The sequence below is a fragment of the Lactuca saligna genome, chromosome 9, assembly GCF_052625555.1.
Source record: "Lactuca saligna cultivar CGN05327 chromosome 9, ASM5262555v1, whole genome shotgun sequence".
Lineage (NCBI taxonomy): Eukaryota > Viridiplantae > Streptophyta > Magnoliopsida > Asterales > Asteraceae > Lactuca > Lactuca saligna.
In genome coordinates, this window is record NC_136425.1 from 9,745,206 (window position 1) to 9,809,619 (window position 64,414).

The window sequence follows — 64,414 nt, forward strand, 5'->3', positions numbered from 1 at the left end:
CGACACAGTCCAATAAATGTCTATAAACATTGGGGTCTCTTTTCTCTCCACATATGGCTCTTTTGGAGAGATAATTTGGAGCTCCACATGTATTTACATGGTAGCAAATTTGACATCCCACACTCCTGTTGTTCAACATATCCCTGTTTATCCTCATCCAGTCTTTGATTGTGAGGAACATTGTTAGTTTATCTTACACCGGTGCGATACAATCCGATAAATCTATATATGTTGGAGTCTCTCAATTGTCTCTACGAGAACTCTTTTAGAGACAATCTTTGGTTCCACATATCTCTCTCTCTACATAATTTTCTTTTCTCTTTTGGTTAAGACGGTTTAACTATTTTAATTTTATAGTTGACTTTATAATTTGGTTAAATTATGTTTTTGTTGTTTTTCCTTTTGGAGAGAAAAAAATGTATCAAAAAAGACATCCAATATAATAACAAGAGAATTATTGTGATCCGTATCCAACGATTCTGATCCAATCCGCCTAATTACTTAATTCTAATTACTTGGTGGTGTACCTAGTGATATTGGACCCAATCAATCAAAAACACATTTCAATATGTCCTTTGCTTTTATTCAAATGATTAGCTTTCACCCATTGGAAATCTTGACTTGGAAGAAATATGCGATTACCCTTCAATTATCTTGAGAAAATTGATCAGAACAAGATTTAGTTTCACATAAAATCATGCACCCTGTCCCAATTTAATTAGCAGATGCCCCAACAGGAGGGTAACGAATACATATATAGAGAAGAAATGTACAAAAAAGGTACCTCAAGAATGAGGAAAATACAACCTAAGGACATAAGATACAACAAATTAAATCATGATACTCTAATACACCCCTTACCCCGCCGATCTTCGACTCGATGTGCACAATGACTAGTAGCATTTTATGGAGTTTTATTGTTTAGTATTGCTTAATTAGTTTAATTTTATATTTGATTTTTTTATTTGGTTACATTTTGTTTAATTTTAGGGTTGGTTGAAAAGGGGAGGAAGGAGCTAAAGCCATTTTGTTAACTTGTTTTTTTAGGTAATTGTACAATTGTTTAATTTTTGTTAATTTTATACTTGATGTCTAGAGTAAAATCTTATTTTGTTAACTAAATGTATGTATTAGTGAGGCGTTTGTAATTGTTTATTTAAAATATTTATGTTTTTTTTTTTGTAAAAATATTTATTATCGGCTATTAAAATGAAGTTTTTTTTAATGATTATTTTATCTGGTATGGTGTTAAAACGTAATAAGTTTATTTATGTCACTAGGTATGAAGGAAGTAACTTATCAAAAACACTTATTTAAGTCAAAAATGTTTTTAATATTCTCTTATCCAAATACTTAAAAACCGTGGTTGTCAAAATCACGATCCTGATCGTAAGATCGTACGATTCTAAGTATGAAAAACGATCCGAATCGTAAAAGGATCGTATTTCGGGTAGGATCGCAGGTAAGATCGTAAGATCGTAGGTAAGATTGCAGGATCGAGATCCGATCCGATCCTACCTTTCCTTGTTTTTTGCAAATGAAATTTTTTTACCACTTTATGTCTTTTATCATTTACCAATCTACCATTTATCATTTTTTATTGTGACCTATGACTAACATTTTGAAGTTTTTATAATTTTTGAACGAAAAATTAAATGTTTGAAATAATTTTCATGGTTAAATATTATAAATTAAAATTATATTTTATTTTGTAGGATCTTAGGATCTTGATCTCGATCTTGCAAACTCAAAAACGATCCTAGGTAGGATCTCGATCTTGATAACCTTGCTTAAAATAGTTTAAAGTTATAGAAACCTTAGAAGCCGACAAAAACCTGCCATATAGATGGTCGGCCCTAGAAAACCCTAGAAGACAACAAAAAAAACCTATCATATAGACGACTAACCTAGGAAACCTAGAATAGAGCAAAAACCTCCTAAGTGCTTCTAAATCACATCATTTCACACACGCACATCATTATATATTAAAACCTGTCTATTGATATACTTAAAACCTTTAAAGACCTATCAAACAAAATACATTATAAATCCACCGAATATTTCTTTTTCTACCAATATGAGATATTAGAAAACTTGCTAACTTCCAAATCCTATTGAATTTACATTACTTGCCCTACAAATAAAAATACATATCTATTCAGTATAATACATATCTATTCAGTATAAGACCACAAATATGTGGGTCCATTTTACTTGCCAATACAATTGTTTTGTTAGCATTTCCCGGTTTTTTATTTTTCTCATGTTTTAGTCTATTTGATTGGTTTGTATTTGTCTCTTAATTTTTTTTTTTTTTTATTATGCCTTGCCCATACACTTGTAATCTGCCCATAGCCTTTTCCAGTTATATAGTATCATTTGAAATCAATAAATAATCATTCAAGACCCATGTTCGAAATTCTATTTGAAAATAACTCAACTTTAAAAATTTGGTTATAGTAAATACAATTTTGTTTTAAATACGTCACTGAGCAGTAAGACTGATGATATATTTATGTTTAATTTAACTGGAAAAAAAAAAGATTGGAAGTTTTAATTAAATACATATGTAGCATTTAAGTGGCGTATGATTTAATAATACGTGAAGCGGTGAAATATTTTTTTGTCAATATAAGATGTTTTAGATCTCCACATTAGCAATGAAATCCATTTCTGGTGATTTACTTCAAGAATGTTAAATGTTTAAGGAACACCAATGAAGAACAATATTATATAATCTACCGTACATTTAATGAAGTTCGATCAAATGTGATAACACCATTGACCACTTTTGTGCATTTGTCTAATTCTCTAAGAATGAATCACGTAACTTCTTGCTAGAATCAATGTGTAAACAAATTAGAAGATAGCAGACCATGAATATGCATTATACGTAACTTGTTATATGTATGATATGTTAAAAAAGATATTATACGCCTCTTTTTATCTTTTTGCATTTAATAACAGTTTGATTTACATATGAAAACTCAGATTGGATGGTTAAAAAGGTCACTCTTACCTTCTCCTATAAATGTCTTTTCTCATCTACTTTCACTCTCATCACATTCTTGGTTGTGGTTGTTCATGGCTAAATTCAACACCTTTTCGCTCTTCTTTCTCTCTCTTGTGATCATGGCTTCCATGGCACCTCCATCACTCTCAAGAACCCTAGTTTCATCATATTCTTCTTCAATGGATCCTCATCATTCCAATGCAGCCCATGTTCAGTATTTGTCAGGCTACACAACACATTCAAGAGCTCGGTCGGAATTCAAAGATGATGCTCATGAAGTTCCAAGTGGACCAAATCCCATTTCAAACAACTCATGGTGGGGTAAAATTAAGAAATATTGGTAAAGATTCACGAATTGAATACCCAAATAAATGTTATAGTGCTATATGATAATTTATAGGAGTATGTTATGATGCAGAATAATATACAATCGAATTGTATTGGTGTTATAAATAATATATGTTTGATCATTTTTCTTAGTGCTATTCTTTTGTTTTAGATGATATCATTGATATAAAACATTTAGAAAAAAGAAATTTTAATTCTTCAAACGAGCGTACAATTAATTTCAAAAAAGTTATGGTTGACTGAAACTAAGAAATATTGGTCAAGATTCAGGAATTGAATACGGAATAAATGCTATATGATAATTTATAGTAGTACGTTATGATGCACAATGATATACATGTTTTTTTTTCCGTAGTCTGATATCTTTTGTTTTGCCATTCTGAGAGTCCACAAATGCTAACAATCAACAATATTTTTTTAATTGAATGAAATGTATTACATATTTGCCTTATTTAAATCGTTAGAAAAGTCACACCCATAAGATACAAGAAGTTCGTGATAAAATTTCATTTAGATATAAATGTATTACATTCAGATATAAATGCATTACATATTTGTCTTGGAATCATTTTTTCTTACATACCTTTTTAGATTTACCATGCTTCATTTTTTATTGGATATCATGCCAAACATCATAGTCTTATCACATATAGACTATTAAAATGACAAGTTGACAACATTCTTAAAAATGTGATTTCCCCTTTATTTCAAACAACCGATCACCATCCATTTACCACTTATTTCAAGCAAGCAATTCTCTTCATTTAAATTTCACTTTGTCCAAAACAGTTGTCACAAGGAAAATGAGAATCGCCTACAAAATTGGAGTAGCTAGGGTTTGATGAAACTTAAGTTAAAATTATGTTATATACATTTGTTGCTCGTGCACGATATATATGATTACTTTTATTATTGATAAACTACTATTTCATAAACTGCTAACTCACATACCCTTCAACTTATTTATAATCTATATATTTTATCCTAACAAAAACATAAAACCTTCGAGCAATAAGGTTGAGGGGCTCATTGCAAAAAAAATTTGATACCGCTAAGTCATAAACTTTTTGGCATTGTTAATTAGCCTCTTCAATATTTCCAGTCCTATATTTCATTTTTTTACTTTTGAAATCTTTATTCTTTAATTCTAACTTTAAATATTTTTGTTTTTTTATATATAATACTTGATGCAAAATATATAAATGGATTGTGTTTTAAATGTCTTTTCATTGTTATAATTTCATCAAATAATTTATAACAAAAATAAAAATATTTAAGATCAAAGTTGAAGAATAAAGAATTCAAAAATCAAAAGTGAACATTAAATATGAAACGGAGATAGTAGGATTTAAGATTTAAGATTCGTTTTAGTATACTATAAGTTATTATAATTTCATGATTAATGCATGTTTAGAGATGTAACTTACGATTAAATACTCCATGTATGCCTCAAAACACATAATTTTGATAACCCCAATTAGATCTTCATATCAACGTATTCAATTATACGGGAAATCATTTATGCAACCTACTTAAAAAATTCATTAACACGTGATATCAATTTTGTTTCTTCTCAGTAGCACCATATAATTTTGACTACAATATCATCATGTGTATTAGGCGACAATTTCTCTTCGGAAACTAACAACAATACCCACTAATTATTAGCCACACTTTGTCTCTCCTTTTTTTATGCATTCCTTCAAATTACCTGATTTGATTCCAATCAACTTTCTTTGGCAAATTTCCCCAAAGTCTTCTCTCCCATTGGTCTCCCAAAAATGGGAGAGAACCAAAAGGGTTATTGACCCGGTTAGTCTTTCCCTTTTATTCTTATTGAGTCAAAATCTTGATAATTCATTAATAATTAGACATTTACATTTGCAGCCAGAATAGGTTTTTGCATATTTTGATTCTAGGTAGGGTTTCAACATATACAAAGGAGATTGACCAAAGACATCGAAAACATTCTTGAATTAAGGAAGTATGGGTTGTTTTTCATGTTTTCCAAAAGAAAAAAGACAAGGCATAGAAAGTGGGACACAAGGAAAGAAACGAAGCATGAATTGTTTTCCGTGTTTTTCTTCAGAAGAATCGACAGAACGAAAGAAACGAAACATGAATTGTTTCTCGTGCTTCCAAGCACGAGAAGCGACACAAGGAAAGACGCAGAAAGCCAATTGTTTTTCATGTTTCCAAACACAAAAGTCAACCCAAGCAAAGAAAGACGCGACACAAGAAAGGACACCAAAGATGGGTTGTTTCTCATGTTTTCCAAAGAAAAAATCCATACAAGAAAAGAAACCAAACGCAAATTGTTTTCCATGTTTCATAGCAGAAGCAAATGAAAACTCCGCAGAAATAAAGAAGCGAAATATGAAATGCTTTTCATGTTTTCCAAGACATGAGAAGAAAGATTTGATGCAAGGAAAGAAGCGAAACCGGAGTTATCTTTCATGTTTTCCAACACAAGTAAAGAAAGGTCCGACACAAGGAAAGAGACGAAATATGATTCGTCTTCCATGTTTTGCAACAAGATGGAAAAGACAGACTAAAAGGTTGAGAAGATTCGGACAATGCCATTGTCTACCTTTTCCATCGAGTAAGTACTGTTTTCCTTTGGGATCCATAAAACCCAAATTGTTCAATGATTTACCACTTACGTGATAAGCACACTACTGAGCAGCTCATTGGCGTAATATTTTGCAGAGAATAAGAACAAAGATTCGGGCGAACTTCAAAGCCGTGATGTTTCACCTAAAAGGGCGAAAAAGGTTAAGGTCGACATTAAAGATCAAGACAACAAAAACCTATCGGCAAAAATTTTCACTTTCAAGGAGCTTGCAACAGCAACAAAAAACTTCAAAGAAGAATGTATTCTTGGGGAAGGTGGATTCGGGCGAGTTTATAAGGGAAAGCTCGAGAAAACAGGCAAGGTAGAGTAACGAGTCTCAACAAACGTTCAACTCAACATAGGTGTTTGTAACAATATAATCACATGATTTCGATTCCTTTGGATCAGGTTGTAGCGATAAAGCAACTGAATCCTGAGGGAAAGCAAGGAAACAAAGAGTTTCTTGTGGAGGTTATGATGCTTAGCCATCTTTCCCATCCACACTTGGTAAATTTGGTCGGATATTGTGCAGATGGAGAGCAAAGACTACTCGTGTACGAATATATGCGTGCTGGTTCTCTCGAAAATCATCTACTCGGTACGCACAATTTTGTTAGGCAAGTATAACATTACATTACCAGATTCGGTGTCGATCAATGGTACAAAAAGTTGCAATTTTTTATCCCACTCCATAAAAAGGCATGAGCGCTTAATTTTGTTGTGATTTTAAAATTTGTAGATCTGCCACGTGGCAAACGACCGCTTGATTGGGCAACGAGGATGAAGGTAGCATTGCACGCTGCAAAAGGTCTAGAATACTTGCACGAGAATAATAATCCTCCGATTATTTACCGTGACTTAAAGTCATCCAACATATTGCTGGATAAGGATTTTAACGCGAAGCTATCTGATTTCGGGCTAGCAAGGATTGGTCCAGTTGGGGAAAAGACTCATGTGTCATCGAGAGTGATGGGAACATTCGGATATTGTGCACCCGAGTATCAAAAAACAGGGAGGTTGACTGTGAAATCAGATATTTATAGCTACGGAGTTGTGTTGTTGGAACTAATTACAGGGAGACGAGCGGTTGATTTAACGAGAGATACCGAAGAATTGCATCTTGTTCAATGGGTGGAGCCAAAGATCAGGGACCCACACAAATATGCGGAAGTGGTTGACCCACTGCTTCAAGGAAAATACCCACAATCTGATTTAAGTCAAGTGTTAGCGATAGCAGCCATGTGTCTTGGTGTCAATGCACCGCTCCGACCACCCATGAGTGATGTGGTTGCGGTTCTTGATTCCCTTGTGCAGGAGTCAATACACCATTCATATGACTAGTTTGCCCTAAAGAACATATCCAGGGTCTCTTTGGTATGGTGGAATGGAATGACTTATTATCAAATAAACCATTCAAACATATATATATATATATATATATATATATATATATATATATATATATATTATGTAGAATTACAAAACTAAATGAAATTAAACTTAAAAATAGAGAAAAAAAATCGATATATCGATATTTTGTAAAAAGGATATTAATCAAATAAGGATATATTGCTAAATAAACTACATATCAACGAATTTCATGTCATTTGAAATATATATTATATATGCATTTTAAATAGTCAAACATAAGTTGATAAATTAAATACCATGTAAAATCTTAGAATAGAAATAAAATCAAGAAGTATTTTTAGTCAACTTTTGGGAAATTATGAAAATTGTTTACTAAAGTTTTGATTTTTTTAAACATATCTCTCTTATTGAAAATTATATATTAAAAATAATTTCTGATTATAATATATCATTCCATTTCATCAAGGAATAGAAAAGAACACCCCACCCCCATGGAATGCGTATTTCAGTTTTCAAGAAATAGAGGATTTAACAGAAGTAGTTCATCATTCAACAAAAGGAGTCATTAACACGTTTTTCTTGAATGGGATAAATTGCCACAATTTTTATGTTCAACACAGATGAAGTAAGAAAAAAAAAGCACAAAACCTGTTTCAGCTTTGTGCAGCATTCATATGCCCATATTTCTGCATCACTTTTTTGGTGGCAAGTGCAGCAGCCTCACTTGCACGAAGGGTCCCACTAGCCATCATTGCAGCAAACTCCTTACCAATCTCTTCTTGCACTTTACTCCTTGCATTACCAAGAGGATCAACTGGTTTCTCTTGTGATGTGCCAGCTGGCACATCTACAGGTGGGGGTGGGGGTGGGGCCACATTTACATTTGTGTGGCTGCTGCTTTCTGATGGTTTATCAACTTTCTTTGACACCTGAGGAATTGTGTTCACTGGAGATGGTTTAAACTGAGGTGCTTGTGGGACAGCCCCTGCCCTCAATGTTGTCTCCAAATTCTGTATCATAGGCACTGTCATTCATACCAAATTTCATGTGTAAGATAAGAATCCATAAAACCTCAAATGCATCTTTAACATGAAAAGTTAAAAAAATAAAAAGGATGATACGAACTTACTTATAAGTGCACCCATTGGGCTACTCATGACTTCGTTAGGGAGATTGAGGATGTAATCTGGTATGGAGACACCCACCAGAAACTGTGCGACTTCACTGCTAAAGTTGTTACAGTTATGTGACAATAAACTGTAGGTTTCCTGTGTGTATCGGGGGCTAATCTCATCTAGATACATCTGAAAGACATCTTTTGGGACATGGGTGACACCAAGATCAATGACTTTGAGTGGAGTTCCATATGGTGCTGTTCCAGCTGGAGTTTGTTGGATACCAGCCCCAAAAAAGTACTCAGTACCATATACCACCACACCTGTATGCCTGTTTTCATATATATAAGTTAACAGATGCTTAATTGGCTCCATGGTAGGTTGGGGGGAGGGGGTATGATGCTTACCATATGGCTTCAATGGCTTTCCCTAAGAATGACATGGAGAGTTGACGAGCTAAACCTCCACTTAAATCATACACGTGCAAACTCACCTTGTAACCCTCCTGTTAGTGAAAATTTTCAAGTGGTTATTTCATATCTTAAATAGTAAAAATTTGAAATGTGTAACTAGTAAATATCTGATAGAGCAACAATGTACCTCGGCCATATTTCAAATTTAAAATGTAAATGTCCTGTCTGTGAGGTCTTTTGGTATCTTGAATGACAGTGAGCTCTGTCTGGTTGAACAAAGAAAAAAAATGCATTAAGAATACAAAATATTGCGATGCAACAAATCAACAATAAGAAATAGCCCCAGAAAAATATTTAACATGGAAGATCAAAGATAGTGATGCAAATCTATAAGGTTGAACATCAGAAAATTCGTATTGAAAAAAGAAAAAGTAGAGCAAATCTATCAGTTACCATTTAGCTAACCGGAACATGACATGTAAATTGATAATGATACCTTTACCCATATGCATATTGCACTTAAATTGGTGAAAAGAATTAGAAGTTGGTTAGAAATCATATAGAATTGCTAAGACTAGACATATAGTTTCAAATGAAGCAAGAATCCCATAGAGTGATTGCAATTTGAAGATTTATGGTAATATTTGAGGACCAAGAGACAATAGAAAAATCTACACCAGAGAATTCTTATTCTAAAAAAGAAAAAGTAGAGCAAATCTGTCGGTTTTCCATTAAGCTTTTAACTTCTAATTGGGACATCACACGTAAATTGATACCTTGTCTAACAGCACAAACTTCATCATTCTCACATTGCATTTAGATTGGGAGAAAAAATCGGAAGCCTACTAGAAACCCTCAAGAATTGTACATATTATGAAATAATACCTAAACCCCCTCACATGCCAGTTACAATGTAATAGCAAAACTTCCAATTTCTAAATTGAGGTCGGAACATCACATTTTAATCGATTATTTGTCTAGCATCACATGTTAATTGATAGTTTCATAACTTGTCTGACATCACAAACTACATCATACATTTTGCACGTAGATCAGCGAAAAAAGTGGAAGCCAACTGTAAATCCTAAAGAATTTTGAGCACGATGCATATGTTAAATGTTGAATTATACATAAAACCTCTCCTATGCCAGTTACAATTCAAGCTCGAATTACGGGGGTAACTCCAATTCTAAGAGTTAGGGGAAATTTTGGGAGGAATCGAGTGTAGATCAAAAAATTGGAAAAAAAAAAAAAAAAAAAAAAAAAAAAAAAAAAAAAAACAAGGGAATTCTTCCATTTTTCAATCGAAAGTATGTACATCAAATTAAATTGATACCATGTCAGATCACAAACTTCATCGTACAGATATTGCAATTAGATCGGTGGAAACGATTAGAACACGACTAGAAATCCTAAAGCGTTGCGAAGGTTATACGATAAAAATGCCAAGATTTACTGGTAACTTCAACGAACATACAATAAAGAACTGTACATCAAAAAAAAAAATTGAGAGAGGATGCGACTCGTACCTGAGATTCAGTAGTCAAAGAAGACGAGCGCAGAGCGAGCCAGAAACCCCTGGCAATGAATTTATAATGATAGAGAGGGCGCAACAACGGGACGGTGGATCTTTCTTGTCCATGACATTCTAGAAACTACGAAGATCGAGAAAGTCAATATTGTGAGATTTTTCATTTTTTCCAATCCATCTCCGTAACGGAGTTAAAAATAAAAATATAGAGTAAATTACATTTTTTCTTTCGTATTATGATTTTTAGAGTTTAGCTTCACTGCAATACGAATCATTTCAATAAAATATGTCCTTTATCCTATCAAATGTTACTATAGACACAATAAACGTAAACAAATAAATGATGTCATATTATATAATTCATTATTAGTTTATAATGTTTGAATTTACGACAATTCTCTAATGAGAACAAAAAAATCACATGCTTAATACAATTAAAAAATAAATAAATAAATAACAATAATATACTATTGATTTTTACCATCATTTTATTCTGATATTATTAATTCCTTATTTCATTTCGTTTCCATCCTAAAAACATTTTCATTTCCACTATATAAAATTATAAAGTGACTCTATATTTGATGTGAAAAAGATGTAAAAATTAAAAAAATAGAAAGAGATTTTCCAACTCCATTTTATTCTTTTACATCGAATATAGAATTATTAATAGTTTTATTCTATATTTAAAATATACTATTCATAAACTTTATAAATAGAATTAGACTTCAATTTATTATATCTGGTCCTTCAAATTTGAGTGTATATACATCTATTATTATTATTATTATTCACTAAATGCATGTCTTATATTTTTTTAAATATACGTATACAAGCAAACTCACTCAATAAGATGGATAAGTTCGGTGACTACCTTCAGATTATATTTAATTTTGGGGTTTTTGTCATAAAAGCCCCTAAATTTACACAAAATGTTCGGTTATATCCTAAGTCGATTTTTTGGTGCGTTAATGCCTCAAATACCGGAAAAACTATGCATTGGCGAAAATTGGAGGAAATAGGTTTCGAACCTGGGTCTCCTTCCCAAGATGTCAAGTTCTATACCACTGAACTAAGGAAATATATTTGAAAATCCTCCGGAAATCACTTTAGTTATTAAGTAACATACAGGTTTTCTTGTTATTGTTATTATAAAATTATAAAAATGTTATATATAATTGTTATTATTATTATTTTTATTATTATTATAATTATACATATAAATGCACATAAAAGAATGTATTTATATATAAACTAGCAATGTACCCGCGCAAAGCGGCGGAGCGTGTAAATTCTTATGGTGATATGTTTCCTCTACGAAAATGTTATGTTACAAAAGAAAATACATGTCGAAGACAAAAAAAATCAAACTATGGTGTTATTTGGGAAATGAAGTCATTTTTTGTTCTTGGACGGTGAACTTTATAGCAGAGTAAGTAACAAAGAGGTATATGCGATTGGAGAGATATTTAAATCAACATGCTAAATTTAAGGATATCTAAAAGGGTTCAAAATTATAAATCCGCAATTTGAGGGAACCATATCAAATTGCTGAGAAATATAAGGAGATTCGATGATAAATATTTGAATTCAAAATATGGTTAAAATTTAATATTATTTTATTAATGGTTACTTGTACTATCAGCTTCATCATTTGGACGTCTTAAAAAAATATTATAATTATAATCAATCTATTTTTAGAAACAGTTAGATTTCTTTTATAAGATAGTAAAGATAATAATAATAATAATGTCTCTATATAAAAATGCATTTACATATCCGTATTTTGATATAAATACAAATTTTATATATTTTTAAATAAAAATGCACATGCTAAACATATTTTTATAAAGTTAATTACATTTTTTATACATACATTTTTATACGTTTATATACACTTATTTATAAGGATTTATATGAAATGTTATTTAGATTTTTCTGATACATATAAAATCTATTGATATGTATAAAAACATATATAAACATATAAAATATTATTTATATATATAAATATTTTTAATGAACATAAATACGTATAGAATGTATATATAAATTCATAAAATAATAATAATAATAATACATATACAATTAAAGCGTATCTTTTACCTGAAAAAAAATATATTTTTACAATTAAAACTTATTTAAAAATATGTGTATAATTTCATAATAATAATAATAATAATAATAATAATAATAATAATAATAATAATGTTGCAACGATATATATAATTTGTTTATAATCTTTCAGCAAAGTGGTATGTATGCATGGGTTGGAAGTTCAAATCTTGTAAACTTTGTTTTGTTTTTCGATAAACCAATTTTGTCAATGATATATTCAATTGCGCAGCTAAAATAACAAGAAGATATGGACAGCTTGTTGGTAAGGTGCTTAGAATATGTGGAAGAGACTCGGGTTCGAATCCTTCGAGCCCCATTTTCGCTTCCTAATTTTATAATTTTTTCAAAGGATTAAGCAGTTGACTCTGTTGAAGGTAAAAACCGATCAGGGGGCAAGAACAATATTTCCGGTATTTGAGGCATTAACGCACCAAAAAATCGACTTAGGACATAACCGAACATTTTGTGTAAATTTAGGGGCTTTTATGACAAAAACCTTTAATTTTGCTCCATATTTAATGTATTTTTATTTATTTATAAATAAGTAGACAAAATTGCAAGAATGGTCCCTGTGGTTAGGTGGAAATTGCCACTTTGGATCAAAAAAGTTTGGGCTAGCATTGATGGTCCATAAGTTTGCATTTTGTTGCCACTTTGGTTCAAAACCTTAATTGTTGTCACTTTTCCTCTCGATACCATCCATTTGACTTGTCAAATGGAGGGTATTTTCATCAATTAATTAATAAATTCCTTTTATGTATCCATCCCTTAGCGCTATACGGATAAAAGTGTCGATCATACTCACATTTATAGTCTTAATTACATAGATAGTCGTTTCCACTTCGATTGTCATTAACTAAGGATCAAGAACCCTAATCCCATTTCCAACTTATGCGCTTCAATAAAGTGAGTTGATCAGTTAATGCAAGTTCCAATGTGGAATGTAAGGTTGTATGAGAAAACATTCAACGCAATGGTGGTTTATGGTACGTATTTTTTATTTTGCTCACTAAGTTGCATTTTTATGTGAAATTCTCTCATTTGAAACTTCTTTTTTGTTCTTGTTTTGAAGAAGGATACCCTACTCTGTTTACCATCAAGCTACATCTTGGGGGAGAGTTCACAAAGTTTCCAGATGTGAACTACATTGATGGAACTGTGACATACGTTGACATGGTCGATATAGAAGAGTTTTCTGTTCGTGAAATGGATGCCATCATGAAAGGGTTAGGATACTCAGTTCCTCCAGTTATCTATCATCATTTTCGGTTGCCCAAAAGAGACATGCATTTTGGACTACGTGCCCTAGGAAACGATGATGATGTTCGTAATATTGCCCAATATGTGAAGGAGCATAAAGTCATAAGGGTGTACACTGAACACGGTTTTACAATTTTGCTTACTTACTTTATGGGTCTTAAACCTGTTAAAAAGGTCACTATAGAGCAATTAGATGAAATTAAGGAACATGAAACCACCACAACTGATAACCAAGCTAGTGATAGGAAAAGGAGTTGGACCAAGGACAAATCTTTGTCATTATCCCCTGTTTTACATAATGAAGGTGTTTTGTCATTATCCCCTATTTTACATAATGAAAGTGCTTTCTCATTATCCCCTGAGAATAATAGGAAAAGGAGTTGGACCAAGGACAAAGCTTTGTCATCATGTAGTAAGAAATTGACCATGGATGATGTTGGTGAAGCTAATGTAGATGGGGATAAGGATCATGCACCTAATGATTGTGATGAGGCAGCTAATGAATTTGATCTTGGATTGTACCAACAGATTTTTTACAATCTAATTCTAAATTTGATAATGGATTCAATGATGAGGCAGCTTTGTTATCCGCAAAAACCTTCATGACAGAAGGGAAGGTTGCTACAGATCCTGTAAGTATGTTGTTGAGATGTTCTTATGTGTACAATTTGGGCATCCTTTATAGATCTACATTATGCTAAGGCCTTTGATGATTCGCTAATTGGTTTATTTCTATTTTTTATATTGATGATTGGAGCTACAAAGGATAATAGAAACATAGAATGATTTTAAACGATCATTCTTTTGCATGCAATGCAATTTGAAATTGAGTCTGTTTGAGTTTTCAAATTTCAGCTATTGATGCTCCCGGTAGATTTATTTTGGAACGGTGGTCTGTCTTCTGGGATATATTTATTGCAAGGACAAATAAGAAGCATTCTGAGGCTGCTGCATCATATATAGAGGTCTATTCTCTATGATTTTTCTTGTTCTTATGCTAGAGATTTTCACTAGTGAAAAACTGGTTTCACTTTTCTTTTCCCATACTTCATCTTCTTTTTCTCTTATTCTCAAAAACCAATGTCAAGCATAACAAATGAAAGCAAAAGAGCATCAACAGCAGCTACAAATGCAACAACTGCATCTGATGCAACAAAGAAATGTTCACTTACAAAGAAGGGATCCTAATCATCCTTCACTTGGTAGCTCTGTAAATGCTATGAATATGAATGGTGATGGGATGATGGGAAAGCTATCAGCCAGTAGTAGTACACTTAGTGTGAAGTTGCAAGAGGAACCCATGAAGCATTCTCATTCTATGGTTTCAGAAACATCTCCAGCTCTTCTTGGTTCCCACAAGATGACCCTTATGAAATCAGCCACAAATCAAGGGTAAATCAGCATTTTCATTAATAAAGATGCTCCTTTTTTATTCTTTCTCCATAGATTGGTTGGGTATTTATGTTCTGTTTTTATGTTGATTCAGCCTGTTGATACCAGGCAATTCTCCAAATGTATATTCAACTTTGCAGCAAATTCAAGGGATACCTCAGTTGAATACAATATATTTCCAACACTCTATAAATATATGTTTTTCTTATTCTCTCTGTTCCATGTTTGGCTCACGAGCTTCTACAAATCCTAGGAAATCAAACAAGAACTTAACTTGGGTAACACACAAAAATTCTTGCCTACAGATCCTTCATCAATTTATGGACAGACAATTTTGCAGTCAAATTCTAGTCTGGTTGGTGTGGGTAAGACATATTTCTTTAATTTTACTTGTTTATTTTGGGTATATTTTCATTTTATGTTCCATTTTCATCCATTCAGGATTGAATCAAGGTGTTACAGGTCTTCCATTAAAGGGTTGGCCTCTAACTGTAAGTTATCATGGTTTTTTTCTTTCTTTCATCTTATGTTATTATTTAGTTTGAACTTTGAAGGGTAAATCTGACAATTGGTATCAACATGGTTTTCAAGGAATTGACAGTTTACGCCCCAATATGGGTTTGCAAGTACAAAAACCCAATATGCAAAACCAAAATCAGTTTTATTTAGCATCACAGCAACAACAAGCCTTACGAGCTTCACCAAATTATGGGGCTGTTGGATTACCTAGAGGCAGTTAAAGTATGAAAGATGGTCAACCTACAAGAAATGATGGATCCGTAGGTTCCCCGGGTCAAATGAATTCACCCAAGGTTATGATTTTTCTTTTATGATCCAAATTATGCACAACCATTAATAAACATGCATCAATTAATAATATTTTGGTTGCATTATTGCCTTGATGTTGACGTCAAATAAAATATTATATAACATATGAAGATGCCGCAGATGCAACAATCTACTTCCCAGCAGCAGGACCAGTTGCAGCAACAGGTTGTGATTTTGTAAATGATCCCCTATTAATTGCACAATCCATTAAATATGAAATTATAAATTTAAACCATTGATCACATCTTGTGTTGTGATACTTGGATAAATTGTAAAGCAAAAGAAAATTCCTTAATAGTTCAACTTATATTAAGTGTAGTATAATTGGATTTTTTTAAATAAACATAATTACCTTATTTAAATTTAAATACCTAAATATAAGTGTAAGTTACAAAAATAGTCCCTTTAGTATAATTGGAATTACAAGTTCAGTCCAACTTTTGATTACCTTACATGGGCAATACTCATGGTTTTAGTTTATTGCGAGTTTGGTCCAATGACTAACACTGTTAATAAAAGTGTTAAATGCATGTAAAAAGACATTTTTACCCTATTTTTTTTTTGTCAGTCTTATTTTCTTGTTTTGTCCTTTTTTATGTGTGTTTTTTTTATGTTCATCAACAATATGGCGAAACCAGAAAAGTAACCAACATTTAGTTGGTTTTAATCCAGTCATCCACAAAAACCCAAATTAAATCACAGGTTATTTTAATTTCCACTATACTCGGATAACCATTTTTGTAATTTACTCCAAATATAAGATACTTTAAATCAAAAGTGGGACCAAAGCTGTGATTTTCAGTAAAGCAAAGGGACCAGATTTGTAATAAAAGTGATTGTTTTATGTTTTATTGATAAATTTTGTTTTAGCAAAGTAACAGAAAAAGAAAACAACAACATTCTTCTTCAACTGGGCCAACCAATAGTAGTGGCACAGGGAATACACCAAGCTCCCCAGCATCAACTCACACACCAGGGCTTGGAACTGGAATCACAACAACAACTACCAGTCTCCACCATCTACCCAAAACCATCATCATGTATGCTTCTTCTTATCAGGGAACAGTTGCCATTGCCTCCTCAACAAATCAGCTCGTAAGTTTTTTTTCTTAAATTTTATAATATTATATATGCAATTGCGTGGGAATCGAGTTTTGTTTCATATTGCAGGATGACATTGAGCATTTTGGGGATGATAATGTGGAATCGTTTTTGCAACATGAAAGAGATGGAAGACAAGTTTATGGTGCAATGATGCAACACAAGACAGAGTCGTCTTCTTCCAAGGGTTTGTAGTTTATGTTTGTTTGTTTTTGTGGAAAATTCCAATAAAATTATAATTATCAGGTTTTTCCTTTGTGGAAGTTGGCTGTATTCGGACAAGAAAGAAGGTCTTGTGCTGTCATTTTTCTTCATATGGGAAGTTGCTAGCTAGTGCTGGCCATAACAAAAAGGTAAACTGCTTCTTGGTTATAATATAATTAGTTTTTTTTTTCTTGTAAAAATCAAACATAAAGCGAAGTTTAATTACTATATTCAGGCACTTCTATTGAACATGGATACCCTACACCTACAAACAGAGACCACCCCTAAAGAACATCAGTTCTTAATTACTGATATTCGTTTCAGACCAAATTCCACCTAGTTTGGAACCACTTCCCTTGATCAATCTGTACGAATATGGGATGCAGTTGATGTAACCTTTCTTTCTTTCTTTCCTTCCTTCATGTTCTTACATTATTTCAAGTTAATTTTTGTTTTACTAATGTGGTTTTCAGCCAAGCTATTGTCTACATGCACACACTAGACATACCTCACATGTTATGTCACTAGATTTTCATCCGAAGAAGACAGATCTCTTTTGCTTCTGTGAAAGCAACAACGAAATTCAATACTAGAATATGAACCCATTTCAATGCACTCGTGTTTCCAAGGTTGGTAAGGAATATTCAATCTGGCTGATTTTCTTATATATATATATATAGGAGGGTTCAATTGACAAAAAAAAAGGTTGAGAATGGTGAAATTATTCTCAGTCACTCATTTATTTTTGCCGCAAAAACCTCCGTTGTACCAGCACAAATGGGAAAGAAATAGACATGTGTTTTCCAACAAAACATGTTTCTTTAAACTATGATAATCATTACATTAATATATACAAAAACATAGTTTTTTCGTTTTTTTTTTTAATTTTTAAGAAGCTATTTTTATCGAAAAATGATTTTAAATATACCAAAATTCATTATTTTTTATTCTCTACAAATAGACATCCATATTGATATAGTTTTAAGATAAAATAAAAAATTTATTTTTTTTATATTTTCAACTATCGTTATTCATAAGTGAATAAAAATGAATCAAGTTTTTACTAAAGTACATTCGTTATTCAGTTATGAATAAAAACTATGCTTAATTTTTATTTATTTTTTACAATTTAAGTATCATTCATATATGAATATAACATATAATAAACATAGTATATTCATATTTAAATATTAGACGATGCATTCACTTATGAATATTACATAGTATATATTCACTTGTAAATATTAGATGGTATATTCACTTATGAATATTAGATAATATTTTCATATCTGAATATTAAGAGTATTACATGGTATATCACATGTGAATATTACATAGTATATTCATTTATGAATATTAGATGATATATTCACTTATGAATATTATACAGTATATTCACATATGAATATTATAATGTAGTTTTACAAATATATATAATTTTTATATGTTATTCACATATGAATAACATACAAAATTTCCTGTCAAATGATCAAACCAAACACACCATACATTTCTATCCAAACAAGATTAAACAATAGCAAACAAGCATCCATGAAATCATTGTCATCTGTTTTCTTTCCTGTCAAATGAAACAAACCAAACTCCCTTCGTTATCGTTGATTTCCAGTCAAACCCCTTTCTCCATCTGTTCATGATGAACACACCAAACCTGATCAAATCCTTTTCCCCCATCTACTCACCCGTTGAACATCGATCACCCAAACACCCACCTAACTGATTTACAATCAAAATAAAAGAAACGAGAAGAGGATCGTACCAATTGAAGCAGCAACTACCCCATCGAGATCTTTCAGCACTTCCCGTCGATTACCACAGCCAAAAGCCACCATCTTCTAGACTATTTCCGTCGATTGGAACCTCGGTTTTCCTTTATGCCTTGGCTCGTTGACCCACTAACACCGATGACATCTTATCTTGCCTCCCTCTCTCTTCATTTCTCGCCGACAAGAAGCAAATGAGAGGCAGCGGACGTCTGACCCAATCTCCTAGCAAAACCAAACCCTCGCTTCTGGCTTCTTTCCGATCGCAATCTCCTAGCAAAACCAAACACCTCCTCCTTTGGTCTAGTCAAAACCACGGAGACCATCTCGGTTTGCGAGTCGGGCGACGAACCTCCGTGCTTCTCCCCCTTAATCAGACGAAGACGAGCACCGGAGAATCTTCACCTTGGTCTCCTTTGCTGCCGACGACGTGAGGTGAACGAAGGGTTGCTGCAAAGCCCGCTGTGTTCGTTCATCGATTCGCTTCTCGTTTTCCTCTCGCCATCATCTGCTTCGTATCCCCTTTACGGTTTTACCCGATCAAAAAAAATGGATTGATGATGGTTTAATCGAAGAAATTTGGATGATTGTTGAAAGTTGGAGAAGAAATTTGGATGATGAATGATGAATGAGTTTGAACTACAGATACGTATTTGATATTAAAGGTTGTTCTCATATTTACAAGTTTGCCACTATATCTTTTTATGCTTGAATAAAATGAGTGGCTCAGAAATGATTCCCTCATTCTCAACCTTTTTTATTTTCTCAATTGAACCCACCTCTCTCTCTCTCTGTGTGTGTATATATATATAATGTGATCAGGAAAAAAAGTTTTATAATTTATTGTGTTTGAGTTTATATTAAGTTTGAATACAATTAATGTTGTTGTAAGGCACATATGGGAATTGTAAACTACTTGTGCTGGGACATGAACGAAGAATATTTGGCTTCTGTAAGTGATGAGATTGTGAGAGTGTGGTCTGTGGCCTCTGGCCTCTGGGGAATGTATTCATGAGCTCACTTCCGATGAAAACCAATTCTATTCATGTGTCTTCCATGCAAGTTATTCTGCTCTTTTGGTTGTCGGTGGAATGCGGGTAAGTGATTTTGTTTTTATGTACTCTATTAAATTTAAACGAGTCTTGATATGTTTAATTAGGTTGGTGTATAATAATATTTGATTCTTTTACATTACATGTAAATATAAGGTATAGTTTTAATATTATTCTATGTATAATTTTAATATATATAACACTACAATATTTATTATTTATAACACTAAAAAATTGAACATATTAAAAGCTCGTTCATACCCAAATAAGATTAAGTTAAAAGTATTTGTAGAAAATAAAATTATATTTTAATTTAAATCATTAAATTCTTAGAAAAAATGTCTTATTATTATTATTATTATTATTATTATTATTATTATTATTATTATTATTATTATTATTATTATTATTATTTTGTTATATCTGATTAGGCAAAATAAACACCTTTTTGTTGGCCATTCCAATAGAAACCAAATAAGATTATAACAATTTTTTTTAGAAAATAAAATTATAACTTAACTAATATCTCTAAATTCTTAAAAAAATTATTTATTATTGATTTAAAATAAAAATATAAATAGCTTATATTACAACTTTCATTCTTCTCCATGATGAAATGAAAGAAACACCCATGCCTAAAGAATGAAATTAGCAAAATGGAAGTAATCATATTCCTTTAAGCTTCTGGAATCAATTCCATTACCCAAAGCAAACAATTTTTTTTTTTTTCATTCCAATAGTATGAATCATTTCATTCCTTCTCTTATTCCTTCATACCAAATATTAACTATCTTACATTTATTTATGTATGAAAACTGATACCTGGTGAAGAAGGTGCATCCTTGATGACATGGGGCAGATCAAAGTTGATGCCCTTAATAGTAGGGTACTTTGAGACGATGATCTCAAGGTTAGCACCTAAACCACCACCTACATCAACCAACTTTTTTACGCCTTCAAATCCTTTGTACCTTCCAAGAAACATCTTCAAGACCATTGTTGTGCCGTCATACATGCACTTGTTGAACACTTGATTGAATCTGTTGTCTTTTACAGGGTACTCAAAAGTATGGATTCCATGTGCCTTGTTAAATGGAATCTCTCCCTCCACCACTACATCTTTCGGGTGATACCTGTCCCAAAACAAATATTTTTTATATATATGAAGATCAAACTCATGAACTTAATGGTGTTCTTTTTTATTATTGAAATTAATTTGGTGATTTGTGTTATAATCATTCGGTGCTTTTAAAAAATTAGCCAACCGAACACAATCATTTTTATACATATTATTTAAATTTATAGAAAAACATATGTTAGATAACAACACAAACTAAAACTTGGCAAATTTCTTTAGTGCAAAATGTTGGTGTAAGCAATATTATTTTTATCTTTTTATCATTTTATTCAACATAATGGCTTTTTAGACATTTTTTTTACGATGAAAAAAATATTCAACTTTATAACCTATGATATGACACTAGTTTATTTCAACAACAATGTTTCACTTTTTTGCGGTTTATGCAACAAAATTTCATCTTTTTACCTATTTAATTATTCAATTTTTATTTTTCTTATCGGTTAATTTATGCAGCACACATGAATAATTAACCAAGTTTGATCAAATGGTTTACCATGTTAATTACAAGTAAAGTGTTACATATTTTGTTTAACTACACGAGTGTATTGAGCATGCAAGTTGGTAGAATTACATATAAGATGTAAATATAGATAACTGACCAACAATCAACTAATATTGTATCATAGATCAGGAGAACTGATGAAGCAAGAGAAGTCCTTTCTTGATTTCGAACATAGTTATTTGACAGTGGGGTCATGCCATATATCGTCTTAGAATTCCCACTTTCATCTTTAACGTGGTTGGATGTGAGAACGGACTGGCTAGCAAGAAACCTAAGAATGCGTTCAATTAAATCAGGAGTCTCTGGTTTTTGTGTGGGAAGACTAGAAGAAAGATCAAGAGAAGAGAATTGGCCATTAGGAGCCTTTGCCATGATCTCAAAGAGATCAAGTTCAATGGCAGTTTTGATGACCATGGGAAGAGCAATTGCTCTATTTTTTTGCATCACATTAAGCAACCCTTCCTCTTCAATTGACATGTTGTAATCTCCTTCTAGTGACTCCATGATTCAACTTACCGGTGAATGTTTGCTATGAATGAGATGCTATATATACACATAATATTTGGTCTTCCGTCGTTGTAGACTTGTAGTATTCAAATAAAATTACACTTTGATTTAACATTTTAACAAAAAATTAAAGTTTGTACTTTTCAATGATATGTAGTGTTACGTATTGGGTGCATGGTCATAGTGGGTAGGGCAGCATGTGCGATGGCTCAGGGCCTCCAAATTTTTAGGCCTTATTTTTATGTATCTATTTATATTATTATATAGTGTGTATGTACGTATTGGGTGGAATAACCGAGTGAGAGAATGACTAAGAGCAGTCGGGTATATTGATAAAACCATTAAACAAAAGAGTCAAAAAACGATTAGAGTTTGGAAAGAAACCAAATGGTGATATGTACTTTGATGCGTCCACGCAAACGTGGGTTTAAGACTTGCACCAACTACCCGCACAAGGGAAATTAGTTAAAATCCCTTAGGTTTGACAGTTTTTTCTCGTTTTATCTAATAATCTATAGGAAAATGTCTTTTATGTTTCGCAGCTTTTTGATTTTACAATTGATAACATTGTCATATGATTATATCAAAGAGAAATTAAAAGGGTTCTCAGAGAAAAGCATAAAGACTACAAGGAATAAAACGGATATAAATACTAGCTAAACGGAAACCTTAATGGGCTAAAGACAAAAAGGGCCCATAAACAAGCGGGCTAATAATATAGACTAACTTCCCCCTTCAAACTCACAATGCCGCAACAATAAGCATTGAGAGTTTGTCACATAAGAACCGAAACCGAGAAGCCGATAAAGCCTTCGTAAAAATATCCGCAAGCTGCAAAGTTGATGAAACAAAGGGAAGCGAAATGGTCCCAAGCTGCAGATGATGACGAGTAAAATGACAATCAATCTCAATGTACTTTGTCCGCTCATGAAAAACAAAATTCTTTGCAATTTGTATCGCACTTTTATTGTCACAATTCAAGGGAGTAGGTGAAGAAATGTAAACTCCCATATCCACAAGCAGCCATCGTAACCAAATAATCTCGCTTGTAGTTACAGCCATAGCACGATATTCAGCCTCCGTGGAAGATCTAGAGACAACATCCTGTTTCTTGCTCTTCCATGAAATAAGATACTCTCCAAGAAATACACAAAATCCAGTGGTAGACTTATGATCATGACGATCACCATCCCAATCAGCATCACTATAGGCATGTAACAAGAGAAGATGTCGAGGAAAACAAGAGAGTCTGAAACTGAGTGCCACGAAGATATCTCAGAATACGAAGAACAGCTCCCCAATGAACAAAAGTAGGTGCAGTAACAAACTGACTGATAATATAAACAACATGAGCAATATCTGGACGAGTGACTGTGAGATAAACCAAACTTCCCACCACAATACGATAAAGATTCGGATCATACAAAGGAACACCATCAGTTGGAGAGTATCGAGCATTGGTTTCAAGAGGGGTATCGACAGTCTGATTGTCAGAAAGTCCCGCCCGTGTAAACAAGTCATATATATATATATATATATATATATATATATATATATATATATATATATATATATATATATAGTCTGGGAAAGAAGGTACCCTTTCTTAGACTGAGCGACCTCAATACCCAAGAAATAACGCAGCAAGCCCAAATCCTTCATAGCAAATCGACGAGCTAGATCATGCTTCAAAGACTCAATACCACAATGGTCATCACCTATAATAATCATGTCATCCACATATAAGGATAGAAGAATCCATCCTGCACTCGAGCATCTAACAAACAGAGCAGAATCGTGATTACTTTAGACAAATCCAAGAGAGGTAATCACTGTGGAGAATTTCTCAAACCAAGCACGAGGGGCTTGCTTGAGCCCATACAAAGCTTTGCGAAGCCGACAAACCTCACCTGGTTGATGTTGAGTTCCTGGAGGAGGGGTCATATAAACCTCTTCATGAAGGTCACCATTCAAAAAGGCATTCATGACATCCATTTGAAAGATCTTCCACTGCTGAATGGATGCAACTACAATCATAGTACGAACTGTCGTCATCTTTGCAACTAGGGCAAATGTATCCTCGTAGTCAAAACCATACTGTTGGGAATACCCTTTTGCTACAAGTCTAGCCTTACATCGTTCAACAGAGCCATTAGCTTTTGTTTTTATCTTGTACACCCAACGACAACCTATCGTATGTTTCCCAGGAGGAAGAGAAACCAAATCCCATGTATGATTCTGATGAAGAGCAGTGAGTTCTTCAGCCATAGCATTCTGCCAAAGAGGATCTGAAACAACTTCTCTATATGATTCACGTTCAGACATATGATGGATGCTTGCTATAAATGAAGCAAACGGTCCTGCATATGTAGAGTAAGAAAAATCTGGTAGCTTGGTGGACTTGACATGAAAAGAAGAGATATTCCTGAATTCAATGAAGTAGGGATACGATTAATCGCATAAACAACAGTTAGGACTGCTTCTCCCCAATAGGCACTAGGGACCTGTGCAGACAGGAGCAAAGAGCGGGTAGTCTTAACAATATGACGATGTTTTCATTCTGCCACACCGTTTTGCTGAGGTGTGTCAATACACGAAGACTGGTGTATGGTACCATCAGAAGAAAGTAACTTAGTGAAATCATTAGAGGTATATTCTCCCCCTAAGTCACACCTGAAGCACTTAATCACAGCCGAATGTTGAGTTTTAACAAGAGCTCTAAAATTGCTGTAAATACCAAAGAAATTAGATTTGCGTTTCATAAGATAAACCCATGTATATCGAGTATAATCATCTATAAAAGATACATAATAGGTTTACCCACCCTATGTGAATACTGGTGCACGAACCCACACATCAGAATGAATAATATCAAAAGGAGCAGTAGAACAAGACATACTTTTATTGAAGGGTAAAGCAGAAAACTTTGCTAGTTTGCAACCACTACAATCAGAAATATCACAAGAGTTTAAATGACACCAAAACACCACCAGATGCTAAGAAATTCATCCGTGATACAGACACATGTCCCAAACGAGAATGCCAAAGATAAAACTCAGACGACAAAGGACTCAAACGAAAAGAAGATAAATCAATGCTGGAAGCAGCAACAACAAATACTTTGAGGACCTCCAAGACATATAGTTCCCCCACCCTACGGCCGATCCCAATCACCTTCTGGGTGTGTTGATCCTGATTAACACAGCCATAATCAGAAAAGAACACCCAGTTACCAGACTTGCATAACTGACTGACTGAGGCAAGGTTCACAGTAAGTTTGGGAATGTAATAAACATCATGAAGAGTTATATGAGAAACGGAGACAGACCCAACGCCCTCAACTAGCATGGATGTATCACTAGCAGACTTAACAGAAATGGATGACACTTGCGAAAAAGAAGTAAATGATGACAAATGAGGAGTCATATGATGGGTTGCACCAGAATCTAAAATCCACAAAGATGAGGGAATACCTGAAGTGTCAAATGAAGAAGGACCAGAGTGAGACATAGATGCAGACATGGCAGTGGGATTAGAAGCCAAATATTGTCTAAAGCTCTCAAACACCTTGGGATCCAATGCAGATGGTGACATATGTCTAACAGATTCCGTGTCAACTGGTGGAACCGCATCAACAAAGTGTGGAGGACGAGGGGTCCATGGAGGAGTACTAGAGGAACGAGACTGGTGCTTTTGTTGACCAGACCTATTTTGTTTCCCTGACTGAGATTGACCAGATTTACCCTTGTTGACTAACAATGGACACTGAGCTTTCCAATGATTCTTCTGTTTGAAGAATGCAAACTCATCATAAGCGACTCTTGAAGGTTGTCGAGATTAACTGGAGGAGACAACAAGCACAACAGGAGCGAGAGTATGAGTAGAGGTTGCTTTAAACCCTTTATCTACATGGGACTTGATACAAGTCTCTTCTACAATTAACTCATGGACAACTGAATCAACTGAAGGAAGAGGAGAGCGATGAAGAATTGTTCCACGAAGACCTTCAAAATCAGAAAGCAAGGCCATCAAGAACTGAACCAAGCGTTGTTCTTCCCTCCTAGCAATGTAAGGCTCAAAATCTTTTAACTCTTTAGATTCAGTAAGAGCCGATTGATCCCAGATATCAGACATAGCAGCATAGAAATCTTGAATGCTCTGGTCATTATGTTGAAGGGCATGAATATCATATTCCAATTAGTATTGTTTAATAAAATTGGACTGAGTATACAGTCTCTCCAAGTGATTCCAAACTTCCTTTGCTGTATCATACTTAGCCAACTGCATACCAATGAACTGAGTAACAGAGTTATTGATCCAAGTAATAACCTTGGAGTTATCAGTCTCCCAAGCATCAAGCAACATATCAAAATTCTCAGTTTGAGGCACTGAGGGTTTGGCTTTAGTCCCAGTGATATAGCCCGACATATTCTTCCCACGAAGGAAGTTCTTCATAACGTAACTCCAATACGTATAATTCTTTCCATCCAAACGAGTATTGATTGACTGAAGGGAATCATCATTTCCAGTCATGTTGATAGTGAATGAATAACCACAATGACAATATAATAATCTGAGAATGAAAGGAGTAACAAACCAGCGGAAGCAATCGAAGCAATTATGAACTAACAATAGCAACGAACGAATAGTAGCAACGAATAGACAGTAGCAACGAACCGACAACAACAACGAATCAACAGCATCAACAAATCAACAGTAGCAACGAATCAACATATCAAAAAAGACAAATACCAGTGATAATGAACGAAAATCGCGCCACAGTTGACTGCTACAAAGACTTCTAACAACGTATCAAACCTCAGCTCTGATACCATGATTTCATTGTCATATGATTATATCAAAGAGAAATTACAAGGGTTCTCAGAGAAAAGCATAAAGACTACAAGGAATAGAGCGGATATAAATACTAGCTAGACAGAAACCCTAATGGGCTAAAGACAAAAAGGGCCCATAAATAAGCGGGCTAATAATATAGACTAACAACAATATCATGTATCTTTTTTGCATAAAATTATGAAATTTGCAAACTTTTCTTTATACTTGACGTTTATCAGGTAAACATTGTGTTGGTTGATTACCATGCCATTGCCACGTAACATGGCACGTGAGCGCTAACTAGGCTTTTTTGCAGTTTCTACTTTTGCCTTTCAACGTATTTTTCTTTTTCATTTTGAGGTACGTAAAAAAGAAAAATTAATGTAAGGACCAAAGAAGCGGAGTATCACCAATATCCAGAGGAATATCTTATTGACGTTACATTATTTGTACCCTATAAGATGTAACAATCCAAAAATCCTTTAATCGCTATGTTGTTGCAAGTGATCGAGATTATGGTTTATGTAGTTGGTTACTTGATTTTTCGTTTAAATACTGAATACATCAAACCTAGATTTAAATGAGATGAGTGTTAGGGTAATTGTTGTAGAATCCTGTAATCAATCGGAATTGGATTAGGGTGCAAGGGAGATTTGTCATAACGATGTAAATTTCAGATAAAGCCGATTTGCCTACATGAGTTGCTTTGTTTTCCTCATAGATGGAATAGAATGTTAAAATTTTAGTGTATAAATCTTATGAATTTATTCTCTTTGAACATCACATAAGTTCATTAATATATTTGCTACATAACATAAGTTCATCAAAGCAAAGCACCCTTTAACAATTACAACCTAAATCTTCTTGTAGAATTCCATAATCGAATAGAAACTAACACTGCAAACAATTTTTGAAGAAACAAATCCCGATTCTATAGCCAATGCCTCGTATTCTTTAACTGTCCTCTCTTTCCCACCAGGGTTTATAGCCAACATCACCATATCACCATCAAGATTAGACATAACAACATCGGTTTCACCATTATTATTTGTTGGTTGTTCATCTGGGACAATAGTTTCTAATACCACCACCTTACCATCCTCTGGCAATGCCATCCAACAGTTTTTCAATAACTTCATGCAGTAATCATCACCCCAATCATGTAATATCCACTGTAATTTGTCATGCATAGTTATTTATTCCAATATGTATATGTATATATTAAAGTGCAAAATAATATTTTTTTTGATGTATACATGCACTGACCTTCATGAAGATCACATCTCCCTTTGGAACACTCTGAAACATGTCTCCACCAACATGTTCCACTCCTATTAGCATCAAGAAAGCATATTTAATGTATATTTTTAGATGCCCAATTTAAGGAAATAGATTCTGATTTTTAATTACCTGGACAAATTAGAGGTGCATCTTTGATGACATGGGGCATATCAAAGTTGATGCCTTTAATGTTAGGGTATTTGGAAAGAATAATCCCAAGTGTTGCTCCTAAACCACCACCCACATCCACTAGTTTTTCCACCCCTGAGAATCCCTTGTACTTTTCAAGAACCATTTTCATGAGTATAACAGTGTTCCCAAACATAGCTTTGTCGAAAAGTTTACCAAATCTTTTGTCTTTTGCTTGGTATTCGAATATATTCTCCCCATGGGCCTTGTTGAATGGGGTTCCTCCTTCAAGCACTGCATCCTTTAAGTGATGCCAAGAATCAGTGACAACTTTGTCATTTTGGAATAGAAAGAAGTTAGCAAAAGAACCCCCTTCTTCATTGCTAACAAAATACTTGCATATTGGTGTCATGGCATATAATTTCTTAGTGACTCCGTTTTCATCAGTGAAGAATTTAGATGTAAGAATCGATTTGGTAGCAAGATACCGAAGTATTCTTTCGGTTATGATTGGGGTTTGTGGGGTTTGTGTAGGAAGACACGAAACAATATCTGATGAAGTGAATTGACCACAATGATCATGGTTAGTAAGTTTAACCATGATTTCAAAAAAATCAAGTTCTATAGCAGTTTTCATGACCATAGGAAGAACAGTTCCTGCTACCATTTGCATAACTCTTAGTAATTCTTCCTCTTCGTTCATGTTTGTGTTCATCATTAAATCTTTGTTCTTTGAAATGTGAGCCTCCAAATTATGGTAGTGTATATATATTAAATAGTTTCTTGATCCATACCTTTTGTTTTTAGCCTAACTTAAACAACCTGTATATATGCCTTCTTTAACCAAACCATAGGCTTTGTGTGAACTCAACCTAATTTTGAAGATTTGCAGACAAATTGAATATTTTTTCACAACATAGAGGGGGTAAAATCTAAAAATGGTTAAAATGGACAAAATTTGCCTAAAAAGACCACATCCTTGGTGTGGGTCGGACCTTCCATCCCACTAACCTTAAGATTATGTATTTAGTATAATTATAAAAGGTAATTTAGCAAGTTGAAGTTTATAAATGATGCTAGAGGAAGTATAACGTTAATTAGCTTGTCACAACTTTTGTAAAGAAAATGTAAACTTTTGTAAAGAAAATGTAAACTTTTGTTAGTGAAGTTTTGCTTTTCATAGTTTCTTACTTTTATAGTTTAATTGTTTAAATGTTGATGTCATAAATGAGTAACCAACTATTTGAGATGTTTAAAAACACAAACTTCATGTTTTAAAAAAAAAGGTACAATCAAAGTATTATGAGAAGGTAAACTATTTGAGATGTTTAAAAACACCTTTACAATCAAAAGTTAAGCATTTTTGTAGAATTCCATGATAGAAAACATAGAAACCCTAGAAACAATTTTTAAAGAAGTGAATCCAGCCTCTTTCGCCAAAGCATTGTATTCTTTTATAGTCCGCTCTTTGCCACCAGGGTTCGCAATCAACATTATCATATCACTACCAATGGCCGCCTTAGAAACATCATTCTTGGTAGTATCATCGTCGGGGATGATCGCTTCCACCACCACCACTTTACCGGACTCTAGCAACGCCGCCCAACAGTTCTTTAGAACCGTGATGCAATAACTGTCACCCCAGTCATGAAGTATCCACTAAAAAACAAAATTCATCTCGGTTATTTAATATATGAAAAAAAATCATTTATACCAAAGTTTATTAATAAAAAAATTGATGTATGTCTGTATGATGTATCAAAAACCTTCATGAAAATAACATCTCCTTTAGGAACACTTTGGAACATATCTCCCCCGACATGCTCCACACCTACAGTACCAAAAGATTTAGGTACAAAAACAATTGTTAGGGATGGAAATGGTCAAAAATAAAATTCTAGGGGACCATATCTGTGAAAGTCAAGAAACCACAGGGATGAAAATGTAATTAACTGATACCTGGAGAAGAAGGTGCATCCTTGATAACATGGGGGAGATCAAAGTTGATGCCCTTAATAGTAGGGTACTTTGAGACGATGATCTCAAGGTTAGCACCTAAACCACCACCAACATCAACCAACTGTTTGACGCCTTCAAATCCTTTGTACTTTCCAAGAATCATCTTCATGACTATTGTTGTGTTGTCATACATGCATTTGTTGAATACTTGATTGAATCTGTTGTCCATGGAAGGGTACTCAAATGCATTCACTCCATGGGCCTTGTTAAATGGAATCCCTCCCTCCACCACTGCATCTTTCAGGTGAAACCTGTCCCAAATCATATCATTAGTTATATGTAACATTCAAACACACAAACACTGAACTAAACACAATCATTAATTTTATGCATATTGGAAAGTAACAAACAAATTATAAATAGGTTAAAAGAAGATAAAGGTAAAGTAATCGTCAAATACCAAAAGATAAAGGTAAATTTATCTAACAACTAAATATATGATTTTATAAAGATAGAAAACTAACCAGCAATCGATGAGGATTTTATCATAGATAAGGAGAACCGTTGAAGCATGAGAAGTCCCGTCTGGATTGCGCACATAGTTATTTGACAATGGCGTCATGCCATATAAATTCTTAGAATTCCCACTTTCATCTGTAACGAGAGTTGATGTGAGAATGGATTGGCTAGCAAGAAATCGAAGGAGTCGCTCAATTAAACCAGGGGTTTCTGGGGTTTTTGTAGGAAGACTAGAAGCAAGATCAAGAGAAGAGAATTGGCCATTAGGAGTCTTTGCCATGATCTCAAACAGATCAAGTTCAATGGCAGTTTTGATGACCATGGGAAGAGCTATTGCCCCATTTATTTGCATCACTTTTATCAGCCCTTCCTCTTCAGTTGACATGCTGTAATCTTCTTCTAATGACTCCATGATCGATCAGTCTTTCCTTTGCTTTGCTATGAATGAGAACCTATACACACACAAACATATATATACACACATGCACAAATATTCTTTCCAACTGTCGTACACATGGGTATGGACCTACTTCTAACTTAACAATGGGTATATAATTAGGTTCATGAAAAAAATTTCCTTTTTGGTGTTATAGAGAACTTTTAAGTTTAACGATGATGAATTAATACCGATCACAATTTAATATTGTAACAATATTATAACTAATAAACAACTATTAACGATGATGAATACTCAGATTTTTTTTTTTTTTTTTTTTTTTTTTTTTTTTGTCACAATAAGGCAAATCGAAGTTAAAAATCTTTTCTGTGGTCGTTTGAGTATTTTTTTTTAAAGTTAGTGTTATATATATATATATATATATATATATATATATATATATATATATATATATATATATATATATATATATATATATATATATATATATTAACAACAATGTTTGTAACTTTGTATTTATATACTAGGATCGTTTTGTTGTACGTAAATATTCGGTGGAGCTAGTAAGTGAGTGAGACAATCGCCAATTGGTGCCTAAAAGGAGAAGAGGGGCTGTTTGCCTGTTCCCATTTTGATATTATCAAAGTCAAAATAATAAGATAAACATTGTCTTTTAGAACAGAGTAAATTACACGAAATGGTCCCTATGATTTAGGGTAATTGCACGTTTCGTCTTTAATTCTTTTTTTTTTTTTTAATTTAGAAGTTATTGATTTTTTGTTTTTGTTACATGTTTGGTTCCTATCTTATTTAAAAATATTATTTTACCATTGATTTTTTAAATTATTTAAATAAACACACTTCAACCCCACCCCTTCACCTTATCTTACATATCTCATCATTTTTTCTTATTTAAATAATAGTTTTTTTAGATAAGACGGTGACCAATCACATAACAAAAACAAACAGTAGGGATCAAATGCGTAACAAAAACAAACAGTAGGAATTTTTCAAGTTAAAAAATAAACTAAGAACCCAATGTGTAAATTACCCCCAACCATAAGGACCATTCGTATAATTTACTCTTTAGAATATAAATAAATAAATAAAGATTATACTTGATTTATGAAGCGACCTTTCAACCGGTTGGTGTTTTCAGCCGGTTGGTGTTGACTATGTAAAAGAATTAAGAAATCAAATGATGATGCTTTGGTGGGTCTATGGAAACGTGCATTTCACTAACCACGTCTTATTTATTTATTTTAAGAATGGAATCTCATGTTAGACCAAAAACGAAGTCTTATTATTTTTATTTTTATTTTAAGAATGGCATCTCATGTTAGACCAAAGACAAAGAGATGTCAGATAACCATATTTCATCCTTACGAAAAAAAAAAAAACTAAATGACCACTGAATTTGAAAATATGAATTTTCCAATCTTTTTGTTATTTTTGAACTCTAGCTTTCTACAAAAATAATAATAATAATAATAAATAAGAAAAATTGTTTTCTCTGAATTTTTGAATTTCATGATGAGTTTCAACCCGATTTATGATAAAGGTAATTTGCAATTCCGAGCAATTTTAACATTACTTGATAGATAAACAAATAAAGACAAGTACATAAATGTTTTATTATAGTTTTCTGTACCATCTTCTTTGGTTCTTTTCTAGTATGTCCTCCAAGGATAATACAAGTGTCCGGTTTTCTAAAGAGTAAAGAGGGCTAAATGCAAGAAATAACAATGCATTTCCATTTATTTGTGTGTTATAGCATCTTAGTTTTCATTTTCTTTATGTTACAACATTGTATGTTTATCTTTTATCTCATTAATGCATGGTACTCTGAAAATTTTACTTAATTATAGCATTCTACTAGTATCATCAAAAAAATTTTCTTATTAGAACTTTATATTTTGAAAAAACTACTCAATACTAACCATGAAAATTGATTTGTATTTGAATAGAGTTGATATAATCAGGTAGATTTTCATGTATTGTTATGTAATTGGAAGAAATGGAAATAAGATATTATAATGAACAACTTACAAAAGTATGATGCTATTTCTTGCATCTAACACTAAAGATTCATATGCCTATAATTAATAGGGAAAATATCACTGTAGCCCCACGAACTTTCACATTTTGGTTTAAAAGGTCCCTATTGTTATTTTTTGGCTTTATAAGGGCATGAATTCTCTTTTTACCGGCTTTTAAGGCTATTTTCTAGAAAGTGAAGGGGTCATCCGGTCACCCCTTTCACAATCAGCCAATTATCTTGTACACATCATTAAAAAAAGCCAACTTATTTGCCAGATCAGATGCCACCTAATGTATACGAACAAGAGAGCACGAAATTGAAGGATAACAACCATGTGGAATCCATCGCCATTATCATCACTTCCCCTCAAAATAGCATTCGTCATTTCTTTCTTTCTTTCTCATTGCTTCTTCTTCATCTTACTCTCCCCCAACCCCCAACCCCCATTATCATTCCATATCAATTCCGAAAGTCAACTCCAAGAAACAATGACCACTGCCACCACTAGAGACATACTCACACTCTTTGGCACACCTCAGCAGGCTGCATCCATTGACACCCAATTGAGAATCTGAGATAAGTCAAGTATCCAACAACGAACCCATTCGTCCAAATCGATTAAACACAACACCAATTCCGAGTCGAACGCTCGCAGGTAGCATAATTTTGACTTTCCCATTGACCCGTAAGAACATCTGTTCAATTTCCAATGGCAGATGAAAGTTGTGCTTCTGATATTTGTACTTCAAATCCGATTACACCGTTCACAGATCAATAATTTCAATTTTGACCTTTTTAGTTTGACTCACAAGAACACCCTTACAAACACGATTTCATTCTATTGAGTTCCTGTCACGATTTCATTCGCTCGTATGACACAACTTGTGAGTTAAATTAACCATTCAGAACTCAGCACATAATAAACACCAAATCCCCCTTCTTCAAATATATTTTAAGATCAAACATCTCATCAGTCGAGTTCATTACCACAATTATCTGTATTTTCAAAACTTTAACACATCGAATCTTCATATCATCATTAATTTCATCGAATGACATATACAAGAAACTAAATTGATGTTGAAACGAGAATGAGTAGATAGACTTTTTTAAACAAAGAATCAATTGATAAAATCAAAATTGATGTCGATAATGCCATTACTCACAAAGATCGATTCCAGAACCGATGAGCAAAATATTTAACAATCATGGATAAGAATCGTCAATTGTTGTTCGTTGGCTACGGCTTCTACCCCCGGCCCTGGATGCCCTTTCCACCATGTCGATGGCGAGAGCTAGGTTAAGGACTTCATCCATACGCTTCTGCGTCATCCAAAGATCCCTAATGCGATTTCATGTTAAGATACAATCAGATGGCAGACAACCTAACATTTTGGTGAATCTCACAAATTTGGCTACGAAAATGGGTGATGAATTGGGTGACCACTGTACCCTTAGGTCCCAAGCAAGGCAACTTGTTAGTGAGTCGTTGATATGTCATCTGAGTTGGGTGAGTTGAATCTGTAACTGAGTTAGGTGATGACTAGGCAAAGAAACCGGTTAAATTGGGCAAAATCCCTAATTAGCTGGTAAAAAGAGATTTCATACCCTTATAAAGCCAAAAAATAACAATAGGGACCTTTTAAACCAAAATGTGAAAGTTCGTGGGGCTACAGTGACATTTTCCCTAATTAATATGACAATTGATTTCTTAGGTTGCTTTTATTATACACGGGATATAAATGGAATAGACAAGCTTTTTAGATCTATTTTCGATGATGAGGATTAGGAAGACATTTACATATTTTGCACAAATGAGATATGTAGAACGAGCTCTTGCTTTGTTCTTTCTGTCTTTTTTAGTAGTTCAAAAAAATTGTAGTTACTATATCACCAACATTGGTTCCTTTTCTAGTCCAAGTCAAACACAAACACATTATAACTTATCATGGCATGCCATTTATAAAAAATAGGGCTTTATACATGCTTTTCAGTGGTTGACAACTGACAATTTTTCCTTCCATCTCCTTCTCTTGATGAAGGTCGTGTTGGTGCAGTTTTGATTGAAATGACGACTATTCTCCTACATGAAAGGTGGTGGAAAATAAAACTGCCATTATCTGACCTCTTTATATGGTTGATGAATAGTAATATTATATTCAAATTTTCAAGCATTATTGTCACCATTCTATATGGTAATTGTATCTGTAGGTTTTGATGTGTCTATGTGTTCAACTTGTATATTTCCAAAACTGTGACCAAAAATCGAGTACTGATATGTTGTTTATTCTGTAGAGTTAAATAAAAGGGTCCGGCCTAGTGAGCTTTCTTTCAAATTGGGTCATCACATAGGAGTGGTCCGTAATCGGGTTTTATTTGGACTGTAAAAAACTTCAATTATCTTTTTCTTTATTTATTTTTATAATTTTTTTATTAATAATGTTAATTTATAAAAATCAGAAGCTGTCCTTTTATCACTTGACAATTCATGCATTTTGTGACTGGATAGACTTTGATAGGACCGGTCTTTTGGGCTTTGTCTGGACCGGACATATAGTGTATGTGGAAGTGGAACATTGGGTTTTCCATTTCCTTTTATTAATTATTCTGTACTATACATTATTTTGGTCAACCGATATTATTTATTTAGGAATACAATACAAAATAAGTCTGAGCCTCTGAGGGAGGAAGACAACCCATATTGAATATTGTAATATTGTGATTGTATATGGTTATAATAATTAGTTTTGTTTGCATCGTTCTCAATATAAAGGAATTATCATTTAATCATTCAGGCCCAACAGACTAATTCCAAGCTTTTAATAGTCTTAATAGGGTAGGGTTCGAGTCCATATTATAAGTTTTCATTTTCATAAATTACCCACCAAACCAAACTACCATCAACCCAAACCCAAGCATCTTTCCCACCAAGGTCAACTTTTACTTCAATTAGTATATTCCATTCCATATAGGATTTTGTATTTACAGCATACATTTAACCAGCATTCACTTGTTATAGTCACTAAGGACTTCAGTCCAAATTCCAAACATACATACACAATTTCATCATAACAACATTTAAATCTTAAATTCTACTCTTCGCCTTACGTGATTATATAATTAAACATCCCAAAACAACTTCTTTTGAAGCCAAATTCACACTTAATGGTTAAAACTTCTAGTTACAATGATCATGGGTGTTATAAATTGGACGTGAAATCAGCTTTCTTCGTGGTGAATCAAGTGAAGGTGTGTGTGTGTGTGTGTGGAGCACTCAAGAGGTTATGAGAAGAGAAGAAACAACTCATAATCAAGTTGCAGATGTGATGACGAAGATGATTTTTGAAAGTTCACACATAAGATGGGAGAGTGCACTGCTAATGAATTAAATTAATTGTTGTTGCAGTTAGTTAGGGTAATTTTTACGATATAAATAAATTGGATTATTTATGTTTTGTTTTATGAGTTGGGGTCTCTATTTTCATCATACAGCTATAGTAAATGTAAATGTTAGTTGTTGATTCAAAGTTTCTTAACAATTAATATATCATCCAAAGTAATCTGATTAATAAAATTAAAATGAATCTAGTTATAGATATAATATAATTTCATTAATATATACATATTATAGTATAGAATAGTGATTTTGTTTATATATTTATTGTTATATTTTAATTATTTTAAAAACAAAAGCATGCGCATGCCCCGATTGACATTATCTCTTTTTCTTTTACGTTCATCAATCAATAAATTGCTAAAGTAAAATTCCACACAATGCCACTTTTAAGGATAAAAATCAGACCATGCACTTTTGGCCCTTTGTGAATGAAGAAAATACAAACACGCCTCTTTTTAAACACCTTTTGAGCTTTGACTATGATGATGGCATCTAATCCTAAATTTGTATTATACTCTACAAGTATTCCAAGTCAAAGCTATGTGGTTTGACACCTATGATTTATGAAAAAAAGTCTTGTTTACATGATTTCCCTTACCTTTCTTTTTTATTTCACAAATTTATATAAATATCTTTTGCTTTTCTTACCATTATCCATTTGTTATCTATGTATATCTGTGTATAACAAATAGATGTCACTTTAACTATCTTATTCATAATACTTGTTTCAAGAAAATTATAATATTTGGTTTCTTATAGTGTTTTATAAGTGTTTAGACAGTCATAAATAAAAACAGGTTTAAAAATGAAAAAATTATATGTATAAGGTAGACCGACAAATAGAAATTTAAAATGAGCCAATTCCTAACCAATTGAAACAATCAATGCACAAATACTAGTTATTTAAAGAGTTCCTATCATAATCGATCACCCTAACTAGTCATTTCTCTTGTTTCACATTTCTTTTAGTTATAAAGATTTTGTTTTTCTTTTTCATTGATTTCATGCTCACGTGTATACGGTAGTATATTACAATTTCTTTTTTCACTTCTCGTAATGATCTTGAAAAATATGCAAGAAGTACAAATGATTTGAATCAGTTATTATTTCATGGATATGATAATACGTGAGTACATGATCGCATTATCAAAGCAATAATAGTTGATTTATCTACTTAATAAGTGAGTATATAATGCATTATCAAATTAATGGTGACAATGGACCAATGTCCAAAAACATGTGGTGTACATATTATGTGGTCATACCAAAACAGAAGTGTTACTTTCATAAATCATAATGCTTTCATTGGTCATTTGTATTGATGAAAGCAACAAGTCCTTTTTTGTCTAGAGATATGTTATCTTCAAATAAAAAGCAATTATCATGATACATGGAGTACACTAGCACACAAGGTGACATGAGCATTATTAGATGGAGTAGTCCTTTTTCTCCATCATCCTGCTCAATGCAAGTTGTAACCATGGTTGAGATAAACTTAATCATACTTAATATCCATGTCTAGATAAGTTAGCCGTTCGTAATTTGATCGTGACTACGTGTGCAATTTGTGTGTTTGCATATATCAACAGTTTTCCGTAACAATTTATGATTGAGTCATAAATACTAACTTTATACTTTTTACATATTTGACATGTTAATCTAATCTACACATAAACTTGACCTATTTCTAATGATATAGGTTGAAATTGTCTCTCACCTAATCCATTTGATAAGTGTCATTAAAAGGATAAAAATGATTCAAATATTTTTATATTATGCAAATATCTTCTATGTTAAAAATGAAATCAAATACTTGATACATGTGGTCATTGGGTTGATGCATCATCATACTTGAAATTGAAAGGAAAACATGTAGTTGTGAGATTTGATTGACTTTGACCTTGTCCCAAATAAATCTTTTTGTTCATATTTACATGGAGAAAATATAAATAAAGAAAATAATAATGTGGTGGAAGTGGAAGAAGTCATGATACTATGGCCCACGGTATAATTAACGTGAGGCATCAAAGGGGCCCAATGATCCAACATGTCCCTACCAGCCCAGCTAGCCCATTCGCAGTTGGGTGGGAAATCATTTAAATTTATCAGAAATGTCATTTAGCGTACCTCTACTTTTGAAAATGTTCCCTTTTACTCCCTACTTTCTTTTTGGAAATTTTACTAGCATACTTTCCTTCATTCGTGGTGAAACGCATCATTTGAAGAAAAATTGTTCCGATTCCAAATTGTCAAAGCATGTATGATATATGTAATGACGTTTTTGACTATGCTTTAACGATCTTGAAAATCGAGATTTTGTAGTATGCGGGAGTTCCTTGTCATTTTGTCAATTTAAATTCATGCTTTTAACACCTTTTTTTTAAAAGATATTTATATGCGCTAAAAATTAAAATACATCAATGAACGAATTTCACTTTAATATATTTATTTTTGCTTTTATGAACTAAACATTTACGTGTATATTCTGAAATACTTTCTATATGTAACATAAGAATCATAGGGCCCACCACCCACCTACAAAAATTAAACATTTAGTTTCAAAATTGTGTTTGCTTCTGAGTAAATAAGTTTGTTAGGCAATTTAAACATCATGTGATATTGTCAAAATTCTGTTTGTTTGCGACTAAATAAGGTTGTTAGGCTGATGTCTTATTCAATAAATTATGACGAATTTGTTTATTTTCCATTAACCTCTCATATTTTCTACAATATTCGTATTTTATACCATTGTTTCTTTTAGAAAAAAAAATCTCATGTAAAATAGATTTGACAAACAGTAGAATTTCATTTACCGCCTAATTCGATAACTTTTTACCACAAAGCTATTTAATAAAACAACATTTAATCGTAAAAGTTAATACCACAATATTCATAAAATTTAACAATTAAATATCATCTTCTAAAATATTTTCGACATAAGAAATAAAAAGGAAATTTGTATCAAAATGAGTTACGATGAGCCATGAGGAATTGAGGATAAGTTGAAATATGTCAAATCCCAAATAACAACCTAACCTTTACTTCCCGTTTTGTTTTCATCTTTTAACATTTTCTGATTTCCTCTTTAACTTTTCTCTCCTAAAGACAACATAATTACCATTTTCTCCCTTTCTTTATTTGCTTTGATTGAACATGATTTTGAAAAAAAAAAAAAAAAAACATATAAACGTGATCGCCTTTTATTTGTTCGAAATTTCATTGGGTTTCAACAGTTACTTAAATATACGTATATAATACTTCATAGAAAAACCATGACATCCTAGTTCTTAATAAACGAACTAAAAAAGCAAACACTTAAGAGTAAATTACATTTTTGATCCCAAAAAATATTTCCTTGCAAGTTTGATCCTTATATGTGGTTTTTGTAATATTTCAGTCCTTTGTTCCAAGTAAATGACTAAGTTTGGTATCCAGGTACAATTGATTTTAGCAAATATAGTGATTTTACTTGGAGTAAATACTAAAACCTCAAATAAGGAACAAAACTGCAAAATAAAATTTTTAAAATAAAAAAGACAGAAAAGAAATTTTTTGGAACGAAAAGTGTAACTTACTCAAAAGTCTATGAAAGGTGACAAAATTTGCAAACTAGTTACAACTTATTTTGGAGAACGAAAGTTTTTAATTTATGATCTTGTATTAAAAAGTACGACCCTACAAAGGCCAACTGGTTGGACGATAGCAACCTCATGATTTTGCACATTTTGACAAAAAAAAAAAAAAAAAAAAAAAAGGGCAGAAAAACAGCAAAATCTCCAACTGTGGTTATGTCTCCCTCTCTCCATCTCACTTCTTACCGAACTTAACCCCACACACACACACACTAATAGATCTCCTGAATTCTTAATTACTCATCTTCTCCGGATCTTTTCTCTAGTCTCTACATTTCTGCCATCCATGGACCAACACCACCCCCAGCTCACGTTAGCCAAGAGCTCTCGTAACAACTATAACGAGTGGTTTGTAAATTTGGTTAATTTCATGGTGCTCTTGCTTTTTATGTTTCTAATTTATATAACAATCCAATCATATATCGTTTACAGGATATTTCGCGATGTCCCGAGTGATATAACTATAGAAGTAAACGGTATCGCGTTCGCATTACATAAGGTAAGTTTTCTTATTTGTCATAAAATTCGACTTTTGTTTGTGTGAGGTAAGACTGTTATCTACATCTGATCCATGTTTGTCTACAGTTTCCACTCGTATCCCGTAGCGGGCAAATCCGGAAAGCAGTTTCGGAAAACCGAGACTCGGTCATATCACGAATCGCGCTTCAAAACCTACCCGGAGGCACCGTAACATTCGAGCTCGCTGCTAAATTTTGTTACGGGATCAATTTCGAGATAACACCATCGAACGTCGCACAGCTGATTTGTGTTTCTGAATACCTTGAAATGACTGAGGATTACTCGAACAACAACCTCGGATCGCGTGCCGACGAGTATTTAAACCATATTGTCTGCCAGAATCTCGAAATGTCAGTTTTAGTCCTTCAACAATGTGAAAACTTACTTCCGAAAGCCGATGAGCTCAAAATCGTTACGCGATGTATCGATGCGATTGCGTCGAAAGCGTGTGTGGAGCAAATCGCATCTAGTTTTTCGAGGTTGGAGTATAGTAGTTCGGGTAGACTACATATGAGTCGACAAAAGTGTGAATTGGACTGGTGGATTAAAGATTTATCTGTTCTTCGAATCGATTTGTACCAAAGAGTTATGACAGCGATGAAATGTCGTGGGGTGAGACCCGAAAGTATTGGTGAATCGCTTATGAATTATGCACAAAAAGAGTTGACTAAAAAGCCGAATGGTGGAATGAATGATCACGAACGACTTGTGGTCGAGACGATTGTCGGTTTGCTTCCGGTTGAGAAACTTGCGGTCCCGTTAAGTTTTCTTTTCGGGTTGCTTCGAAGTGCGGTGATGCTTGATTGTACGGTTGCTAGTCGGCTTGATCTCGAGAGACGAATTGGATCGTTGTTGGATATAGCGACACTTGATGATCTTTTGATACCGAGTTTTCGGCATGCTGGCGATACATTGTTTGATGTTGATACGGTTCATAGGATTTTGGTTAATTTTGCGCAGCAAGATGAGACTGATGATGACGATGATGATGATCAAGATGGTTCGGGTTTTGGATCTGACGGTCTCGGTCTCGATTCACCATCTGAAACGGCTTTGTTTAAGGTTTCGAAGTTGGTTGATAATTATCTTGCGGAAATAGCGCCTGATGCAAATCTTAAACTTTCTAGGTTTATAGCCGTTGCAGAGAGTTTACCCGCGCATGCTCGGACTGTCCATGATGGACTGTATCGATCCATTGATGTTTACCTTAAGGTATGTCGTTTGATTCCACAAATAATCTAGTTCAAATACTCGTAGATTTATTTTTTATGATAAGAGCAAGAAGGATATTTACGTTTTTTGCACCGGCAAATCTCTATCCAACTTTTTCGTGATGGTACAAAAACCCTTCTTAAAAAGACTTGACTCATGGTCAATCTTCCTTACCAACAACGGACCACTACTTCTCATATAGTCAATCCCGACTTAAATTAATCTTATTTCTTAAACTAAAATAAGGTGTTCCAGGTTGATTTTGAAAAAATGATTATTGACTTATTGGCTTTTCAAAAGCCTTGAGCTTAAAAAAAATATATGGAAAATAGTTTGTTTTTAAAATAACTTAAGTTTAAATGGTATTTATTCATGCTCCCTCTTTCTAGGCACTTGAGCATATATTTACGTTTGAGGTCGAGGCAACCCTCATGTTATATAAAAATTTAATGGTTTTTTAAAATTACTTTCATTGCTAATTACTAACACGATTATTTTATAAAAAAACTGTTACAACTTTGAACTGATTCCAGAAACAAAACTTGAATGTAGGCTCATCAGGGTTTATCGGAAGCTGAGAAAAAGAAGCTCTGCAAATTAATTGATTTCCAGAAACTGTCAACAGAAGCGGGTGCACATGCTGCACAAAACGATCGCCTGCCACTTCAATCAATCGTCCAAGTTCTATACATCGAGCAATTAAGACTTAGAAACGCCTTATACTGCTCTGACCTAGGTGGTGGTGGTGACCACCAGAAGCCGCCACCAGTGCACCACCAGTCATGGCGGATCAACAGCGGCGCTCTCAGTGCTGCGATGTCTCCAAAGGATAACTATGCATCACTCAGGCGAGAAAACCGGGAGCTTAAACTTGAATTGACTCGGTTAAGAATGAGATTGAATGATTTGGAAAAAGAGCATGTTTGTATGAAGAGGAATATGGAAAAGTCTAACTCGCGTAAATTTATGAGTTCCTTTTCCAAGAAAATCAGTAAATTTAATCTTTTTGGACATAATTCTTCAAGGGGATCCAGATCTACATCTCCATCCAGGAATTCACAAAGAACTGATTCTAAGGTAACAGTCAGAACAGAATGAAGCAATTTCTTTAGGAATATTTGTTTTTTACTTTTTAATAAAAGTACGTATTTAGAGTTGATATATAATTCGATTATGTTTATATTTTGTTTCTCAAATATTTGTATAAGGGCGTGTTCGGTTTGAGGATTCTGGCAAAATCCAATGGAACTGGAATTCGAGATTCCATTCCATTCTACCGCATGTTTGATGGATTTCACCATTCCTTAGGATAGGTGGAAGGAATTCATTTCCGCTCCTCCTTTCATTATTAAAAAAAAAACTAAAACTACCCTCATTTATACATATACTGAAACATAATAGAAATAGAAAAAGTAATTATAACCAAAAACTTATAAGTTATCCGATTTTGATTATCGAATTCCATTCAATTTCCTGCCAACCAAACATGTAACGTATTCCAATTCATCTAACAGATTCCATTCATTCCAAAAACATTTGGCAAACCAAACGCCCCATAAAACTCAATATTATAACTTTTATGATCCAAAGAAGCATGAATTGTTCTCTTCTACTATTGTGACCTCACAGAACACAAAGACTATGATCTCATGCCTTTTTCACACAGAACCGACGTTTTCAACAATGGGGAGTTCAGTTATAATAATATTGGATAATTGTACTAAAGTCAAAAGTCACCCTTAGGTTTGGGGATACCCGAACAAGGCCCTCCTTCTTCATGCAGGATTTCAAATTGGTACCTTGTTGACCATAGTTTACAGTTCTTCCCCATGCTGAACCATTTCTATTTAGATAATAGTCTCTAGCTTGAAAAGTCAAACTATCACCATCATCATCATCCAACGTATTTTCTTCACAAGAACTTGATCCTTCTTGTTCCTGATCATGGAATTTGTGTTCAGAAATAGGTGTCCTTCCTGCCATTGATTTTGATGGTGAGATCTGTTGGGAAGCTTGATTATGATCACTAGTGTTTGGAGACTCATTTGGATGTGAAGAGAGTTGACTTCTTCTATGTTTGACCAATTTATATACGGTTTTGTTTGGGACAATGTAAAACACTTGACCGGGAACCATAATGGATTCAGGGCGAACAACTATATAAGGATTTTTAAAGAAATCAGGGCGAGTGATACTGTGTCTAGGATTCTTCCTCATGATTTCAGCAGCTGTGATTGAGCTTCTGTGATACTCAACATGTCTACCTGGATGCACTAGTTTAAGCACACCTTTCTCTTTTGTTGAAGCTCCCATATGGTGTGTCAAGACGAAAGAATACAGTGGAAGGCTATTGGAGGTTTTGTGTTTTCATTCTTATAGTGTTTTGTTCTTGGACTTATTGGCTATTTACAAAAGATTTGGCGGAGATTTCAAGGGAAGGATCTATGGATGAAATGATTCTTTTTGGTGTATTGATTTTATTGGATAAGATGTATTTTGAAATTTGAATCTTGATAGATTGTTATTCTCTTAAAGTTTGTTTCGGTTACATGCCGTCCAGCTGGTGACTCTAGTTCTTATCTTTCTTGATGATTCTAAATCAAACAATGGGTTTAAGATCTTTTTCAACTAATCATAGCTAATACTTCCATTGTTCAAACATATATATGTATTTTTTTAGTCTTCTTGTTAAATTATTCCATGGGTTTTCTCTTGTTCTTTTCATTAATTTTAAAAGGTAAGACAATTGTGTATTAGCAGAGTACTTACCAGGAATAACATTAGTGGTTGCTCCAAGATTCGCCCCCTTCAACACATATCATATCTGTAAAATTTAATGCCATTTCATGTTCTTGTTTTTGACGAAAAAAATGTACTTGCAATTGACCAAGCACTTGTTTCAGAATAGACAAGATTGTGTTCCTTGATTTTAGAAAACATCTAAATTTGTGTTTATAGAATTATCTATTTGAAAGAAATCAAGAATGATCAAATGAATATGACAAAGTCAAAGATGGTCATTGGTCAACCAAGATCAGAAAGGCATAACATATAATAAGTAACACGGCTTAATCTCACCAACATTAGCTGTAATTCCATCAGACTAAAAAAAACATAGCCTCCAGAAGAACACTTAGACAAATACGTAAACCTTCAAAAATCATTGTTGATGTGCCAAAAACATGAACTTTAAAGCAATACAATCGATTAGGTTAAAAAATTGTAGGCATAAAAGAGGGAGGGCAATTCAAAGCACAAATCAATTACAAATATCATCAAAAATTACTATAATCAGGAACAATACGTTTTCGTTGTTCCTTGATTCCTTATTGCGATTCTTAAATCATCATGCAAGACTCCCGATTCATACCCATCAATTAACTCTTAAATCAGGTCACGAAGGAATATCTACGTGAAGTTGGCTATTGATGGAATCCAACATTCCAGTACAAATAACATTTATAAGCATTGTACAGACCGTGCGAATCGATCTCAAATCAGAAACTCAAATCAATTCTACATTCGTAAAACGAATTAAACTAACAACATTCCCAATGTGACTCCAAAGGACAAGCATATTAGGGGAGTGTTCAGTATATGAATATCAAAAAACAGAAAATTACCAGTAAGGCTCGAGGAAGCATCATTGGAGAAGAATAAGTAAAGATGACATCGATGAAATTATTGCTACTACCTGATAAGAATTTGTCGAAGAAACTGTATGCCTCTTCTGGTTCATCTTCTTCATGCTATCTTCCCGCTTTCCAAATCTCAACTTCACATAAGGTTAGGAAGCACCAAGTTCATGCACTGACTCCGGATTTTCTTTAGATCAACAGGAATCAACAAACTGTGTGTAGTGTGTAGTTGTGTACGGACGTTTGACTCGTCTGAAGTCGTCTCTAATCAACTTTACAGAAGTTTTGTGATACAGCCCAACACCAACCGGACTAGGGCCTAGGGGCAAGCCCAAACTCAACATGAACCACTTCCCCTTTCAATTTCCCTTGAGTTAATATCATTTAGAGTAAATTACACGAATGGTCCCTATGGTTTAGGGTAATTTGCGTGTTTGGTCCCTAACTTATTTTCTTAACTCGGAAGGTCCTTACTGTTTGTTTTTGTTACGCGGTTGGTCCCTATCTTACCTAAAAAGACTATTATGCCCTTGATTTTTTTAAATTATCTAAATAAACACACCTCTAATCACACCTCCTCACCTTACCTTACCTACCCCATCATTTTTTCTTCTTTAAATAATAGTCTTTTTAGATAAGACAGGGACAAAATACGTAACAAAAATAAACAGTAGGGACCAAACGCGTAACAAAAACAAACCATAGGGACCTTCCGAGTTAAAAAAATAAATTAGGGACCAAGCACGTAAATTACCCAAACCATAGGGACCATTCGTGTAATTTACTCTATCATTTATACTGATTAACATTTTTTCATTTGTTTTAAATAGTCAAAGAATTTTTTATGTTTTGTAGCTCCTTAAACTTTTATTTTACCTCTTAATAAAGAGAAGCATCGTATTTATTTCGGTTTAACCGGTTACGTCAAAATATTAATATATTTGGCTTTGTTAATTAACTTCTTTTTGGGATCTTATATACCCATTTTTAGGGTTTGACGAACGCACCATTTGAAAATTTATCTATGCTTTCACTTGTATATTTTTATCCATGTCTTCTTTGTAAAATAATCAATCACACCATGTAGATTTTAAATTCTTCCAAGCAATCCATCAATTTTACTATGACATTAACACCACAAAATAAACCAAAATCCTTTTTACCCCATTGTGATGAATGTCATATTCAAGTTTCAGATTTCATCGTCATTCACACAGGAGCTTCAATTGTTTCACAACATGATGCGATAATACTTTACAACCTTAAGTAATCGAAGTTTGAATTTGACGGTGGCGAAGAAGCTTTGGCAACACAAGTGGGGGACAAAGATAGTGAACATGACGCCCTTTTTTTGGATGTCATTTGACGCTTTTGTGTTATGGAAATCAATGGATAAAGTTCATGTTTGGATCGCTCGATGAGAATGTCTGAATCTTTCTTCTCTCTGTATATGTATCTAGATGTGTACTTATATGCTTTAGTTATGCTCATACTTTGTCATTTTACTCTTGATATCAGATGTACCTAAATATTATCAACTAAGGTTCGTTTTATTTGTGGAAATTGAATGTAGCGATTAGGGAAAAAAAATTCATGTTGAGGTTAGATGAACGATTGATGAAGTATTTCATGGGAAATGGAAAAATGATGTTATTGGGTTTTTCACTTTTTTGTTGCTTCATTGCTTCCTTGACTTGATTGTATGAGAGAGAGAGAGAGAGAGAGAGACTCTTGTATGTGTATAGAGAGATATTTAAAAAAAAAATAAAAATAAAAAATAAACTTTAAACAGAAAAATCAATGTGGACGTGCGCCACATGGACCACTTCGTTTATCTAGTCAGCTAATAACCCCTTAAGTTTATGGATATTCCCCTATTTAACATGTAAAAATACTTTTGTGATCATTTAAAACAAATGCAAAATTTAGTTAGGCTAATTGTGATGTCACTTTTATCATTTTTTTTTTCACATAAATGTTACCTACCAGAAGTGGAAACCATGACATGTCATACTAATTTTGGTAATAGTTTAATTTAAATAAAAACTTAAAATTTTATTATTTGAAATAAAAAAATACATAGTAGAATTATAAAAACTTGGATAAACTTAAAAACATAAAAAAATAACTAAAACATGCTAAGTGAAGTCTTCTTCTTATAACTCGTTTTCCAAAACATTAGAGGGATCCATATTGAGATCAATCTTCGAACTTGTAAATATATTCTACCAAGTTCATGTAAAGATTGTGATGTCATTTTAAATTCTCCCCAGCAATCCATGTAAATTTTAAATTCTCCCAAGCAGTCCATCAAATTTATAATGACATTAACCCCACAAAATAAACCAAAATCCCTTTTACCCCATCATTAAGAATGTCGTATGCAAGTTTCATAGTTCATCGTCATTCACACAAGAGCTTCAATCGATTCACAACTTCATGCAATAATAAATTTACAACTTTGATTAGTCGACGTTTGAATTTGACGGCGAAGAAGCTTTAGCAACACAGGTGGAGACAAAGATGGTGAAGATGACAACTTTTTTTGGGATGTCATTGGGCACTTTTGTGCACTGTAAATCAATGGATAACGTTCATTGTAACATCCCAAAAATTTTCGAGTAAAAATTTCATTTTAAATAAGCCAAAACCATTTATTCATTATCAAAATGTCGGTCATAATAAAAGTATTATCAAAACATCAGAGTAAAATCATATATAGTCAATGCGGAATAAATCTTCAGGGGACGTAGTGCGATCAAGCTAGGCCATTCATTTGAAAACAGGAGTACATGAAACCATAAACATAAAACTGTAAGTATAAAGCTTAATGAGTTCCCCAAAATACCACATACCATACATATCATATACACATACATACATCGGGCCCTACCTGGTACATTCATCAGGCACCGCATGACTTTGGGCCCCGCCCGGTATACATACAAACACATTGTAACATCCATAAATTTCACAAAAATTTTAAACTTTTTCAAACATCCAAAAACATCATTTATTACAAATTGTTGTCAAAATAGATTGTCATCAGAGTAATTTCCAGAAATCATAACACAATGTAAAGGTGCACAATCAAGCCTTCGCCTTCCCGCAATCCTCTAAAGTACCTGAAACCATAAACCAAAACTGTAAGCCTAAAGTTTAGTGAGTTCCCCCAAAATACCAATGCCACATAATAGAACAATATCATAAACAAACAGTATGCATATAGAGTCTTCAGTATGACTAGACCGCCTCACCAGACCTTCAGTCTATTTGGCCCACTCTCAAAACCTTCAGCATGTATGGACTGCCTTGTCGGGCCTTCAACATGTCTTGACCGTTCTCCGGGCCTTCGGCCTCACTGGTACCCCCCGATGGGCCTTCAGTATATCCAGGCCGCCCTGGGTCTGTTGGCCTAAAGTACAAAGCAAGACTGCCTCAACCCACCCACACTCACACAATCAACACATAGATATCAAATACTAGCTAGCATATACAAACAGTTATACAGATCTAACAGATCACTAATCATAACATCGTCATATATACCAGGATACAAATCTAACAGATCACTAAACATAGAACCATCCTATATACCAAGATACAGATCTAACATATCACTAAACATAGCATCATGCGATAACCAGGATAACAATCCAAAAGGGCCGGCCTTGGTGCCTTCGACCCTGTTAATATAGTAAGGACAACTCACCTCACAAGTAGCACTGACTGACAAGACCCAACTCTCGAATCACAGCTCTGAGCTCAACCACCTACAATCACCATGTGACTAACTCCATCAAAATCCCGAATTCCCAAAAATACCCTCCATGTCAAACTTGGTCAACCATGGTCAAAGTCAACAGTCAAGGTCAACAATCTATGTTGACCCAACTCATCGAGTGCATCCAGTAACTCGTCGATTCCCTCAATGTTCAAAAAAATAGGAGAAACTCTATCCAACTCACCGAGTTATTTCATCAACTCGTCGAGTTCGTTCATCATCCAAAAGACGGGAAAACGCGATCCAACTTGTCGAGTTCTTCAGTATCCATAAAGCGGGAAAACCTTCACTAAATCGTCGAATTGTCATAGCAACTCGTTGAGTTCTTCCTAGCTTTTATGCATTCAGACGCTTTCAAGTGAATCCAATGCTCCAAATATAGATATGGTCCCCTAGGATTGAGATACCACGTAAAGTTGCTAACTTTATATCCATGTATGGCATCAAAGGGGCTAAAACACTCAACTAAGGCTTATCAAGGAACTTAAGGCATGAAGGAGGGCCACGACTTGATAAAGTTGGCGACTTTAAGTCTAAGGAGGCCATAAGATGTCCAGATTTGAAGTCTTAGCTTCATGACATGCTCAAATCCAAGATTGACCCCAAAATAAGCTAATAATGGCCATAAACTTTCAAGAGAAGATATCTAATAAAAGGATGATCAAGATAACGACTTTACACCTCCAAGTAGCTACAACAACACTGAAAATCTCGAATCTAGAACTCCTCTCTTCAGCCTTGCACACCAACCTCAAGCTCCTTCAAGAACAACACCAAAGAACACTCTAGAAACTCTCACACACTCAAAATGGGGAAAGAGGCACAATTAAGGTTTTCTCTGGACTGAGGGGACGATGAGGGAGGTGACAAATGAGTCATAAGTTCTTTAAATAGGGTGCAAAACCCTGAAAATTAGGGTTTCATAAACAGCCGTCAACTCGTCGAGTTTTTCTAAACAACTTGTCGAGTAAAGAGCTTCCAACACGTCGAGTTTGAGTCCATCAACTTGTTGAGTTCTAAGAATAATTCATCTTTAAAGCAATAAATCTCATACCTGAGAGTCGGGATGTTACTACTCTCACCCACTTGAACTAGGCTTCGTCCTCGAAGCCTGATGTGGTGAACAAATCTAGATAATGCTCCCGCATCTCAGCCTACAGCTCCTAAGTCCACTCGAATCCCCTCCGATGTTGCCATTGTACCTTTACTAAAGGTATCTCCTTGTTGTGCATGACTTTTATCTTCCTCTCTAAGACAACCGCGGGCTTCTCAACATAATTCATGCGCTCATCGACCTGAATATCATCCAATGACACTACCGCCTCCTCGTCTAATATGCACATCCGTGATTGTGAAACGTGGAAAGTGTTATGAATCTGGCGGAGCTCCTCCGGAACGCCACTTTGCCAACCATGGCAATAATCTGAAATGACCCAATTTATGGGGGGGCAACTTTCTCCTCTTCCTGAAGCGGATCACACCCTTCCAGGGTGAGACCTTCAGCAACACCATGTCACCGACCTGAAACTCCAAATTAGACCGATGTCGGTCTGCATAACTTTTCTGCCGAATCTAAGCAATCTGCAACCACTACCTAATCTGCTGAATCTGCTCGGTAGTCTGTAGAACCACCTCAGTCCGTCCCATGACCCGATGACCAACCTCGCCTCAACAGACTGGGGTATGACACCTTTGCCCATACAACACCTCGAAAGGTGGAGCACCAATACTGGAATGAAAGTTGTTGTTGTAGGAGAACTCTGTTTGGGGTAGGTAGGAGTTCCAGCTCCCACCAAAATCAATGGCGCAGGCCCTCAACATATCCTCAAGGGTCGGAATGGTCCGCTCGCTCTGACCGTCTGTCTGCGGATGGTAAGTAGTGCTAAAATGCAGTCTCGTCCCCAGTTCCTCCTGGAACTTCTATAGAAACAGGAGGTGAATCGAACATCACGGTCTGATACAATAGAGACCGGTGTTCAGTGGTGAGCAACGATCTCGCAGATATACATATCGGCCAACTTCTCGGCCGACGAACTCTCCTGAATCGTCAGAAATTTTGCACTCTTGTTCAATCAATCTACAATGGCCCATATAGTATCAAAACCCCTCGACGTCTTCGGCATCTTGGTGATAAAATCCATCGTGATCTGCTCCCATTTCCACATGGGAATCTCCAGAGACTGCATCTTTCCATGCGGCCTCTGATGCTCGGCCTTAACCATCATACATATCAAGCACCTCTCGACATACCAGGCGATTTCTCTCTTCATGCACGACCACCAATAACTCAACCTCTGGTTCGGTTACATCTTGGTGACCCTTGGGTGAATAGAGAAACGAGACTTGTGAGCCTCCTCCAGTATAATCTGTCTAATCCCGACAGACACCGGAACCCATGACTTTCTCGCATGAATATGGTGATCTCACTTATGACCCTCTCAATTTTCCAATTCTCTTGTCGTATACCCTTAGTCTGAGCTTCCCAAATCTAGCTCACTAATGGAGAATCCATAAATATCCTCATACTGAGGTTCCTTGGTTATTGGGGATGCACCAAGAACTAAATTAATCTGAAACTCGACATGCCTTTCGTGACGCACTCATAAAAAATCCTCAAGAAACACATCAGGGAAATCCTGAACAATGGGCACCTCACTCAATGTCGTCGTGCCCCCAACCCTAGTATCTGTCACATAATCCAGAAACCCGAAACAACCCTGCTGAAGATATCTCATGGCCCTTGTAACTAAACAAAGAGCCAACCAATGCGAAGTTCCCTCCCGAGGAATAACAATTTCTCCCCCCACTTGGGATTCGAACTCTCACCGGGTGGTGCTCGTAATCAATCAAGGCCCCATTAGGACCCAACCAGTCTATCCCAATGAAAACCTTGTACCCTTGTAGAGGAATCGACACCAAATCAGTAGAGTACCTTTCGATGAACAAGTTTAGGACATACCCACGATGAACTTTCGAAGCACTCATAAAACAATCATCAGTAATCTCGACCTCCAATAGATACTCCAGGATCCTAGGAGCATCACTAAACTTCTTGATGAGCCCAAAAGATACAAAGGATCGAGTAGCACCCGAATCAAACATAGCATGAGCAGTCATACCATTGACTAAGAAAGTCCTTATACATGAGCAGATACAATAAGCATAATTAATGAAATCAAAAAAGACAAATGAAATTACATATTGGTAACCACACCTGATGTTGCTCGAGCCTCATCGGTAGTCAACTGAAAAGCCCTACTCTTCACCGCAGGTGTCTCTGCCTTGCCCTGGCGGCCATCGATGATCCTCAAGGTTGCTGGTGCAGGTACCGCCACTGCCCGTCTTGCCAAGCTCATACAATAAACCTTTATATGGGTTCTCTGGTTGCAGTGAAAATAGATCAAGGCACTCCAAGGGGAATCCTTACTCATATGACCCAACTGACCACATCTGTAACAACTCGAACCCAATTATCGACATGCCCCATTGTGTTGCTTGTCGCACTTATTGCAGCGAACCTGGCCCTGCTGGCCCTTGGAATGCGACTCAGAAGTCTTGGGCCTCATAGCCTGGCCCATGATAGTTTTCACCTGCTCCGAATTGCACTTCGTCCGAAGCTCCAACTCAATCTCCCGCTTCCAATCCCTTTTAATCATATCATCCAGGGTCTTGCACCTTGAATAGCTAACGAACTCCCTGATGTCATCCCTCAACATGTCATGGTATCTCGTCTTCTTCATCTCCTCATTTGCAGCGTACTGTGCAACCAAAAAATCCCTCACCCGAAACTTCGTGGTGATCTCAGCCACCATCTCAGTAGTCTATCAAAGGTCCTAAAACTCCCTCACCAGTTGTTGGACCTTGATCGCCAGTGAAAATTCTCTCTGAAACCTCGTAATAAACTCCTCCCAAGTCATGGTTGCCACTGTTGCAGTCCCCACGGCTCGACCAACCTCATCCCACCAATTACATGCTCGATCCTTTAGCAGGCAGAATGCAAACCCTACATTTTCCCCCTCCGTGCAAAGACTCATCCACTGAACATTCTCCATGTTAGTGATCCAATGTCGGCTAGCGATGGGGTCCTTAGCCTCGAAGAACTCTGGAGATCCACATGCCTTGAACTCCCGGAATGAGGGAGTTCGCACTCCTAACTAACTCGTAGAAATCTCGGCTCGAAAGGCCCTGAGCCGCTCATCCATAACCTCCATAATCCCCTCCTTGATGGTACCAAACATCACAGGAGTAGCATCCACGATACTGCGAGTGATCTCGGCCGTAATGAACTCGTGCAATCTTTCATCAATCGATTATGTGCCTAAGCCAGAACCAGAACCAGAACCAAAACCAAAACCAGAGTCGGAACCTCCTCCTTGAGCGATCACCACCACACTCAAACTAAAATACAAACATATAAACGATCAAAAATAAACTTGATGGAACTCTCACTATACCGGTCTCCTTAGAACCCCCAGGTCCATCCTTGTCTCGAGTACAAATCTTATACTTCTAGTAGTCGGGCCTAATACTACCTTCCATACCTACCTGTACCATCGTCAAAAGCTGTTCTGATTCCTCTAAGTCACCACACTACATCTATACACCAATCCTGTGACATCCCCAATTTCACGGCCAGAAAAGATCGATTTGTTTATGCTTTTTTTTTTTAATCAGAGTAATCTTTTAAAGAAAACGGTTGCAGAATTTGTTCCCAAAACAAGATATTATAATAACTTATGAAAACATTTCTCAAAGAGAATGTATTTTTATTTAATAATGAAACCTCGGGATGTCATGTTCCGATACAGACATATAAAGCATAAACAGAACTTACATTCAATTACACTAATGATTTATATTTCCTTTAAATCTCTCTATGAAATATGTCTTCGTATCGATACCTGTGATACAAAGAAAACTGAGTGGGTGAGGCTTGGGAGCCTGGTGAGCATATAGGGTTTTCATCCCACAATGTTATATCATATATTTATAAATATAGAACATTCAAACTTGTACAATTTCACCATATAAAGACAACTCTTATCCCACCCCATCGATCCTCACAACGACACAATCTAAACTCTCGTATCTAAAATTTTCCTCTTTACCTGATCCCTACTCACGGATCTAAAACTATCATCTTCACTCGATCCATACTCACGGATCTAAAACTAACCTTTTCACCTGATCCATACTCACGGATCTAAAACTAACCTTTTCCCCTGATGCATACTCACGGATCTAAAACTACCTGATCCATACTCACGGATCTAAAACTAACCTCCTGATCTGATCCATACTCATGCATCAATAATTGTACCCAATCCATACTCCTAGAATAGGGACAATTAACTATACCTTAATCATGGTCTGATCCATATATCCAGATCAATAACTGTACCCAATCCATACTCCCGGACTAGGGACAATTAATTTAGTCTTAATCCATACTCCCGGACTAATAACAAGTTTTATCTCTTTACCTTATCCATACTCCCGGATCTAATACTAACCTCTTGGTCTAATCAATACTCACTTATCTAAAACTAGTCTCTTGATCTCATTATCCAACTCATCCTTTTATCATACACCAACTATCTTATCTACCCATGTTCTACCCAACATATTTGTAGATATAAAATACATATATAGTTTAACTCATTTAAAAACTATATAAAACATCCTTTCCACACTTATCTCAAATAAACAACAATATATAAACACATAACACGTATTTCATAACAAATACTTCATATTTATGTGTTAGAAGAAAGTAACCACACACTCACACAAAACCTATACTTAATACATTCAAACAATACTTGTATTAAAATCATGTTATGAAAGGGACTACACACTCACTTAATTTGAAGATGATCGGACATCACTACAACTCTTGAAATAATCTTCTGCGACGAAACAGGGATGTTTCCTTCAAAACCGGGCTTCACACGGGCAGAGCTTCGGCTCGAAAACTATTTTTCTCGGGATCTTCGGGCTTCAGGACTTGCTTCGGGTCTTGGGAATGATATCGGGGCTTCAAGATATTTCTTGCACGAAAAACGAGAGAGAGAGAGAGAGGAAAGAAAATGAGCAAAAGAATCGGCTTCCCTCGACTTCCTTTTATAGGGGATGGAAACCTCGATTACGCTAGGGCGTACTTCGACGTCATGGCATGCGTATGGCCCGAATGACGTCACTACACGCGTAGCTGAGGCGGTTCTGGGTCTGTAGGGCGTACTCCAAAACTACGTTGGGCGTACTCGATTAAGCAGACTTCATACGAGCTCCATTTTTGACGTTCTTTATATCCACGCGTAGGTGTGACTAAGCTCTACAACTTTCATTTAGACTCTGTTGGCTAATTTTGATTTTATTTTTATTATTATATTTTTATCAGGCCGAGACAAGAAAACTCCGTTATCCATTCATAACTTCTTCATCCGACGTCCGTTTTCATCTGTCTTTTTACCATTGCACTACTAACAACAAGATCTTCGATTCTCGTTTAGATTGTTTCGGCTAAAAACCGCTCGATCTCAAATTGAGTATTCGGACTGCATACCGCTAAGTCGAAACTTAGAAAAATCATAACTTCCTCATACGAACTCAGATTCGGACGTTCTTTTTATGCACGCTCATGGTTTAACGAACTCTACGACTTTCATTTAGATCGCTAAGGCTAAATATCACTCAAACATAAATTCACTTTTTACGTCATTCAGCGTCGTGCCGGTTATGTCGCGAAACTTCGAAAGGTCATAACTTTTTCGTTATAACTCAAATTTTGGCGTTCTTTATATGTACGAAATCCTTGTAACATATACTAAAACTTAGTTAAGATTATTCCTTCAAAATAATCTTCCATAAAAAAGTCATTTTTGATGCTTGACGTCTCTAAGTTGACTAGCCCTGATCTACGGGCGTTACAAATCCTATGTTAATCAACATACATAATATAATATAGCCTTACCTAGTGTCGGAACCTAAAAGTGAACCTTAGAAATCCTAAGTCCGGAATCCGAAGTACTTACATTCCGGAGTGGATATTCTGAAGTAAATAGAAAAGTAGTCCGGAACCTGTCCGGACCAGGGAAGAAGCAGGTTACTGTGTTATCTGAAAAGGTTGTTTCTTGTAAATTTTACAATAGTGTTAATTCCTCCAAGTGAGCCATTATAATCATACTTGATAGTGACAATTTTGTTAATTCCTCCAAGTGAGCCATTATAACCATACTTGATAATGACAATTTTGTCTGTCATGATGTCTATTAGATGCCGACTTGTTTAAGGTACGGTTTGTCACCCTAGACTGGCCTAACCTAACTGTAGCGAACAATTCAGGTGTGGGGCGTCACCCCCATATAGATCTATACATAAACTCACATCCAGGAGACTCTAGTTATAACTATAGACTACGTTTGTACACTCATTTGGTGCCAAACGAAACGTCTCACAAGATCCTTAACTGAATTTACGCAAATATGAAATTACACAATGTATATTGTTTCTGTGTATATATTTAGTTTTCCCAGTCTAACAAGTATGCATATGAATGTGTGAAATCATCAAGCATGTAAATGGACCACGAAGGCCCAATCAACATATAAGGTATATCCCAGGCCCAATAAACATGTAAGAGGCCAACTAAGGCCCACTAAACATGTAGAACCAAGGCCAATTAAGAAGTGTAAATGACGTAATTGATCTGTTTGCTTTTGCGTTGGTTGTTAAGTTTATTTGTTTACCAAATTGACATAAAGACCCAATTTTTGTAAAAAGACATTTTTGGTCCTTAAAACTGAAATTTTACAATTAAGGCACATCTTTAGTAAAAATGACACTTTAATTCCTTAAAACTAAAAGCTTACATTTAAGGGCTTGATTCGAGTAAAATAACATTTTTGGCTCAACTTCGTTTAAAACGACACTTAATCCCACAAAAATTCAAAAGTTACAAATTTAGCCCAAAAATCGTGAAAGCCCAAAAATGAGGCCCATTTGTGAAAGTTTACATTTTTAACCCCTTTTCAAATCACAAATTACATAAGCGTTCAAGTTTACATTTGTGAAAGTTTACATTTTTAACCCCATTTGTGAAAGTTTACATTTTTAACCCCTTTCAAAAATAATCCTTTTTGGTCCCTTAAAACCGTAAGTTACATATAACAACCTCATTTTTTATTATTTTGCCAATTTTGGCTCCTTTTATGTAAATTTATTAATTTTAAGCAACTTTGAAGTATTTTAAAACCTTTCTTTACATATTAAGTTTGCAATAAATGTTATGTTCAACAAATATCATCATATTTTAACATACTTTCAAGTTCATGGAGTTTATAACACATAATCACACATATATCATGAAAAACACACAAAATCATGCATACACACATATATTTACACAAAACAACTTGTATTCTCCCCAAAAAACATAGTAAAAACCGAAAATAGGGGGTATGAACTCACATTGAGTTTGATGGATCGGTTTTTGGAAGAAGATTGGAGGAGATTTCGGCCTAGCTTGTTTCTTGAGAGGATCCTCGGAAATTTGATGTCTCTAGGAGTATAAACACGATATTTTAATGTTTTGAGGAAAATCTAGACATAAGATGGATTTATCCAGGTTAAGAGTGAAGTATCTTACCTAGTATGTGAGTTTAAAGAGCCTTCTTTTTCACACACATCCACTTACGATTTATGAAAGAAAAAGGGAGGAGTCCTTGAGGGTTTGGGAGTGGAATGGAGTTTGAATGATCTTGATGAGGAAGAATAACCTTAGGCTGAGAATAAGAAGTGAGAAAGAGAGAAGAGAGAAGTGAAAAAAGAGGTGAGATGTGATGTTTATGGATACTTGAGATTGCGTAAATATTTGTAATGTGCATGGAAACCCATTAAACAAACATGAGGTGTCTACTCCATGTTATTTACCCCTCTAATATATATATATATATATATATATATATATATATATATATATATATATATATATATATATATATATATATATATGGGAAAAGTGAATATACCCTTAAGGGTATATAAGTTTAGGTACCCAAACTCACCATACTACATCGTTTTGTATCATATATAGATATTGTAATTGTCCAATGATCTTATAATTCAACTTCTAAATTGAATTACTTCAAAGATTTTTATAAATTTCATATTTATCTTCCTCTTACATAATTATCATTTTCAACAATAATATATATAGCCTAGTAAGTGTTCAACAAAAAGATATAATATAAGAGAAAGATAATAGTGAAAATTTAAAAATATTGAATATAAATCAAGTTATGGATTGAAGTTTAACTATATTATAATGAATATATCAAACAAAACGACGTATTATTATGAGTTTGGGTACCTAAGCTTATATACCCATAAGGGTATATTCACTTTTCCCTATATATATATATATATATATGTATATGTGTGTGTGTGTGTGTGTGTGTGTGTGTGCCGAAAATGAGAGGTAGGAGTAAGAGCAAAAAGGAAAACTTGGGCTAATATTGAACATTTTCGAGATTATTGGCTCAATATGAAGGTTCTTGGCCCATTGGGCCCTTCTTATGGGTTTACGGCCCAATATGATGAAGGAATGGGTTTTACGGCCCAATAAAGCCCAAGAAGTTAGTTTACGGCTCAATAGGGCTTGTGAAATCATTTACAGCCCATTAAGGCCCATGATGACAAAGTGAGACATTTTAGGCCCAATAAGGCCCATGAGAAGTTTTATGGCCTAAAATGCTATTATTTAATGAATATGGGTCCAATTAGGGCCCAAATGAAGACTCTTCACTTAAAAGAATCAAGTTGAGGTTTTATTGGTCATTAGGCCCAATAAATGATTCCTGGCCCATTCAAATGTTTGAACCGGGATATTAGGGTTCCAAACCCATAGTTGAGTGTATGAAATATATTGAATTAGGTTTTGGGCTTCGCGAGTGAGTTTTGATTCGAATTGTTGTTTTTGAGTGAGTAATATGTATAACATTAAACTTGGAGTCACAAGATACACTAGAAGTCGTTTGCGCATAAATAGAATTTCCTAGATCAAAATGCGAGTTGTGACATTAAGGTTCGAAATGGAGGCTAAGAGAGATGGCAATTAAGGGGTAAGTAGGGTTAGAGGATACAAGGTTCTTTAAATAGGGTCCAAACCCTAAAAATCAGGGTTGTCCCTTTTTTTTATGCCCAACATACACACACGTACACCTAATGTATGTGAGAGATTTTGCGATCACATGCAAAGTCTTACGCTCGACGTACCTGACTCGCACACCCAACGTAGGGACCAACTTTGTAACCTTTTTAAGAAATAATACTAAAATGGAAATTACCTGGAACATCGACATTACAGAAATCGCAAGTGATTAGCCTCATCAATTATTTTCGCATCTCATCTACGAACATACAACCCATCAATGCACGTCTTCTGCATCAACAACTTCTACATTCCTAACCGATAACATATCTGCTATTTCTTCCATGTCATCTGTGATTTCTTTGGACTATAAATAACTTATTTTTTTTCAAATATCTCATTTTTCTAGTTTCAAAGTTGATGAAATCTCTATTGTGTTGGTGTTTTATTCCACTGTGACTGAAATTTAGAATGTGTGTTAAATAATTTAATTTAGTGTTTTAAACTTGTATCTCTTATTTTTTTTATTAGAGTTAATTTTCACATTTGATGTAAAGATGCATGGTTTCATCAAGTTATTATTACAATAAGAAGCAACTAATTATTAGAATAAGTACAACTTATATTAATAATCATTACAACTTAATACACAACCAATAGACATAAAACTTACAACTTAATACACAACCAATAGTCATATAGATTACAACTTGTAGACAATAAAAGCCAAGAACAAGACCCCACCTACAAACTAAATATAACTTCAACTTCTTATTTTCGGTTTCAAATTGTTTACCTAACTTAGCCAAGTTAGTTATTAGCAAAGAAAAATGAGCGTTTTCAGAGTGTCTTCCCAACTTTGAAACTAGAAAAATGAGAGTTTTAAAAAAAGTATTTATAGTCCAAGGAAAGAAATCGTAGATGGCTTGGAAGAATTAGCAGACGAGGCTATCAGCTAGCAATGTACAAGTTGCTGATGCAAAAGAACTGCATTGATGTGTTGTACATTCGCAAATGAGATGAGGAAGCTATTTCGATGGTTATTTGCATAATTTTCTAATTTGTGGTTATTTTTTACAAAGTAAATAATATTTTTAGCTATTTTCGTAAATTTCTCTTTAATATATTGTAAGCATAAGATAAGGAGGGGAATTCAAAGCACAAATCAATTTTGAATATTATCCAAAATTACTTTAATTCTACCATAAAACTATAACGATACATTGACTTTTGTTGTACTTTGAGTCTTTGAATATTATCCAAAATTGCGTTAATTTGGCCATAAAATTTACTGTATCATTAACACATCATGAAATATTGTAGCTCACACACATTAGTTAAATCCTAAATTGGGTCACAAAGGAACATTTATGCGAAATTGGCTATTGACAATGCATGGTGTCATCCCAAGCATCTCAGATCTCTTCAATACCACCCATCCTTACGTGGGCGGGGTGGTGTTTTCGAGTATACTGCATGCCACGTAACTCCTTTGGTACCCCATTTTTTTCTTCTTTCTCTTTATCACAATTAGTATGAGGGTACTGATGCGATGTGATTTTTTGCAGTACCTAGAGGGCGGTGAACATGATGGTACTGCTTTGCAGCCTCAACCATCCTGATCTTTATCTCACATTCACTCCATTATCCTGATGGACTCCAACATTCTAGTATTAATAACATTTCGAGTACATTACATGAATGGTCCTTTTGGTTTGGGAAAATATGCATACATAGTCCCTATATATATATATATATATATATATATATATATATATATATATATATATATATATATATATATATATCACTCAGACAACCGTTGCATTATTTTTTGTCAAGGGTTTTCATCCATCACATACATAAAATAACTATTTTGTCCTTATTAAATATATTTTTATTTTGTTATTATTTATCTATTATTTGATCATTTTTATTAAAATAATATTAGGACCCACGAACCTTTCTTCACCCACCCTCACCGCTACATGTTATCCATTCATCTTCCGTTGAAAGTTCATGACTCTCCACTCTCTTCACCTCCGACCACCACTACCACTCACCTTTGGCGACCACACCGCTACAATAAGAACCCTATAAAAAAACTCTCATACCTGCAACTGTACCTCCTACTTTTCTAAACAAAAAAACATGTGTCCCTAACCTATAATAGTTCGACACCCTATTTTTGGATTACGTAACACTTATAGCTAAATTTCCAAACAAAACCATATATCCAAACAAGATACAAAACCAAATAATATAGAAAATGCAAATATATGTTTAACCCACATCGTTGCTAGAAAAAAACAGGAAAAACATACATATATTGGGAGATCGAGAAATGTTGGGAATTTTAGGGTTTGTAGTGGAGATCTGGATACCAGCTTGGATCGTGATATCACTTTCCGAACTGATATTTCTACCCTATGTCTGGGTTACAAGAAATTCAGTCTAGGATAATCCAAGCGGACACTTATGTTTCTAGGCATAGAAAACGTAAGCTAATATGCTAAAGGGTTCTGTGAATGTGTGATGAAAAATGAGAGCTTAGAAAAGTCCCCCTTCTGGAAAGAAAGAGTTGTTTATATACTAAACACGATTAGGGTTTCATTAGGGTTGAGCCGTCATTAGTTGCTTTGGAAGCAAGTAATATTAATCCGGATTAGGGTTACCAAAAACTAACGAGTTTCGTTAGTTTTACCATAATCACCCTCAAGAAATTGAGTTTTCCATTATGTTCCCAGCGGGACCCCAGCCAGGGGCTCTGCTCCTAGACCTCGCCAAAGGGGCGTTGCCCCTTTGGAAACCCCGGACCTAGGGGCGCTGCCCCCGAACCCCTGACTAGTCGTCGAACCGGCTTATGACTCGATCTTGTACATGCGTGCACTCCGCATGAAACGACCCAAAAATTTCGTTTTTCAATGTAATCAAAACCATAATCTGAGCATCATGACATAAAAACATACGCCATGTATCCCAAATCATAATAAAATACTGTGCGGAAAAACTGTATCATACTATATCAAATCAAGACAACTAAAACCATCCCCAGGATAAAAGCTAAGCTGTGGTGTGTGCGATGCTATCACCCCGAGCTCTTCCCTTTGCTTGCGGAAGTACCTGAAACCAAAACTGAAACTGTAAGCACGAAGCTTGGTGAGCTCCCCCAAACTACCACATACCATACAATATCATATAAACACATATTGGGCCTGGCCCACTGCATCGGGCCGAAGCCCGGAAACTGCATCGGACCGAAGTCCGGAACTGACTGGGACCTTGTCCCCTGCATCGGACCGAAGTCCAGAACTAATTGCATCGGACCGAAGTCCGGAACTAACTGCATCGGACCGAAGTCCGAAACTATCTGCATCGGACCGAAGTCCGAAACCGACTGGGACCTTGTCCCCTGCATCGGACCGAAGTCCAGAACTGACTGACTGAACATGGCATAACATAACACATCATCTAGCATGAACACATATACTGCATACTACATTGGGCCGTAACCCGGAACACATAACTCTTAACACATAAAATATAGCATACAAATCCTGTCTGAGCCACGAAGGCATCAAACATACTAGCTACTGCATCGGACCAAAGTCCGGAAACTACTGCTAACTGAACGGGCCGGCATTGTGGCCTTAGACCCGTCCCTACTGGAAGGAAACTCACCTCGTAAACTGGCTGCTGAGTGTGTGGCTCTGGAAGCTAACGGCTGCTGCTCCTGTATCTCCCCGGCTACAAGTCCATAAACACACTCAATCAAATACTAAACACTGCACTTGGGTAAAATGACTCTTTTACCCTTGGTCAAAGTTACTCTCATTTGGACTGACTCGCCGAGTTGGGCCACCCAACTCGCCGAGTCCTACTCTCACTTTTCAATCCTACTCGCTGCTACTCGTCGAGTATGGCATCGACTCGACGAGTACCCTCTTGATCCAAGAACTCAGACAATCTTCATCCGACTCGCCGAGCCGAATGAACATACTCGACGAGTTGTTCTTGATCTTAGGAAGATTGCCTTGGACTCGCCGAGTTGTATGAACAACTCGCCGAGTCCCTCCATTACTGAGTCTACCTTCAACTCGCAGAGTCCACTCTCTAACTCACTGGTTCCACTCAACACTGCTAAAAATGAAGGAATCGGGAACTCACGACTCAACTCACCGAGTTGCCGCCATGCAACTGTTTTTCACCCGATTTTGCTTGAATCCAACACATACAAATGATAGATCTGAGTCCAATAAGCTGGTTTACCATGTAAAGTTTCCAACTTTACGTGTACAACACATGAATAAGGGAAAATAAGGCTAAAAGATGCATAAAAGGGATAGATCTAGGGTTAATATGCAAAGTATCCTCATAAAGGCAATAGATCTGGACTATGGGACTTCTCAATGAATAGATCCAAGGTTATCTCGGCTTATTAGGGCGTTCATGAAAGCACAAGGCTTGGAACAAGCATCAACTAGTTCTTAGAAGAGTTCTAATGGAGGTTTAAAGCATAAAACAAGAGGTGAATCCGAAAATACCTCCAAATAACTCAGATTTGCCCTTGGATCTTGCACAACTCTTCTTCTCCTTGCTCCTTTCTTCTTCTCCTTCTTCAAGCCTTCA

At 34.8% G+C, this 64,414-nt stretch overlaps 5 protein-coding genes, 1 long non-coding RNA gene and 2 pseudogenes across 7 annotated transcripts; 3 read left to right on the forward strand and 5 right to left on the reverse strand.

The window, feature by feature from the left end:
- The first annotated feature begins 5,091 nt into the window (after nt 1-5,091).
- LOC145017301 (putative serine/threonine-protein kinase PBL25) lies at nt 5,092-7,379 on the forward strand. Its single transcript, XM_078975353.1, has 5 exons — nt 5,092-5,173; nt 5,249-5,963; nt 6,071-6,297; nt 6,384-6,573; nt 6,715-7,379. Exons 2-5 carry the CDS (start codon nt 5,348-5,350, stop codon nt 7,314-7,316), a joined length of 1,635 nt encoding a protein of 544 aa, XP_078831479.1. The 5' UTR covers nt 5,092-5,173; nt 5,249-5,347; the 3' UTR covers nt 7,317-7,379.
- Nucleotides 7,380-7,873: 494 nt separating this feature from the next.
- Nucleotides 7,874-10,530, reverse strand: LOC145017732 (uncharacterized). Its single transcript, XM_078975705.1, has 5 exons — nt 10,404-10,530; nt 9,062-9,140; nt 8,869-8,966; nt 8,476-8,792; nt 7,874-8,370 (listed from the first exon to the last, which is right to left on the reverse strand). The coding sequence occupies exons 2-5, from the start codon at nt 9,068-9,070 to the stop codon at nt 8,000-8,002; spliced, it is 795 nt and encodes a 264-aa protein (XP_078831831.1). The 5' UTR covers nt 9,071-9,140; nt 10,404-10,530; the 3' UTR covers nt 7,874-7,999.
- A 2,966-nt stretch (nt 10,531-13,496) lies between these two features.
- On the forward strand, nt 13,497-20,104 carry LOC145015970 (transcriptional corepressor LEUNIG_HOMOLOG-like; annotated as a pseudogene).
- Nucleotides 20,105-20,943: 839 nt separating this feature from the next.
- LOC145015971 (myricetin 3-O-methyltransferase 3 pseudogene) lies at nt 20,944-22,288 on the reverse strand (annotated as a pseudogene).
- Nucleotides 22,289-27,900: 5,612 nt separating this feature from the next.
- On the reverse strand, nt 27,901-29,307 carry LOC145015506 (caffeic acid 3-O-methyltransferase-like). Its single transcript, XM_078973989.1, has 3 exons — nt 28,538-29,307; nt 28,394-28,458; nt 27,901-28,299 (listed from the first exon to the last, which is right to left on the reverse strand). The coding sequence occupies exons 1-3, from the start codon at nt 29,253-29,255 to the stop codon at nt 27,982-27,984; spliced, it is 1,101 nt and encodes a 366-aa protein (XP_078830115.1). The 5' UTR covers nt 29,256-29,307; the 3' UTR covers nt 27,901-27,981.
- Nucleotides 29,308-29,786: 479 nt separating this feature from the next.
- On the reverse strand, nt 29,787-31,566 carry LOC145015923 (caffeic acid 3-O-methyltransferase-like). The gene is made up of 4 exons (XM_078974395.1): nt 31,021-31,566; nt 30,497-30,807; nt 30,304-30,368; nt 29,787-30,196 (listed from the first exon to the last, which is right to left on the reverse strand). Exons 1-4 carry the CDS (start codon nt 31,425-31,427, stop codon nt 29,891-29,893), a joined length of 1,089 nt encoding a protein of 362 aa, XP_078830521.1. The 5' UTR covers nt 31,428-31,566; the 3' UTR covers nt 29,787-29,890.
- Nucleotides 31,567-35,359: 3,793 nt separating this feature from the next.
- Nucleotides 35,360-46,080, reverse strand: LOC145015925 (uncharacterized). The gene is made up of 3 exons (XR_013666087.1): nt 45,908-46,080; nt 44,983-45,037; nt 35,360-35,536 (listed from the first exon to the last, which is right to left on the reverse strand). It is a non-coding gene; the product is annotated as an uncharacterized LOC145015925 (long non-coding RNA).
- Nucleotides 40,613-44,747, forward strand: LOC145015922 (BTB/POZ domain-containing protein At5g48800-like). 2 transcript variants are annotated; one of them, XM_078974394.1, is made up of 5 exons: nt 40,613-40,830; nt 40,915-40,981; nt 41,068-42,213; nt 42,766-43,290; nt 44,175-44,747. In XM_078974394.1, exons 1-5 carry the CDS (start codon nt 40,769-40,771, stop codon nt 44,178-44,180), a joined length of 1,806 nt encoding a protein of 601 aa, XP_078830520.1. In that variant the 5' UTR covers nt 40,613-40,768; the 3' UTR covers nt 44,181-44,747. The 2 variants fall into 2 exon arrangements, with proteins under 2 accessions (XP_078830520.1, XP_078830519.1); XM_078974393.1 differs by lacking the exon at nt 44,175-44,747 and having other exon boundaries at nt 40,614-40,830; nt 42,766-43,393.
- Nucleotides 46,081-64,414: the final 18,334 nt, after the last annotated feature.

What these genes read in the sequence shown, in the direction of transcription:
- LOC145017732 (XM_078975705.1), bottom strand. An exon ending in AAAGCCATTGAAGCCATATG is followed by an intron (nt 8,793 to 8,868) that starts GTAAGCATCATA and finishes ATATGAAAACAG; the next exon opens with GCATACAGGTGTGGTGGTAT. An exon ending in CCCAATGGGTGCACTTATAA is followed by an intron (nt 8,371 to 8,475) that starts GTAAGTTCGTAT and finishes TATGAATGACAG; the next exon opens with TGCCTATGATACAGAATTTG.
- LOC145017301 (XM_078975353.1), top strand. Translation starts at nt 5,348, where the DNA reads ATGGGTTGTTTTTCATGTTTTCCAAAAGAAAAAAGACAAGGCATAGAA. An exon ending in AGCTCGAGAAAACAGGCAAG is followed by an intron (nt 6,298 to 6,383) that starts GTAGAGTAACGA and finishes CCTTTGGATCAG; the next exon opens with GTTGTAGCGATAAAGCAACT. An exon ending in TCTCGAAAATCATCTACTCG is followed by an intron (nt 6,574 to 6,714) that starts GTACGCACAATT and finishes TAAAATTTGTAG; the next exon opens with ATCTGCCACGTGGCAAACGA.
- LOC145015923 (XM_078974395.1), bottom strand. Translation starts at nt 31,427, where the DNA reads ATGGAGTCATTAGAAGAAGATTACAGCATGTCAACTGAAGAGGAAGGG. An exon ending in AAAATCCTCATCGATTGCTG is followed by an intron (nt 30,808 to 31,020) that starts GTTAGTTTTCTA and finishes GATTTGGGACAG; the next exon opens with GTTTCACCTGAAAGATGCAG. An exon ending in GAGATGTTATTTTCATGAAG is followed by an intron (nt 30,197 to 30,303) that starts GTTTTTGATACA and finishes TTTGTTTTTTAG; the next exon opens with TGGATACTTCATGACTGGGG.
- LOC145015922 (XM_078974393.1), top strand. Translation starts at nt 40,769, where the DNA reads ATGGACCAACACCACCCCCAGCTCACGTTAGCCAAGAGCTCTCGTAAC. An exon ending in TCGCGTTCGCATTACATAAG is followed by an intron (nt 40,982 to 41,067) that starts GTAAGTTTTCTT and finishes GTTTGTCTACAG; the next exon opens with TTTCCACTCGTATCCCGTAG. An exon ending in CCATTGATGTTTACCTTAAG is followed by an intron (nt 42,214 to 42,765) that starts GTATGTCGTTTG and finishes ACTTGAATGTAG; the next exon opens with GCTCATCAGGGTTTATCGGA.
- LOC145015506 (XM_078973989.1), bottom strand. Translation starts at nt 29,255, where the DNA reads ATGATGAACACAAACATGAACGAAGAGGAAGAATTACTAAGAGTTATG. An exon ending in TGCACCTCTAATTTGTCCAG is followed by an intron (nt 28,459 to 28,537) that starts GTAATTAAAAAT and finishes TGATGCTAATAG; the next exon opens with GAGTGGAACATGTTGGTGGA. An exon ending in GAGATGTGATCTTCATGAAG is followed by an intron (nt 28,300 to 28,393) that starts GTCAGTGCATGT and finishes GACAAATTACAG; the next exon opens with TGGATATTACATGATTGGGG.